Genomic DNA, 72,089 nt, shown 5'->3' with positions numbered 1-72,089 from the left:
TGGGGGTCTATAGTTGGCAAGGGCTTGCACCTTTGTCCAAGTAGGGACCATTCTTCCTAGTCAGAATAAGGGAGTTACACTCCTAAAATAACCCCTGCTCACCCCCTTGGTAGCTTGGCGCGAGCAGTCAGGCTTATCTTAGAGGCAGTGTGTATAGCATTTGCACATAACCGACAGTAATACAGTTTAAAAACTACAAAAGGACACCACACAAGTTTAGAAAAATAGTCAATATTTTTATATACAAGACCAAAAACAATAAGAACCCACAATACAGTACTTAAAAATCTACAGTTATCAAAATACACTTCAAAAACAGTTCCTTGATGTTATTAGCTCCGTCCGGGGCTATCACGGCGTCGTGAGGAAACAAATCCAAATAGTTCAGGCTGGTTGTGGCGTCGGGGACCAGCTACGGTGTTGGGAAGACCCACAAACACTACCTGTTAGAGATGCAGGGCGCTGAGGCACTTGAAGTCACTCCCGTTGCAGGTTGAGCTCCGTCGGGTGCTGCGATGCAAAGTGCAGCGGTGCGGCGTGCGGTGCCCTCAGGTCGCGGTGCGAGCACGGGCTTTGTGGCAGCGTCAGATGGCGTCGTCGTTGCAGGGTTGCAGTGCGAGGTGAAGGCGGTGCTCGTCATGGGACTGGCAGGTCATGGTTCAAGCAGCCGCGTCGTGGTTGCTGAAGCGCTGTAGTCTGCTGACAAACGGGAGTCGATATGGTGCCGGCATTGGTAGGCTAAGTCTGCGGTGCGGGATGAGGGCGGTGCGTCATGTAACTTTAAGAGCGGTGCCCTTGAAACACGGTGCAAGCAGCAGCGTTGATTTCAGCGCGGAGCGTCAGGGAGGCCAAGGAGTCGTCGTGAAGTGAGGAGGTGCGGAGTGCGGTGCCCACAGGTGGCGGTGCGAGCAACTTCTCGGTGGCGGCATCAGCAGGCATCGTCGGTGAGACCAGGGTGGCATTGCGGCAGTGCTCTCTGCAGTGCCCAGGCTTCGGCGTGAAGCAAGGCGGTGTGGAGTACGGTGCTCACAAGTCGCCGTGCGAGCAGCGGCTCGGTGGCGACGTCAGCAGGCGTCATCGGTGAGACCAGGGTCGCGTTGCGGCGGTGCCTTCTGCGGTGCCTTCAGGACACGTAGTCGGCAGCGGCATCATAGACGTCATTGAGTTGCTTTTCTTCTGTTGCAGCACAAAACACACAGTCCCCAGTGCTGAGAGCAAAAGAGCTTGAAGCCTTTGCTGTTCATGAGACTTCTTGAACAGGGGGCAAGCTCTACCTCAAGCCCTTGGAGAAACTCACAAAAGTAGATTGCAGAAAAGTTAGTCTAGTCCTTTCACGGTCCAAGACAGAAGCAGCCACTGTAGGCCAACACAGCAAAGCACACTGCAAAGTGGTAGTCCCTCCTTACAGCTTCTCCAGCTGTTCTTCTTGGCAGTCTTGTTAATCCAAAAGAATTCTAAAGTTCAGGGGTCTGGGCCCCAGTAGTTGTATCCAAAAATCCCTTGATCCTCTAGGCAGAGGGTGTCTGTGCCCAGCCAGAACCAGTTCTGCCTTCTCTGGTCTGATTTCCAGGCAGGGGGTGGAGACAATATTGTCAGAGGCAGACCAGGCCCTTTGAGGTCCAAGGGAATCTCCTCCCTCTTACCCCATCACAGTCCAGGTCTATGCAGCCCTTTCCTGACCTACCTAGACTATCTGGAGCCACCCTTGCGTCCTAGCCATCTGTCGTCCAAAACTCAGACAGGCCATCACCATTCCAGCAAAGGCACATGGGATGACTGAGCAAAAAAATACCTACATCCTAAAAGTGGTATTTCAAACACAGAATGTAAAAATCACCTTTACTAAAAGATGCTTTGTTAGATTGTGAATTCAGGCATACTAAATTGTATTTTCCCACCTAGTTCCCAGGGCCAGTTATGTTTATAAGATGTTATAAACAAACTTCCCATTCTGTCCTTTAGGGAACAGATAGCCTTGCTATAGTGAAAAACTAAATGGGCTGTAATTCACTATCAGGACATGCCACACACACCAGGGCAGGTGCTGCCTTTCACATACACTGCACCCTGCCCACAGGGGTAATTTGGGATTACCTTAGAGGTGTCTGACATGTAAGAAAAGGGAAGGTTAGGGACTGGCCAGTGTGTGTACGGGCCAAGTCGACATGACAGTTTCAAACTGCACGCAGACTCTGCAATGGCAGGTCTGCGGTACCTTTTCCGGGCTACTCACTGGGTTGCACAATCCGTGCTGAAGGCCCACGCATAGCATTTGATTCTCAGGCCCTGACACACTCAGTGCACTTTGCTAGGGGCTGACAAGAAAACCAAACAATCTTGCAATCAAAAAGAGAGAGAGGAACTAGAACAGCTAGTTTGTTTCCCCTGTGGTTAAATGAGTAAACAAGAGCTAGCTATTAGGGTAGTGTTTGCGTACTATGTGTTTAGTATGGGAACCCATTTGGTTTGTTAGGAAGGCCCTCACCCACCAGCCTAGTTGGTGGCATGCTTCATCATCGGGCCCCACCCGAGGCACCGAGTGCGCCTCAGGTGTGCTGCAACGCAAGGCTCCTGCGGAGTGGGTTTTTGGAACATGAGTGTGCTGTGCTGATGTGCTGCGTGAGGTTTAAAATGCTGTCCTTGGGGTCCCGAAGCAGTAAGTTTATTGGTGGGCCCCAGGCAGACAATAAAAACAAAGGCTAAGGACGTGTAGGGGTAGACTTATGGTCTCCCACGTCCAGTGTGGTTGACTAGTTTCAGCCAGGCCTACTATTTAAACTGGCTTTCATCAGGACCTTTTATGTGTGGGTGCATTTACATGGATATATATGATTCAGTACCCTGAATGTGTGGCACACGCTAAGGTGCTCTATGTGTGGAGGTGTTTCCTCTCAGTTCGTACTCCTATCTACAGGGGACAAACGCAAACGATCTCCTACCCGTTGGTCGGGACTCAATTCACTTTGCTATGGTCTCCTGACCCACTGAAACACCTGTCGTTCGGCTGAGGGATCCGTAGGACGACAGGTGCAGCACATCAGCACAGCACACTCACGTTCCAAAAACCCGCTCTGCAGGAGCCTGGCGTCGCAGCACACCTGAGGCGCACTCGATGCCTCGGGTGAGGCCCGATGATGAAGCATGCCACCAACTAGGCTGGTGGGTGAGGGCCTTATTAACAAACAAAATGGTTTCCCATACTAAACACATAGTACGGAAACACTACCCTAATAGTTAGTTCTTGTTGTTTACTCAAGAAAACCAAACAGCCAATCAGGGAAACACCAATCCATAACATACTTTATCACAGGAACACTTGCACTTTACAACTGATCAGCAGTGTGAAAAGTGCGCTGAAACACTACACCAGCAAAAACAGAGTCAAAACCGGGAGGGCAGAAAGCAAAAACTCAGGAGAAACACGCCAATAGATGCCAAGTCTACACAGCACAACTTTACCAGCCGGAAAAGTACAGGATTCAAGGATGCAGTTAGATATTGTTCAGTTCATTAAGCTCTATTTCACCCAGTATGGATGGAAAGGGGCATAGAAAAAAGACAAAAGGGATCCAAGGAATGTCTGACAGCATGCCAGGCTGGAAAGGAAAATGACAGCCAGCCCACTACTCCTCCTCCTCCGATGGGGCAAGTATACCCCAAATTGTTCCAGGTTTATTCCCTTTGACTTATCAGTTTCATCAGTCCATGGGATTCTCATTGGTCACTCTTAGTGGGCTGTTATGGATTGATCAGGGAACCACACATATCCGGAAAAAATAAGTAATCCTTTTTGTAAATCTATTAAGAGTCATTCAATTGTATACCCATTTTGTCACTTCCAAGGAAGTGGGTGAAACTTTACTTTGGTCACAGTCCGTCCGTTCCCAGGCACTTTTCCCCTGGGTTTGCAACAATACTGTTACAATTCTATTGAATATGCTTGTTAGCAAGCAGTGAGTCCACTGTTAGCTAATACAGAAATGAAACTTTACAGAAAGTTCTCACAGGGATTTGGTGACTGTCTCACATGGTTTTACATGAACGCAGGGAAAAGACAAGCATTTGAGACCTACATGAAAATGAGCTCATTGCTGTTTATTTTCAATATAAATCACACATTCATAAAGCATTTTGATTCTCTCCATTATGGCAGTTATAGTTTCTTTCAGGTTCTGCATATCAATATTAGACACTACTAAAAATTTATTCTTAAGCATTATTTGTACGTTATCATTTTCACAGCAAATTATTAACATGTCACTCTCAAATATGAGTTATTGTATAAACGTTGCAGAAGCTCAGAATTGCTCTATGTCAAATCTCTCTAATTTAAGCAATTCTGCATTTCATAACATCATTATGCATGTATATATTTCATGTACGATGCACATTTGAATGTTTTTATCTCAAAACTCTATAGGTTAACAGCGTTTTAATTTCTCACAACACTTAAATGCATTCATGTGTAGTTCTCAGGGTATCTCTTTTTGTTTACATTTTCGTATCATCATTTTAGGACACTATGCATGCTTTTACGATGCAGCATGTATTCTCACAATTTCAAGTATTCATCAAGAAATATATGTCGTAATGATGTTTACAGATGAGAATTGATAAAGGTAGACGTCAAATAATATCCACGCTTCATCAATATTACCCAGATAATTTCAATGCCATCTTTCAGCTAGATTCATGAAGCCAAATTGCGATCGCAATAGCTGCGAAAAAGCAATTGCGATCGCAATTTGATGAAAAGGAATTCAAGACAGTGGAAATCCAAAAATTGTGAATTCGCAAAAGAATTTTTGCGATATCGCAATTAAATTAGCAGAATCCTGGAAGAAGCCCATTAGCGAATCTGAAATTGCGAGAAACCATGGATTCTGCTAATAAAACTGCAAAATCGCAAATAAATCGCAATCGCAATTCATGAAAAATTGCAAATTGCGAAAAACCCAAAAATCTCATTTTGCGACGCGCAATTTAAGGAGAACCTAAACCAGGTGGTAACCAGTAAGGAGAAAAAAATAATTTTGAAAAAAACGTTTCCTAATTAGTAATAGGTGCAGGCCTGACCAAACACACTTAAGGAGATGCAGCTGCAGCATCAGGACTCTCACAATGCCAGGACTCTACATGGTGGTCAGGCGGCGAAGGCTACAGCGAGCAGCATGGAACAGACGTAGGATCCAGGAGCGGATATTCCGCCAGCGGGTCACCCTTCTGGGCCAAACCAGGGAGCAAATATACGCTAAGTACTGCCTGAATGGGCCAATGATCATCAAGGTAATCCAGGACCTAGACCCCCTGATGCAGCACCCAACAAGGAGGACCAATTCCGTGCCCACACATGTCCAGGTATTGTGCAGCCTGCACCTTCTGGCCTCCAGAAGCTTCCAGGGGATAGTTGCAGTTGCAAGGGAGATATCACAGCCCACCATGTCCCGCTGCCTAAGGAGTTTCCTGGATGCAATGCTGACCCGGCTACACCACCACATCTCATTCCCCACCAGCCAACAGGACTTGGATGAGACCAAGCATCAATTTTACAACGTTGCACAATTGCCATATGTGATAGGATGCATTGACTGTACCCACATCCACATCTGCCCACCAGCACAAACGGAATACATGTGCTGCAACCGCAAGTCCTACCACTCTCTCAACATCCAGATGGTGTGCAATGCTAAGACATACATCACGGACATAGTGGCACAGTACCCGGGGAGCAAACATGACTCCTTCATATTCCGGCACACCGGCCTCCACACACGACTGGCCAGGGGAGACTTTGGTGAAGGACATCCACTCGGTAAGTACACTTGCCCCACAATGTTACACTGTGATGATGTAGCTGCGCAGCACAGGCACTCACCCTCTGCTCCTCTCATTCAGGTGACAGTGGCTACGGTCTCCGTGAGTACCTCCTCACCCCATACCTCAACCCTGCAACACCACAGCAACGGCGTTACAATGCAGCACACATACGCACAAGAAATTGCATTGAGAGGACATTTGGCCTTCTGAAGAGCAGATTCCGCATACTTCACATGACTGGTGGGGCCATCAAATACGAGCCTGAGGTCTGCTGCCGCATTGTGGCCGTGTGTGCAATACTACACAACATTGCTACCAAGCGCCGGATACCTGTAGAAATATCTGGCAGTGAGTCGGAAGGGTCCACCGCCCACCTGCACATGCGCATCATGCACGCGGGGAAAATCCTGCTGAAGGACACAGACGGCACAACCAAATCACAATTAACTGTTTCTAGTGCACCCACTCCCCTCACCCAACACTTCACTCATGCATGACAATGGAAATAATGACATGAGTCTGATGTACTATTATTGAATAAATATTATTGTTGGTTGCACAATAATATGGAATTATTTCAAACAGTAACATTTGAGGAGCATTGCGTCATACTACTCAAGATTTTGTAGTGGGCATGCTTATGTCAGCCTCATGTCCCTGCCCTATGTACATTAATGTCATTTGCTTCTCCGGCGCGAAGGTCCCAGTCACCTCTCGACCTCTTCCTCCGGCTGAGCACGTGATGCCGCAATCGGCCTGCTGCTGCAGCGTGGAACACTAACCTGTGATGAAGACAGGCTGCTATGACTAGATGTCCCCTCACTTGTGTCATCCCCTCCTGCATGGCCATGGCCAGTTGGCTGCAGAGCCTGAACAGCAGTGGTTACCTGCTCGAGTGCCCGTGCCACGTCCTGATAGCATTGGACCATCTGGAGTTGCATGGCCAAAGACCTATGGGACAGCTGGGAAGTGGCGCTGCCAATTACATAATTGGAGCGCGTGTACGCCGAGAGGCGTGTGAAGAGCTGGTGGTGGTGGCGGCGGGTGAGGTCTCGCTGGCTAACCATGGCCGCAGTGTTTGCCTCCATAGCTGTGGTCATCCGGTCCATCTGTCGGACAGATGGGCAACATTCCTGCCTGTATTGTGCAGCTACAGGTGTATAGCTGCAAGGTGTCCTGCCTGTAAATGGTGAACGCGCAGCATGTGGCGCTCTATTGAGAGCCCTGGCACACGCACAGTCATCCCCCTCCTGCCGGTGCGTGGTGTACTTTGGCGCCGCTCCCTGACCTGCCTGCTGGCCTGGGTGGGCACAGTAGGTGTGCGTTGTGTCGCTGGTCTTGCAGCTGCTGGTGTTGACGATGCCACTGGCATGGGTCTCACAGCTGACGATGGTGGTGCGCCTGTTGTAGCTGGTGTTGCAGGTGGTGGTACGCCTGCTGGCACTGGTACTTGGCCAGATGAAGCTGGTTGTGTGGATGTATCTTCCTCACCCTCAGGATCCTCATGTGTTTCATCAATTTGCAGCCCCTCACTGTCGCTGCTTGTGTTATCAGTGCCACCTGTGATGGAAAGTGGACGTTGATTAATTACATGTATCTTTCACATGTAAGGTTGCTACATGCATGCTGGCTACCATTCCCTGACTGGCTGTTGCATTGACTACATTAGGACATGTCTGGCTTCATGGGACGATTTGTACATTGTGGTCAGACTACATGTTCCACAATGCTATAGGGATATTCTGGTGTGCATGGGCTGCATGACTGGGGTTTATTATGGGTAGCTATAGGGTCATGGCCATTGTTAGGGGACAGGGTCGCAGTCGCATGGCACTTACCTTGGCTGCCTTGGGTAGGTCGGGATGAGTCCAGCCGGGTTACCCCCATGCATGCCTCAGGTTGCAATGTGTCCTCAACACGATCCTCCAATGAGGTGTTGGGAGGGACTGTAGGCTCTCCCCCTCCTGTTGCAAGGCGCTCACCCAGCCTCTCAGCCACCCTCTCCTTGGCACGACCTCGGAGGTCGTACCACCTCTTTTTGAGATCATCAATTGATCTCTGTGTGACTCCAACAAAGTTCACTTTAGCGCGGATGCGCAACCACAGTCGCCGTTTCTCGGCCTCTGGCACCCTCCTGGAGTCCTTGCCAAAAAGTCTATCATGGTCTTTACAGACTCCATCAATGAGATGTTCCAGCTCCTGTTCGGAGAATTTTATTTTGCGCTTTTTCCCTGTGTCACTGGGCCCTGCTGCTTCCTGTGACATAACTGCAGTCTGCAGTATCCAAATGCAAAAACTGGAGGTGGTTGGAGTGGAGCTCTGAGCAGTGCTGCTTCCAATTCTGCCTCAGTATTCAGAATGAGGGAGGGAACTGCCTGCTTCCAGGTTGTGATGTCATCACAGTGCTCGAAATGCGACTTCCCGTTTCTGCGATCTCGCTATTAGTGCGATAGCAATTTGCGATCTCGTTAATAGCGAGATTGCAATTTCAACACAGGATTTGACCGATTTAGCGATTTTTCTGTGATTTCAGATTAATCGCTATCGGCTTTTGAGGCCGAATGCGAATCGCTAAATTTTATCGCAGATTTACATGAATCCCATTATGCGAATTCTAAATTGCGATTCGGTATTAATCGCAATTTAGAATTCGCAGAATATGGTTTTCATGAATCTGGCAGTTTATTTCCTAGTCCACACTATACAGGGGAAAAAACACATCATGCCTTAGATGTTAAAAAGACCAATGATATTATTTGATGAGACTTAAGATGTACGCAGTCAGAGATGGTATTTCAAACCTTTCGACATACCCATATCACTTTTCAAAGCTATTAAATGCTAAATAGAAGGGGCCTTATTTATGAAGGCCTTGCGTCAGTTTTGCGCCGCCGGTGCGTCACTTTTTGTGACGCACCAGCGGTGTAAAAAATGTGCCTCGTTGCGCCATATTTAAAAAGTGACGCATCTAGGTAGATGCGTCACTTTTTAAACCCCTGCGCCACATTATACCTGCGTCTGGTATAATGTATGCAGAGGGGGCGTTCCCCCGCAAAAAGCCTCGTAATAGTGATGCAGTGAAATCTATGAGATTTCACTGCGTCACTTTTAGGACGCTGTTGCCTCAAAATCTTGCGCCTCCCTCACAGCAGGCATAAGTCTGTCGCAAGCCCTTTCACATGGGGCTTTCCCCATGTGAAAGGACGCATTGCTGGAGTTGCGTCACTTTTGTGACACACTCCAGCAATGCGTCACTTTTGCGCTTCCAGATACGTCAGAAATACTGACATATCTGTAACTCCTTGCGACATGATGCGTCATACATTAAATATGACGCATCAGGAATGTCGTAAGGAGTGCACAGTGAAAAGTGACGCATCGCTGTTTTCACGCAGCGATGCGTCACTTTTCATAAATGAGGCCCCAGGTATTATGCATCACCAATTGCTATAAAGATGTTAATAACCAGTCACCTTTGACTTCAGCCTGTGGGCCTGCGGGTACATGCAAGGATTAAAGAAAGGAATCACGAAATGTCCAGAAGCCTGATATAAGAAAGTGTTTTGCAGACACAACTCTTCAAATTCACAAAATGAAATGCGTTTTGAACACAAAACACAGTCACAATGTGGAAAAGGTACTTAGTGACTTTGAAATGTTTTTGCAACTCGCAAAGTACACTCTGTGAGCCCTCGTGAATCGTAAAGTGGTGAAGGCATAAAATAAGTATTCCATACTGTTTCAGAGTGGCAATGAAATATATTAATGGTTTGTTACCACAGCTGAACTTACAAATCCTTGATTTAACTCTGATTTGTCAAAAAGGAAGCAGCCATTACCAAATGAAAGCAGACAATGATCCAGGCAAAAATGTCATGCTCTCCTCACTTACCCTTTGCAGAATGCCATTTCTTTTTTGTGAATACAACCCTTGTCCCTTTCAGGAACAGGAACTGCAATCAGAAAAATAAAAAAGGCTTTTTGTAATCGTGAATGCAGGAATGGGCGTCTACTGTCCCTTATAGGCCTCTGTCTCTGCATTCATAGGCATTTGCTAGGATACACAACAAGCATTTGCAATGCAGTAGGTCTCGCATTTGCGAGAGTTTGAGCTATTGGCATTGTAAATGAAAATGCCTTTTATCTATGTGCTTTGAAAACCTGCAAGAAGTGGATAAACACGCACCTTGCTTACGAGAAGTAGGGCTGTCAGTAAAGGAGGCACAGTTACAGCCAGCCTTGCTTCTCGTAAGCAGGGACCATAAGTACAAAGTGCGTTTTTTTTATGCACCGCTTGCAGGTTTTCAAAACATATAAATGAAAGGCATCATCATTTACAATGCCAATAGCAAAAACTCTGGCAAATGCGAGACCAAATATATTGCAAATGCTTGTTTGATTTATAGTTGCTCGTCTGCCCCCTTCCTTGGATTTCACAGCTGATGGGGGTGAGGGGTTTGGGTAGAGGTGTGTTTATATTGGCATCATCAGCAAAACAGTACTGTTTGTTGTGCAACAAAGAGGTGAACTTTCAAATGCACTGGCCCCATGCATGATTGGCAGAGGGCACATCTGCTGCCCCTGCTGCACAGCACCATTCTGTCAACCACAGCACTGCCTATGACGATCGTGTCATATCGTGGTGCTTGCTGGGCGGCACATCATAACACAGGACACAGGTTAGTCGGATATTCCTTTATTTCTTCATGTCGTACAGCTGCTCGTCAACACGTCCTTACTCGTCCCTGTCCTCGTCATAGTCTGTCCCCTTTCCTGTCTCGTCACCGGATCTGGTGTCCGGTGACCTGGTCACTCTGCCTGAGGACCCACAGGGTCCTAGCGCCCTACTGTCCGTCGCCCACACTGTCGGAACACTACATCTCCCCCTTTGTTGCAAACAAATGTTCGTGACACATTTATCATCGTCCTCATTCACAGTTATGTTGATGGAGGTGAACGAACGAGAGAGAGAGAGAGAGAGAGAGAGAGAGAGAGAGAGAGAGAGAGAGAGTACTTGTCATTCTACATTTCTTCAATCAGTCTCTGTTATTTGCTGCATGTCCTTCGTGAATCTAGTGTCTCCATCACTTCCTTGTCCTCTATCTTCTACCTTCCATGTGGCTGCAGTTGTCGCTGCCATTTCTTCTTTCTCCGCCTTCTTTGTCCTTGAAATGCTATCTGTCTCTTTTTTATTCGTCGTTGGTCGTAGGCAGCCGTTATCATCGACCCTTTCACTTTCGTCACCGCCAGTGATTCTTTTGAGAACTTGTTTTCTTATTATCCAGATTGTTTCTGTCTCAACCCCTTTGGGCCTGGCCATGCGGTGCCTCTTGCTTTTATTTCCTGGGTGGCGCCTGTTTGCTGCTGTTTCTCCTGCGCGAAAGTCCTCTCGTGTTATTCCTTTTTTTTTTTTTTTTTTATACACACCAACCACTGGACACAGGTTAGTTGTTATAATCTTCGCTTTATTAGTTACACAGGAGCGGTCTTCATCCCGTCTGTCCTCTAGTCGGTCCTGATTCTTTCTTCTTTTCTTCTTCTTTCTGCTTTCCCTTTTTTCCTTTCTCTTTATTCTCTTTTCGTCTTTATTTCCTCTTTTCTTTCTTCCTCTCTCTTTATCTTTTCTTTCCTCTTTATTTTCTTCTTATCTCTTTATCTTCTTTCTTCTTTTCTTCTTCTTTTCTCTTTATTTTCTTTTTATCTCTTTATCTTCTTTCTTCTTTTCTTCTTCTTTTCTCTTTATTTTCTTCTTATCTCTTTATCTTCTTTCTTCCTCTTTGTTTTCTTCTTTTCTCTTTATCTTCTTTCTTCTTTTCTACTTTTTCTTTTTATCTCTTTATCTTCTTTCTTCTCTTCTTCTTCTTGTCTCTTTATTTTCTTCTTGTCTCTTTATCTTCTTTCTTCCTCTTTATTTTCTTCTTTTCTCTTTATCCAGCTTTTTCTTGCCGTCTTTGTCTTTTCTTGTGTTGTTCTGCCCTTTTTCTGCAGTTTTTTTTTTTTGTTTTTTTTTTTGTTTCACGCTGTGCCTGGGCTTTCCTAGTCTTTTCGTCTTTATTTCCTTCTTTTCTCAGCTTTTCATCTTTCCTGCGACTTATTTCCTGTATTTATGTCTCTCCTTTTGTTTTCTTGTTGTTCTGCTTTGTTTCCTTTATTTGTCCTTTCTTTTCTTTGTTATTTCTCTTTTCTGTCTTTTATTTAGCCTTCTCTGGCTTCTTCCACTCTCTTCTGCTCCTTTCTTTTGTATTTCTTTTTTCTTCTTTCTCTTTGTCGATTTGTCTTTTTGTTTATGTCCTTTCTCTTTCTTTCACTTTTTGTAGTCTTTTCTTGCCTTGTGGTGCTCTTTCACACTCTTTATTTGTGATTATTTCTTGAAATTCTTCTTTTATTCCTTTATTTCTGCCTTTTCCGGTGCTTCTGTACCTCTTTTATCTTTATTTTCAATTCATAGCGCTTGTTTTCGTCCTTTTTGCTCTTTTCCACCTTTTTTTTTTTTTTGCTTGCCTTGTGGTGCTCTTTCACACTCTTTGTTTTAATTATTTCTTGTAATTATTCCTTTCTCCCTTTATTTTGGCCTTTTCCGGTGCTTCTGCACCTCTTTTAACTTTATTTTCGATTCTGTTCCTCTTTGCCTGTCCTCAAGATGGCCGCCCGCTTTTTCTCTTCTCCTATTGGCTCGTTTGCCTGATCCTGAAATGGCCGCTGATGCTCTCGCGATATTTCGGAGCCAATCCTCATTCGCCTGACCCTGCAATGGCCGCCCTTCTGTTCTGCTCGCTGATTGGCCCTATCCGCCTGGTTCAAACATGGCCGCCGCGGCTCTCGCGCTAATTTCTTCAATTTCACGAGCTTGGTGTTTGCGCTTACCGGGCTCAGTCGGACGTTTTCTTTCAGCGATCGCGGTGTTCTCTCGCGTCGCTGTACCTTACTCCTTCAATTTCTCTGTACTTTCCATGACGATGCACGTCCAAGGTGGGCTCTTGGCATTTCTTCTAGTATTCCTCGATGACCACGCGTCGATTCTTGATCCCACTCTCGTCGCCAGTTGTCATATCGTGGTGCTTGCTGGGCGGCACATCATAACACAGGACACAGGTTAGTCGGATATTCCTTTATTTCTTCATGTCGTACAGCTGCTCGTCAACACGTCCTTACTCGTCCCTGTCCTCGTCATAGTCTGTCCCCTTTCCTGTCTCGTCACCGGATCTGGTGTCCGGTGACCTGGTCACTCTGCCTGAGGACCCACAGGGTCCTAGCGCCCTACTGTCCGTCGCCCACACTGTCAGATCACTACAGATCGCAACCTTCTCAAGCACCTCACAAGCTTCAGGCTTTCACACCTTGTGGATCTCTAAAGTTTGTCTCGCCTACTGAAAACAACATCCTGAATTCAATTTATTTTCCACATTAAAAACAGATAAAGTGGTTTTCTTAGAAAATTGTTATTATTACATTGTCTTGTTTTCCTCTGTGTGGTGGTACTATTTTCTGCATGTCCCGTTTGAAATTAAGCATACGGGGCTGATGCTGGAGCAGGCCAAGCCTTCCTGGTTTTCACAAGCGTGGTGCACAGCTTTCACCAAATTGAATCACTTGTAAAAGGAGTGCACAGTTGATTGAACTGTGTGCTTATCATATTGCTATAAGGTGCTGTAAAGCGGTAGGATAGTACCCATATTTCACTACAGGAGGCCTAATGCCTCAGCTCTCCGAAGTCATGTTGGCAACTTCCAGGGTGAAGGTGGCATTGACTCTGTTTGGTTACACATCCAGACACGACTAGCTCGTAGGCAATGTATACACTTGATGCCATCTGGTATGAGAAATAAAGTATACGTGCACTGATTTGCACAAGTTGACACTGCTTATCTCCTGGGAAAGCGCATCCCAGAAACAGCAGATGATCTCTAGTCCCCTAATCGTACAGTAGATCCTTTTGGGCACCTATGAGACATGTACCAATGCAGGTCTTGGCCGTGCATGGCGAGGTTTGGTAAAGGATGCAAGATGAGTTTGCAGCTGTCGTTTGAAACAAGAAACGGTTGTTTGTGGTTGCATGTTAGTTGACCATAAGAGCTTCAGGAAGGATTGGGTAGGGCACATCTGTGTCTGTGCTGGCCTTGAAGGTGTCCTACAATGGCCTCCTTTACTCTGGATTAGGGGATGAGGCATCATCACATGATCTGCAGCACAAGGATGTTGGACATTGGCCATGGTACATCTAAAACTTCTCCCCCCCCTCCAACCACCACTAAAACACACATGCAAGCCATGTGACAGATTTGCCAACCGCCTTTATCTTTTGGAGGCATTGGCCTGATGCTTTGACTTTGCCCCACCTTTCACAGGTACCTGGGAGGTTTCTACATTTTCACTGTAGTCCTGGTCCATCCAGCTGCATCGAGCACTTCTTTTCTACGTATAACCTCTCACAAATTTCAGTCCGAAGCTCTGCAGTAAAATAAGTTTGTGATGTGAGGAAGGGTTGATAATGGTGGTAAATTTGACATGGGATACTAAATAGGTTTTATCTAACAGTAGAATTAAAAAATACTGTTTGTTCAGGAGGACAAGGAAAACTTGTTCAGGAGGTTAAGGAAAGTGAAGTTCTGTTTCGAAAGTGAGACCTCCGCTGTGTTTTTCAAACTAACAAGAGATACACATCCAGAATACTGTTAAAGAAGGCTGAGGGTGTGATCCTGTACTCTGTGTTACATGTAAGTGAAGCCGAGACTAGTTGCGCAGCTTGGCATGAACAGTCCTGGTTGGGTGTGAATGTGATCAAACTGTGCATCACTGCATTACGATGACCCTGATCCCTTCTACTTCTTTTGTAGTTAATACCTGCCAAAAGACTTAAACCAGATTCAAACTGATAAAGTTACTCTAAAGCCACAGGGTGTGCTGTGACTATTGAGGCTTCGATTTGTTGGTTAGACCTTAATTGAAGTAGAAAAACTAACAAGAGTAAGTGATAAAGTGTAAAGGATTTATTTTACAGAGGCTGGGAGAGTGATGAACCCAGGTAGGATTTCCACCTAACTCTCAACTTGGCTACAACAGGTAGCCCTTTATATGGTGGATTTTTGCTGATCATTTGACTGACAATGGCCATATTTTAGCAACATTACACATCTAAAGCCAAGTCTCCCACCCTCCTTATTCATTGGTACATTCATTCCCAGCCTCCTGACTACTTGTTCTTAGTGTTATTTGCCTACGTGTTATTTGGGTTGTGTAATCATTCAGTCAGTGAGTCAAAAACTCTTTATTCGGTTATTAAAACCATAAAAGTACACACCATACAACATATATCACAACAATAAGGTTGAAAAGGAATTCATAAATAATCTTGGGTGCCATAGAACAAATAGTCACCAGAATTCATAGAAAAGCAAATAAAACAAGCTACCGATAATTCATGTTTGAAAAGAAGAGTTTGTTAAACAATTACTCTGTAAATTCACTCTCCCAAAGATATTCAACGAGAGACCTGACCAGCGCCAACATGGTTATCTTACCTAAAATCACCTTTTTGTTTAATTCAATACCAGTAATGTTTAGTCCGAAAGATATAGCTAAAATACAGGGGAAAATTGGTTCTTTCATTTGGAATACGAAATCATCTAGAATCTCCTGGAAAAAATTGAGGAGAAATTTGAAATCAGGAGGGTTAGCTTTGCCAGATATACTTATTTATTGCCACTCTTTCCACTTTAAAAATTTTAGATCAATGGCAGATAAGGCCGACACATCATCCTTAGACCGATTATTTCAAGCATTACTACATGGCATTCCTCAAGGGCATGAATACTTTCTGTTTAAGTTTGGCGACCCCAGGTTCTACAAGAAAGTGAGGTTAAAGATTTTGGGTGCGGCTCTAAAAAATGGGATATTCCTTAGAAAAAAGTTGGGAATTCCCTATTATGCGCCCCAGGCCCCGATATGGGACTCCCCAGGGACACCTGAGTGCCTCAAGGATCAACTATCACGTCCCCTTAAAGTAGCAGGCATAACACAATGGCGGGATTTACAAAACAACTTACAGCTCATAGATTGGGAATCCCTTTTCAGGGGGAACCCTAAACAGGTTCAAGTACCATCAGCTGTCAGGTTGGTGGGCCACTATACCATGGGTTTTCAATACATTTACTCCAAAGTTTGACCTAGTAAATAGTAAGGGGGGATGGAAAAAAGAGGTATACTTCTGGTACGGGGCCATGATGGAGTCAGAGGGAGTGACAGAACCAGAACTCCAAAGGTTATGGTGTGGTGCTGCGGGTTTGGATTATAACAACTAAAGGACCTGTGGGTGGACTCCTTTGCTATGCTAAATGTAGTGGTTAAATCAGCCCCCCTCAAAAAGAATCACCTTTTCACCCTGTACAGAGCATATATATCACCTAAAAAACTAGTTAAAATTACGAGCCTAGAATACTGCTGTCCAAGGTGCAAATTTCCTGCTGCTGATGATCTTCACATGTTCTTAGAGTGCCCAAGGCTTGCAAATTATTGGTCTAAAATAGAAGAGTTTGTGGTTGAGGTACTGGGTATACAATTTGTGATCACTCCAAGGATAATTCTGTTTGGGTTAGCCTTAGAGTACCATCCCAATGACATGGCGACTACATTTATCTTCTATGTGATGATCTTAGCAGGGCGGGAAATATGCAGGGCCTGGAAGGACATGAATGCCTCTATCTTTCCAGATTGCCTAAAATATATCATATACACAAGTGAGTCTGACATGGCCTGTGATAGTACTAGCTATGATGAGATCTGGGCGGCCCTCGTGGCATGGCGGAACAGATGAGTGTATTCCAATAATTTCACCTGGGCACTGTTGGTTCTTTGTCTTCAATCCAACAAAGGGCTACCGAGTTAAAGAGGATTGGAGTGGATTAAGAAAACAGTAGAGGCTAGAGGGGTTTCCCCTTTCTCTCTCTCCTCAGGTCTCAAACATCGAAGCCGGAACATCTCAATGGAGGAGAGAGGGGGGATTCCCTATCTAAAATGCCCATTATTGGTATATGAGGAATACAAAAAAAAAATTACTCTGCAGAATCTCAAGGAAAGACAAACGATCCAGAATATCAAGTGGAAGGGCAAACGTTAAAACAAACTTAATTTAATCATACAAAAAAAACGGGGTACATAACATAAAATGCAGCTTTTTCCTATGCCTCACAGGAGCCACTAAAAAAGTTGCAATTTCAAAAGTCTCCCAGGGGTCATTCAGCATCTGCAAATATAATAGTGTAGGTCTGACCTGCAGAAAACCTTTTCCCTCTAAATAGGAATTCAAAACTATCTACGCATATCCGCAAATGTTCACAAAACATTGTTAAGTGCATAGTGTCCTTGGTAGAGAAATTATCACATGTACATGGTCCTAAGTAATTGTGCTTACTCCAACCTAGCAAATCTGCTAGTAGGCAATGAATGAGGTTAAACGAAATCTGATTTAAAGAAACCAATGGTAAGGCTTGGTGACAATTGTCAGATAGGGTTCTGTCTGTGTGGAAGTTTTTAGCAGGAGGTATGCCTTCACCGTAGGTTTCATGATGTCACTCGCCTCTCTCTCTAAAAGCAACAGGTTTAAAATGTGTTTTTTAACTCATGCCAGGTCTTCTTTCCTTGTATTTCTGGAGAATCAAGTAGTTCGGGGCTCCCTAGTTTCCTTAAAATGAATTTGACATATTGTAGGCACGGAATACAGCTTGCTCTCTCCATGGAAACACAATCGCTGGCAATCTCTTGGTTCAACACCAGATCTGCATTAGTCCAGATCGTTAATCGGCATACAACTGAGGCCAGTTCTATCAGGTCAGAAACATAGCCAATACCTAATGCTTGATGTATGATATAAGTGGGGGTGGATTTAGGGACTGACAGCAGGTTCCTTAAAAACGTATGTTGAACTATTTTTTTTTTTTTTTTTTTTAACATTTCTTAAGCGCGAACATATGCCCGCAGGCGTCTCGGCGCTATACTGTTAACAACTCTCCTAGGCTTGGCGTCAGGTTCTTAAAGGTTAAACAGCCATGTTTTCAAATTCTTCCTGAAAGACAGGAGGTTTGGACTGGATCTTATGGATTGTGGAAGTGTATTCCTTAGTTTTGAAGCGGCAACCGGGAAACGTCTGTCTCCCCAGTTGACTAACCTAGTCCGCGGGACAATCAGATCATTCTGTTTAGCTGAACGGAGTGGTCGAGAAGGGATGTATGGAACCAAGTGGTCTCTCAGAAATTGTGGTGCTTGGTGGTGTAGTGATTTGTAGACAATGCACAACGTTTTGAATTTAATTCTGTTCCTAATGGGAAGCCAATGATAGCTTCTCAAGACTTCAGTTATTGGTTTGAATTTTGCCGTGTTTGAGAGAAGTCTCGCTGCAGCATTCTGAACTGTCTGCATTTTCTTGATGACTCTAATTTGGGCATTGGCAAACAGGCCATTGCAGTAATCTAATGCTGACAGGACAAGAGTGCTAACTAATGTCTTGCCTACATTTTTGGGAAGGAAAGGAAGAACCTTCTTTACCAAGCGTAATTTGTAGAATGCTGTGGCGGCCGTTTGGTTGGCATGAGCCATGAAGTTCAGGTTGTTGTCAAACATGACGCCCAAATTTCTCACCTTTGTGGCAGGTTTCGGTAAGGTTCCAAATGATGACGGCCACCATGCCAGAGACCAGGTGGGGCTGAGGTGGCCAAAGATTACCACCTCGGTTTTATCGGAGTTCAATTTTAAGCAGTTTGCTGACATCCATTGTCCGATAGCCAACATACCTGCTTTAAAATTCTCCGCCACTGTTTCCCCATCATCTCTGACGGCCAGGATCAACTGGGTGTCATCCGCATATAAGGTAAGGTTCATCCCGTGTGCTTTGATGGTTTTAGCAAGGTCCGACACATAGACGTTAAATAGGGTCGGACTCAGGGATGAACCTTGAGGTACCCCACATGGCAAGGACAACTCGGCTGATTCGAATTGTCCTAAGATAACTGCCTGGGATCTGTCCCCCAGAAAGGATGCAGATTTGTAAACCCTCCACTAATTTATATCCCCTTATTGCAGACCCATACATTTGAATCTGTAGATATTAAGCATAGCTTTGATTGGCCTGGCCCCAAGTTGCTGTGCGAAACCATGGATGGCTGCTGTAGATCTTGCCATGGCATGTGTTTTAGCTTTCTGTTGAGGGACCCACGAACCCCTCTCATCAAACAATACCCCCAGATAGGTAAAAGAGGTCACCCTAGACAGGTCTGTACCTACACAATAAAAAGTTCTAAACTGTTTCGTTCTCTGGCCCATAATCATTGTATGCGATTTAGCTATATTAACAATTAAATCCAGAGATCGCATAAAGGCCCCAAATAATCCAAAAGTCTCTGGAGCCCTACTGCTATGCAAGCCAACAATACTGCGTCATCTGCGTTTAGGAGGGCAGGGATAGCCCTCTCCCCTGAGCGGGGAATATCCTGCCTGGCAGAACACAGGGAGGTTCTCAGATGGTTTATATGTAAGGTAAAGAGAAGGGGAGCTACAATGCAGCCCTGTCTGACACCTCTACCAATGCTAAAGTGCTTGGTGCATTTGTCATGCTTTGCTTTGATCTTTTAACTAGATAGAACGACGAGGATAGGTCCATAAAGGCTAACTGTAAAGTCCCAGAATTGGCCACTATGTATTTCCTATCTAATAAGTGCAAATTTAGAGACTGGTCTAGTTTGCTCCTTCCTTTTCAAAGTCCATATTGGAGATTTGTCAATACACCACTATCATCCAACCAGTCTGAACGTTTGCTGAGAATCACTCTCCCTAGCACTTTTACAGCAGAGTCAATCAGGGATATAGGCCTATCGCAGCATGGGTCACCTTTCTGACCTTTTTTGAAATCCGGAATAATGGTGGAGTTGGAACAGGACCTCGGAAATCCCTGCTGACTAGCCAGATTAAAAACTTTAGTTAGAATTTTTGACCAGAAAGTTGGATTCTGTTTGTCCAAATCAGCCGGGACACCATCTGGGCCAGGGGCCTTATTGCTAGTCATTAGCTTAATTGCTAGCTCTACTTAACCTTCATTAAAAACATAACAGAGGGGCTCATTTCTTGATCTAGGGGAGCGGGGATCACAGCTTAGCCGGGACCTCATATCGGAGTTTAAAATGAGAGTACCAGTGATCCTCCATGATATTGCATTCTGAACCAGAATTTTCAGTTTCTGAAAAAAAGGGTTTATTCACTATTGCCCAAAATCTGACACTATCCTTAAGGACCTCCACTGCTAGTAGGTCATTCCATGCTTCTCCTTTCATTTTATTTTTTAGGGTTTTCACAGCACGCTTATATGACTTTCTTAGCATGACGATGGAAGTTTTACCTTGTGGAACTTGGGCAGTAAAAAGATGTTGATGTGCTTCAGAACAATTGCTATCAAACTATCTCTCAACTGTTTCTCTACGACTTCTGCTGGGTAGGGTAAGGCCTATCGCTACCTGGACACATATTCCTTCAAACACAGGGAGTACCTCTGCCCCCAGTTTTGTTTGATCAAAACAGATGCCGAAGTTCTCCTCGGCCCTCTCTCATAGATCCGGGAGGTAAAGGTCCGGAATTACCTTGGTCCATTTCAACCTACGTCCCGATCAGATGGTTTTAAGCAGGTGTCAATAGATGGTTCTCCTTGTTTACCCTTTAAACCAGTTACCTGGCCTAGCCCAAGGTGGATGGGGTTATGGTCACTAAAATGAGACCACTGCACATTATAAGAGACCAAGACATGGTTTGTGTAATCTATGTGTTCTAAAACTCAACTCAAGCAGACCGCGTGATCTGACTGTGTGTTGTTTGATTTGTGCAATCTGACTGTATCAGCCTACGTGTCTATTTCTGCAACCTCAGCATAAGGAGAATGTGTAATCTTGCTCTTGTTGAAATTTATTTTTATCATCCCTGTGTATTATCTTTCCCTACTGAATTGACCTTAAAGCTGATTGGTTTACTTGCCTCCTTGCACGATCATTCTATGGAGGAACTGTCAATACTGGTTTGTTTGATGTACCAGGGATTTCTTGATTTGTTTGTTATATTGATTTCTTTCTACCATCAGTATGTATCAACATTTGCATCTGTTTTCTCTCTGAGCTCCTCCACTGTAATTTATTAACTTGAAGCGTCGGGCACATACAGCTGTCTAAGCACATATAAACCTGAATTGCTAAGGGAGAGGTTTTTTAGTGACATTTTACGTGGGTCCTCAATGTCTGTACTAAAACTTTCTATACTAGCATTCCCCCCTTTAGCTGATTCTTCAACTATCTCAGAGTTTGTCCTGTCTTCGTTAATCTTGAATGTAAGGCTTGCAAATTGTTTATTAACATACATGGCCTTCCCCAATTTTGTAACTGCATTTTAACAGCAATGTAATATTAATTAGAGGATCGAACACATAACAAGCAGCACCACTATTATTGGAAGTAAAGATTTAAAAAGTCCAGATACCCAATTTGGAAGCCGACTAAACCAGTTTGAGAACCATTCAACTAGGGCACACCTTCTTCATGCATAGTCTCTTGATAGGTATGTGAAGTCGGTATTACTTTGGTTAGAGAATCATTTTATACATCATTTCCTGTTATAAATGTACAGCAGGCAGCTCCTATTTTGGTAAAAACTCCACCATCAATAGCTGTGAGGAAATGCAACACATATCTGTTTTGTGTTACCATTATTTTCATGGCTCTCAGTTCTTTTTGATTGCATTAAAGCTGTCTTCAGTATCATTCATCATTTTGTAGTGCTAGAGGCACTCCTATGGTTTGGAACCATGCCATGACCTTTAACTACCATGATTTTAATTGACTTTTGTTGTTTTACATAATTTGTTCCTGCATGTGCCTTTCTTGCCTTGAAGATTTCTTTCGTACCTCTTGTAGTTTTAAAGTGGGAACTGTCACAGCATAGAACAGCGTTGCTAGGAGCAGAACATGTGAGATGTGCATTTGAAAGCATGAGATAGAGAAATATGTGGAATGTACTTCTTGGTCAGTGCAGTGGAGTGCAGTGTTATGAGCAGTGGTGCTCCAATGTGCATTATGTTGTACATTGGGAGATGAAGTGTTTGATGTTATAAGCAGTGGTACTAAAATGTGCATTGTGTTGTACATTGGGAAGTATTATGAATGTCTTGTTATTGGCTTTGACATACCCGCAAGTCATCTTGAATTCTGACTTTGTCTTGCTTGAGCTTTTTGTGCACACAGGCAGGCCCCCAGATTACTCAAGTTGTTTAGGTTATTCATGTTCAAGTTTGTTTTGTTTTCTGTGCTTTTGGAGATTGTTGAATGTACTGCCTGAGAGTTTCGTAAGCTTCGTTAAGATAAAGGCTGGAACACATGAGAATACAGAAGGAACGTGAGAACTCCTTTGCCTTTACAATGCTTCCATGGAAAGTGGAACGCCTCTCTGAACCTTCTAGTGTGTTTTGAGATTATAAAGCTGTGGCTTGTTGACTTAGAAACTGGGATTGGAATCCGAATGGCTACGGACGTGTCTACTTCGGCAGAACCCGAGTTTGTTCAGACTCTTAACCCTGGCTGTGGTTCCCTCAGTCTGGAGTAGGCTAAGATGCAGTGTTTGCAGCGGGTGAGGTGATTTGTTTTTGAGTATTGACTTTGTGATGTTTGAGTGACTTTGAGTGCTTATCCATGTAATCATCTGATGTATTTAGTGTATATATCTTTCAGATTTTTTGCAGGTTGTGCAGCGTAATCTGCTTGTGTTTCATTCCAGCATTATTTGCTTATTTTTCATTTTAATATTATTATCTGATTGTGTTTAATTTCATATTATTATCCATGCATTTGCCAAATGTGTTATTATTGCATATTATATATATATATATATATATATATATATATATATATATATATATATATATATATATATATATATATATATATATATATATTCACTGAAAAAACCATAGGTTATAGACCATATATAGTTAGGGATTCGCATTTACAAAACCTTCATTTACTCGCACAAAACCATAGAAATTCGCATATATAGTTAGATGCAATAACTATATATCGCGCACCCGCAATCCACTGCTGATAATGTCACATATTACATCATTCATGACATGGTCAGTGACATCACTGATGACATCACTGATGACATCTCAAATGACATCACTGATGACATCACTGATGACATCTCATTTGACATTACTGATCACATCACTGATGATATCATTTATGTGATATTACAATGAACCTCTTCAGACTCTAATAGAACCTTAGATACAATCAGTGTAAAGAGACACTCACAGACTGTCACTTATCCATGGAGTTACTCACACACCTAGTCAGTCATGCAAAGAATCAATCACACCTCCATTTTCTCAACTATACAGTTATACACACCTTACTTATTCAAACATACACTAACACATATTTACTCTCTTATACAATCCCTGATACAAGTTCACAATGATCCATACAGCCACTCACACATTCACTGGCTCTTATGCACAGTTATTTATATATGTCAACTCTCACATGTACTGTGTTTTACATATGTACTTACTTTGACATGTAGCACTGAGATATCCATTCACTCACCAATACACACATGCACACAGTCAACCGCCCATACAGCTGTTTCCACATGCACTTTTGAACCCATACATCTAGTGAATCAACTGCTCACACATCTATGCACAGAGTCATATACCTCCCAGCCACCCACACACACACTCAGTCTCCCATACAAATACTTGGGCAACCAATCAATAACCCATATAGTTACTCATATAGCTACTGATCAACACATGCAGCAGTTTACAGAACAACAGACATAATGATGCACAAATTAAGACAGTTTAGTCACTAACCCATGCACTCAGTGAGACACATTTAATCACTCACTCATACAGTCAGTCATGCACCTACTAAATCCTTCATCCAGACACTTATACATCCACTCATTCTTCAATATGTAAGACATATTTTCACTTTACAGAAACATACAGTCACTGGATGATGTCATCAGTGATGTCATCAGTGATGTCACTGACCATGTCATGAATGATGTAATATGTGACATCATCAGCAGTGGATTGCGGGTGCGCGATATATAGTTATTGCAACTAACTATATATGCGAATTTCTATGGTTTTGTGCGAGTAAATTAAGGTTTTGTAAATGCGAATCCCTAACTATATATGGTCTATAACCTATGGTTTTTTCAGTGAATTTCAATGGTTTTTTAATAGCAAATATCAAAAGCTGTAAAATGTCAAGTACGTGGTAGGTAAAAACATTTTCGCATTTATGCACGCTGATGTGCTTTGAACGCTGCCCCCCCCTCCTCTTTTCTTTTAGGAGTATTCTCTCTTTGCAGATAGTGAAGGGTTGGTAACGTAAGCCTTTGCCCCCGTTGTAACCCGTCGTGCCTCCTTCCCTCTACATTTGATTCATTGTTATCCAAGCATTTACTGTTTTAGAATTGGGTGCTCTCATGCTGACGCCAGCTTCAATCTGAAACATCCAGAAACACTGTAGACTACCAATTCGATCAGTTCCAGTGGAGCCCCAACGTGACCCGGTAGAGAAGAACTTGCCCTCACCTCTTTGACTGATTGTTCTGTTTGCCTGTCCCTTCTCTTGTCATTTAACAGAACTTTTTGGACTGCTGAAAGGGGTTGTATTCCGACCGCTGGTTGGTGGAGACATTTTGACTATATTCTGGACCTGCGTTGTCGCGTAATGCGTCATATGACGTGCCGCGTTAGCGCACCCGGAAGTGCTCCGGTGCGCAAGGCGCAGCTTCCCGGAAACGATCCAGAGCGTGGCCGCGCAGCGCGTAACGTAAGCATAACAGGTCATGTGACTTGTTAATAAAACTTTTCATTGGTTCATTTTACTTTTGTTATTCTAATGATGAAAGGCTTGGTTATATGACCTAAAAATAACGCTTTTCATTGCTTTCGAACATTTTTTTTTTCCCAAATGATGAAAGCCCCACCTTTTTTTTATCACTCTGACTTGTAAAGCAAAGGACCCAGATGCATTTACAGTTTATCACTAACAATGTTCCAGGCTAATGTATTTTCCCTGGAAATTTACAACTGTCCTGCAAGTAAAATATTCCTTTTTCGAGAAAAAGGGCGTTTCTTCGTCCCATGAGGGAGCCGTTGAGCAAAAGAGGCTCGGCCTGCTGTCTTAGTCGCTGATAGGCATGAATATCAGATTCTTATCGATCACTTTATGTTGCAGGAGTAGAAAAAAAAACAGCCCTTGACCATTTTTCTTTACTGCGTTCCTGCTTATTATACCTTTTAACAGTCATGTAATTGGACTGCTTTATTTCACTTGCCTTTTACTGATTCGAAAACAGTGGCTATTATTCAAAACTTTACCAATGTAGGTACTACTACCATGTTTTTTTTAAAAAACCTTTATTGTGAAAATGTCAGTATACAAATACGGGCCTATAAACACGTGGGCCGGCCACGGAGCAAACTGGAATCGTATATGATGAGGGCACATTTACACCGTAGAAGAACGTAACGGGCGACCCATTAGATTGCAAGAACTAAGGTGTCTAACATTTACGGAATTGGTGGACGTACATTTTATAATTAAAGTACGACAGGGCCAGATACAATAAAATTATCTAGATATACATTTGCGGGCAAGTACCATGAGTGACGTTAATTCGAACTTTAAATAGTACAGTAATCAATAACACATCAGAACTTAATATCAATAGGGATGTCAAAATGTTCAATCAATTCTCGTCCCTGCTCGCCATGTGCTTCAAAACTGCATACGTATCTCGTGATATCAAGGTTGGGCAACCAGTACACAACAAGGAGTTACGAGTCCCATTTATACCGGCGCCATTTTGGGCGCGGCCGGGCAGGTCCAGGATATAGTCAAAATGTCTCCACCAACCAGCGATCAGACCGGAACCATTTTCGGCAGTCCAAAAATGTTCCGTTAAATGACAACAGAAGAAATAGGCAACAAGAACAATCAGTCAAAAGAGGGGACGCTTTCGTGAATGGGGCCCATGCCCTAGCAGGCAAGCGTTCGAGTTCCAAGGTGTCCCAGGGCCATTTTAGTGGACCAGGCCCAAATCCAAAGAGCTGGCCACCATTTTGAGAGTCCTGTTGCAGCCGGCTATCGCTGCACCACAAGAGTAACCGCAATTCAGCTAGATGGCAAGTGAGTCACTGTACCGCAAGAGCGGGCGGAACTCAGCTGGAAGGCGAGTCAAACGCTAAGAGCCACCCCACTGCAGATGAGGTGCCTCCACCTGGGGAAGAGGGAGAGGCCCGTTTGCGCTGCCTCCCCCCCCCCGGGCACCCCACGCCGTCTTTCGGCGCAGCATTGTAGGATGGCCACACCAGTGAAACTTGCTGGACACCACCTCGGTGCCATCCGGATCTCAGCGCGTTTGAGTCACTGTACCGCAAGAGTGGGAGAAACTCAGCTGGACACGCCGTCTTTCGGCGCAGCATTGTAGGATGGCCACACCAGTGCGGCAACTTGCTGGACACCACCTCGGTGCCATCCGGATCTCGTCGCGTTGTGCTGCCTTCGGCGTACTGTAGCAGCAAGAGTGACCGCAACTCAGCTGGACACGCCGTCTTTCGGCGCAGCATTGTAGGATGGCCACACCAGTGCGGCAACTTGCTGGACACCACCTCGGTGCCATCCGGATCTCGTCTCGTTGTGCTGCCTTCGGCGTACTGTAGCAGCAAGAGTGACCGCAACTCAGCTGGACACGCCGTCTTTCGGCGCAGCATTGTAGGATGGCCACACCAGTGCGGCAACTTGCTGGACACCACCTCGGTGCCATCCGGATCTCGTCGCGTTGTGCTGCCTTCGGCGTACTGTAGCAGCAAGAGTGACCGCAACTCAGCTGGACACGCCGTCTTTCGGCGCAGCATTGTAGGATGGCCATACCAGTGCGGCAACTTGCTGGACACCACCTCGGTGCCATCCGGATCTCGGCGCGTTGTGCTGCCTTCGGCCTACTGTAGCAGCAAGTGCGGGCGCAACTCGGCTGGACGGCGAGTGAAAAGATAAGGGGCGCCGCACTGCACATGAGGTGCCTCCACCTGGGGAGGCGGAAGAAGGCCATTGGCGCCGCATCCCCCCGGGCACCCCACGCCGTCTTTCGGCGCACCATTGTAGGATGGCCACACCAGTGCAACTTGCTGGACACCACCTCGGTGCCATCCGGATCTTGGCGCGTTGTGCTGCCTTCGGCCTATTCGCACATCGGTCCGCTACTGACGCCGCCTCATGGGCCAATGGGTTTTGTATGCTTTTTATAACCCAAAGCCGCATAACAGGTCAGGTGACTTGTTTATAAAACTTTTCATTGGTTCATTTTACTTTTGGTTTCCTAATGATGGAAGGCTTGATCATATGACCTAAAAATAACACTTTTCATTGGATTAAAACATTTTTTTTTCCCAAACGATGAAAAACCCACCTTTTTTTTTCTCACTCGGCAATCAAAAAAGGTTCCGTTAGATGACAACAGAGGGGACAGGCAACAAGAACCATCACTCAACAAAGGGGAGGGCAAGTTCTTCCCTACCGGGTCACGTTGGGGCTCCACCGGAACTCATCGAATTGATAGTCTACAGTGTTTCTGGATGTTTCAGACTGAAGCTGGCGTCAGCATGAGAGCACCACCATCTCGTAGCTCCGTCGTGGCGATTCCGCAAGCAATCATGGCAGCTGCTCCCCACCGGAAGCCTGCGGGAGTCAGGGGCCCCCAAGACTTTTGTAGAATCTTCAAGGCTGAGGGGACGCTTTCGAGAATGGAGCCCAAGCCCTAGCAGACAAGCGTCCGAGTTCCAAGGTGTCCCAGGGCCATATTAGTGGACCAGGCCCAAATCCGAAGAGCCGGCCGCCATTTTAAGAGTCCTGTGGCAGCCGCCTATCGCTGCACCGCAAGAGTGGGCACAACTCAACTACATGGTGAGCGAGACGCTGTAGCCGCAAGAGCGGGCGGTAAACAGCTGAATGGCGGATGAGGCACAGTGTAGCAAAAGCGGGCGGAATGGCAACTGAAATGGTAAAGGGGCACCCCACTACAGCAGACGAGCCTCCACCTGGGGAGGCCCGTTCACGCCGCCTCCCATCCCCCCTAGGGGCACCCCCTGCCGTTTTTCGGAGCAGCATTGTAGGATACCAAAACCAGTGCGGCAACTTACTGGACATCACCTGGGTGCCGTCCAGATCTCAGCGCGTTCTGCTGCCTTGGGACTATTCGCACAACAGACCGCTACTGACGAGGCACAGTGCAGCAAAAGCGGGCGGAAAACCGCTGAATGGCAAGTGAAACGCTAAAGGGGTGCCCCACTACAACAGACGAGCCTCCACCTGGGGAGGCCTGTTCACGCCGCCTCCCCCCCCCCCCCCCCCCCCCCCCTCCGGGGCGCCCCACGCCGTTTTTCGGAGCAGCATTGTAGGATACCAAAACCAGTGCGGCACCCAGGTGACATCACCTGGGTGCCGTCCAGAACTCAGCACGTTGTGCTGCCTTGGGACTATTCGCACAACAGACCGCTACTGACCATTGTTGCTTCTGTTTTAATAAAAAAAAAATTAGGGTGTTTACTGTTTTTGTTGCGATGTATATATTTATAAGTTATTAAAGTGTTATAATCCTACTACTTTGTTGGAGTGCTATATATTTTTAATGTGACACATAATTGTGAAGACTTTGATGTACAAAAAGGCATCCCTGGAATCTTCCGCTTCAGGCTCGGTCCCACACACCCTCACAGTGAGAATCCCCTCCCCAATCACAATACAGGATGGTTATCAGATAGTAGGAACGCGTGTGGTGTGACGGATCTCATCGGGTGGGGGCCTTGATCTACTGTAACTCCTTTGAAGAGGGGTGATTCTTTATAGTTGAGACCATAAACTACATCCGCAGGGCTACGTGTTAGCCTTGGACCAGCCTGGACAATCAGACACAAAGAAAGAGGAATGTCAGAGGGTGCGGTAGTGAATAGGGTGAAAGGGTGGTGTCGGGCGGGCACAGGATGTGATTCTCAGGGAAGAGCAGCGCAGATGGGGGGAGGTTTATGGCCCATGCATAAGACAGAGAGCGGGGGTGACCAGTGCGTGGGGGAGATGCTTGCGAGGGTGGGGAGCCATGCTGAGGATCGGCGGTGTGCAGAGAGTTGGTCTGGTCAAGGCATCTAAAATGGCTGCCGTGCACGACAAAAGTGTGGCATTAGAAAAAAAGCAGACAATGTTTATCAATACGAATTAATTTATAACAATTATTTTTAACAATATATTTACTCGCAGTGACAAAATGGCGGTCAACACTTCCTGATTTCCTTCGAATCGAACGTTAACAGACGTCACGATCGGCGGCGTGCAGAGAGTGGGTCTGGTCAAGGCATCTAAAATGGCTGCCGTGCACGACAAAAGTGTGGCATTGGAAAAACAGCAAGATGGCGCAGACAATGTTTATCAATACGGATTAATTTATAACAACTATTTTTAACAATATATTTACTCGCAGTGTCAAAATGGCGGTCAACACTTCCTGATTTCCTTCGAATCGAACGTTAACAGACGTCACGCAGCAAAAAAAAAAAAAAGTGCTCACGCGCAGCCGCTGGAAGACAAGTATCAACATATATGAGCCTCCTCAGCCACCCTCAGAAAACATAGGGGGTCAGGATACGTCTCCCGTACCCCCTTATACCCAGTTCTCACATTGTTTTTCCTCCATCTTGTAATTTAATTAAAACGAAACACAAAATGGCGAATTCCCGCTTCGCTACCGGTTCACTACCCGGTTCGCGAACCGGAAAGCGCTTCTACCGCAAAAAAACAATATTTTTTTATTTGCCCCACGGGACCCTTTAATAACCCCAACATCATTGCTAGGGGGTCAAGAAGGGTCTACCTTGCCCCCTTTCATTAAATTCCCCCTTCGTTTTTCTCCTCCTCTTGTCTCTCGATCCTACCGAGAGACAAGATGGCGGCCGCTCCGGACTGTTTAGAATGTTGACAGACACCGGAGAGCCAATCAGCTTTGCTTCGCAAAGCTCCGTTACGCGAAAAGTACGCGAACTGGTGCGCTATCCGGGACGCTGTCACAGATATATCTGTTTTTCTAAACGTTAATTTCTCAAAATCCACTGGAGCACATATATTGAGACCCAGCAAAGGCACATCGGGCTAACAGTCCCTACAATTTTGCCAAGTTTCGTGCAAATCCATTCCGCCGTTCGAGCTAAAAGTGAGGCCAAACGCCCTATGGAAAACTGAATGTTAAAAACGCGTTTTGGGACCCCCTTTTTTCTCGGCCCCCCTTGACGAAACCCCCCCCAAATTTTCAGGAGCTGCTCAGAAACAAAATGTGCCATTTTCCTGAAAATTTCAGCCGATTCCGTCCCCAAACGCCAAAGTTATTAGACATAGAATTTTCAAAAGTTCCATAGAGAAAAAATCCTAACTATATATACCTACTGGCGACCGCCAGTAGGTAATATATATATATATATATATATATATATATATATATATATATATATATATATATATATATATATATATATATATATATATATATATATATATATATATATATATATACACAGCGTGAAGCCCCCCTGTCATGCTGATTGAAAGCATGCCAGAGGCTGCTGTCTACAGAACCCGTAACTGGAGAGCCAGAGGGGACCCAGAGTACAGGTAAGCGGGTTTGGCATTCCGCGTGCAGTATTAGGCTGTGTAAAGGGAGAGGCAGATGTGTTAGTATCACTGCATTGGAATCTGGGAGGAAATTCCTGTGACTGGGCAGGCATGTTGTTGAACTGGCTGAGGGAGCAGGAGATAGCCACTGATAAAATGTTTGGTGAAGCAGTGAAGAAAGTGGGGGACAGTCTGGGCATTGCAAGCGCAAGGTCCGAGACACCCGAAGTGAGTATTTGCAATAAATTGAAGGAACTTGGGAAATTATGTCACAATGAAATCACTAAGTGGTGGAAGCACAAAATCGCTCTCCAAGTACCTCAAGGTTGGTAGAATCCCATAAGGACTGCGCATATTAATTGCGCCAATATACGAGAGTACTGATAAGGACATGGTCAGGGAATGGGCAGAAAATAACTCGGAATTGTCATGAAGAATGCTACAGATTACAATAAAATATGCTCAGAGTGACAGAGAGAAAATTCTGGCCGCAGTTGAGGTATTGCAAAGTGACATCAATCAGCACCCTGACAAAGAGGAAATAGCCAGATTCAAAAAGGACATGATAATTTGACCACAAAAACATGAGCAAGTCATAAAGACACGTAAAGCCACTAAGTTCATCAGAAACACAGTTGATTATCAAATGGGACAGATCTACTCCTTTGCACGCAGGTTCGACAACATAAGACGCCAACAGCTGTCTGACAATTCAGTTTCAGCAACACAGAAACAGATTTCTGCAAGTAACTCGGACCTGAACTCCGAGGTAGAAACAGACCCTGAGGAGGGTTCCAGTGAGGAACCGACGTCTATCACAGATGAGTTGTGGTTTTTATGGCTGGATCGGACATTAAATCTAAGACCCCGGCCTCCAAAAAAAGACAAAACAGAAGGAGGAAGCACCGAGCAGCAGCCCGCACAAAGACAGACCCGCCCCAAGAAATGATCATGGTGGATGCCAAAACCGTGATTAATCTCTCTGACATGGAACTAAACAGCAAAGAAAAGGACATTCTTTCTTTGGGCCTTTCATTTTGCAAACCAACTAATTTAAATTTTGTGCAAACAGAAATTGACTTGTTCAAGTGCGTAAGAAAATCAAATTACAGAAACATTTCAATTCTCACACCCCAGGAACTCGGGTCCGGAATGAGGTCACAAATCTGTCTGCCAATCTGCAAGTGGTAGATTTGGAACTCCTCCAAGAGTTGGACCAACTAGAAAGAGAGAGCCGCGTTGACAGCAGATCTCTTGATGTGAACCTGGGGGTAGATCTTGGGTGCAGGGTGCACTCACCTTTCAGGCCTAATTTGGTGTTCACACCAACTATGTCTAGAGATGGCTTGGAGGTCATTTCTGAACTAGTCACCATGGACCTAAGGAGATTAGAAATCGAGCTCAGCAAACGATTTTGAATAGACAATGCAGGCCGGTTGCTTGAGTATAATGCTGTCATGCTGAAGATCACTGTCAGAAACGATATCAAGGTCCAGCACTCGGATAAGGGGGGCAATATTGTATTGTTGTCCTTGTCTATGTACAAGGCTGAAGCGTATCTTCAGCTCAATGGTACACAATGCTACAGCAGAATGTCCCCCAATAGCTACAATGTGATCAAGGAGGTTTTTAACAATCAATTGTCTAGGTGGCGTGGCAAGTGGTTACTTAATGATGACAAATTCAGTTACCTTAAAATTGCTATATTTAATCCCCCAAATCCACAAATATGCTACCAACCCCCCTGGGAGACCCATAATATCACCTATAGGGGGTTGTTTGAAACAACCTCTACGTATATTGACCATTTCCTTCAGGACCATGTCAGGAACCTACCATCTTTCATATTTGACACAGGTGATTTCCTAAAAAAGATCTATGACGTTGTTTGGGATGAATCTTATGTCTTCATGACCTTAGATGTTTCATCCCTGAACATCAGCGTAAAATAGAAACAAGGACTAAGGGCTACCAAACACTTTTTAGGTGCCAGACCCATCAGTGTGTAGCAACACACCATCATGATGCTGCAAATGATGGAGTGGTGTTTAGACAACAATTTCATTCTGTACAAACAGATACAGAGAACTGTGATGGGCACCTGCTTCACCCCCAGCTATGCAAACTTGCATATGGGCTTGTGGAGGAGCAGGTGCTCACCTCTGAATTTTCTGAAGAATGGACTGAGAATGTTGTCCTGTGGTCAAGTTATATTGATGACCTCTTTGTGATTTGGAGAGGGTCCATTGAATCAGCTAGGGTCTTCGCGGATCGGCTTAATGTTTATAACCTGAATTTTGCATCTACTAGTAACATTAGTAAAAATGAGGTTGAGTTTCTAGCCTTGAAGGTCATTGTACATAACAACTGAATTCACTAGGACCTTCAGCAAGGAAAATGTGGGCAATTCCATACTCCATGTGGAAAGTTTTCACCCGCAAAAATTGAGGCAGAGTATTCCTTATGCCAAAAACCTGAGCATGAAAAAAAAATTGCAGCGAAATCCATTCATTGAGGGAAGTTCAGGCTGAGCTAAACCTCGGATTCTGGGCGAGGGGTTACAGCCCTGATTTGTTGAAAAACACACAGACCAAAGTTGAGTCTATTTCCAGAGAGGTATTGTTCTTTTTTTTTATAAAGCTTTATTCAATTGTTACAAATTTACAATCATAAAAGCACAAATGTAAAAATCATTATTATATTACATTCAATTAGATAACAATTACAGAGTTACAGAGTAGCAGCTATCATATTGTGCAAAAACTCTAAAATAAAAATGTTATTTCATGAAGAATTAAAAATCATTCAAATAAAGATTTATGTTTCAACAGTATTAATTGATATTTTCCTTAAATAAATTACTCTCTTTAAGACCATGACAAGTCTCCAAACTGCATGATCATTTTCTAATTGCTGGCGTTTTAAGAAAGCGGGACGACACGGTCTTAGTCCATAAGCTTTTACGAGCGGGACCAGCCACACTTTTCTTAATTCAGAATAACTTTTACAGAAAATAATGGTACGGATTGTAGACTGCCATGAGTGGTTCTCGCATGGACACAATGCAAGATGTCTTGACCAGTCATTCAATTTGGGCCACGAGACCTTTCTATGGAATATATTTAACCTACATCTAGTCAATAACATTCTATCAAATGTAGCAGTAACATATGAGAAATATTGCTCCATTCAAAAGGAAATTACAATAGTTTGATTCTGGTTAACAATAGGTTTAGTGAGTTCACTAGACAATCAGGCCTCTTCAAGCATGCCAAGCCCCTCTTTTTTTCAATGTTTCCCGCGGGATTTTCTGCATGGAGCTTGGGTTTGTAAAATACTCTATGTGGCCCAAATCAGTCATAAATTCCCGAACATATCTGATCCATGGTATTTTTAGCGCTCCATCGATTTTAAGGCAATCAGCAAGAATATCCCGATTTAACTGTGTTTGTTCCTTAATCCAGACGCTATGCCACATTAGTATCGGTTCGAATTTAAGTAAATCGGATATAAAAGGGAGACCCAACTCTTCACGGCAAACAAAAGCTGATGTACTTGGTGGGTCGGACAGTATAAATCTTAAAAAGGAATTCTTCACTTGCTACAGCTGCATTGTGTTTGTTAGACCCCAAACCCCTGCTCCATACATTGTGGACCTCGCATTGTAAATTTGGATCAGCTCTGAAGGTGATTTCTGGCCCAATTTCTTGGAGAACCCCATCAAGACATTTGATATCCGGATAAGCATCAGTTTTTTGACAGTTATGGTTTGGGCCCACAATTCATTTTGATTAAACAAAACGCCCAAATATGAAAAACTCTTAGTTGAATTTAATTTCTGCCCCTCTACAAAAATATCTTTCACTTGCATGGGTCCATGACCATATCTTATTACATATGTCTTAGAGATATTAATACTAAGACCTAGATCCTTCATAGAAACGAAGAATCCGTTAAGGACCCTTTGGAGGGCAACTTGGGTTCTAGCCAACATAGCTGCGTCATCTGCATAAAGAAGTACCGGGATCGGTCGACCGGCAACATAGGGAAAATCATGTGTTGTTTTTACTAGTGCTTCTCATAACCCGTTCGTATACAAGTTAAACAGAAAGGCGGAGAGCACGCAGCCCTGCCTCACCCCCCTTCTAACAGGAAAGTTAGCTGTATGTTCCCCGTACACTGGCTTTTGCACTGCTCTAAAGATTCCTTAGGAAGAGAATAATTTGGGGGTCTACGTTCAAGTCCTCAAGAACATCCCACAATCTTACATGTTTTACTGAATCGGAGGCAGTGTTTAGTTCTACAAAGACCATGTACGATCTACTATTTTTAGCCTTTGTATATTTTCCTATGAGTAGGGATAAATTTAAACACTGCTCGGTTGTTCCAAGCCCCTTTTGAAAGCCATATTGTCAGTCAGTTAAAATTTTGTTTTCTTCTGACCATTCCTGCAAGCGTTCTAAAATCACTCGCCCCACCACTTTCACCGTTGAATCTAATAGGGAGATCAGTCTATAGCAGCCCGGATTCTGGTGATCCCCTTTTTAAAAAATCGGTACTATTAATGACCCACCCCAAGTTTCTGGCAGTTTTGTTTCACAACTTGCGTTAATAACCTGTGTTATAATAGGTCCCCATAGGACAACATTGAATTTAAACAAATCTATAGGAAAGCCATCCGGGCCGGTTGCTTTACCGGACTTACTCCCATGTAACGCTCTAATCACTTCATCCAGGGTGAAATTTAAATAAATTTTTGGGTGGTCATACACTAATTCTTCGACAGGTGTAATATGGGAAGCATCAGTACTGTTATATACCTGAGCTAAATGGGTTATCCACTCCTCCTCTGAAATAGCAATAGCTATTGATGGACCTTCATGTGTGGTTAGGAACGGTGTCTTCACCACCCTCCAAAAAGCTGCACTATCCTTCAGAACTGCCGCTGTGTGTAGGACTTCCCATGCTTTGTTTCTCAAGGTATTCTTCCTTTCCCTTAATGCCTGTCGGTATTCCATCCTTGCTAGTCCAATGTTCTCCACTATTCTAGGATGCCTGTGTAATTCTAATTTTAGTTTACAATAGGCTTTGGTACATCTTGAGTTAAACCAGCCTGAATCCTTATTTTTCTTGCGGTGTTGCACTAATAGTAATTTCTTAAGGGCATGTGATACTTCAGAATAAGATGTAACTATACTTTCTGCAGGTGCTGTCTCAGACAGGCAAGTTTCAATTGCTGTCTTACAGTTAACCACCAGAGACCTAGTTATTTCTGAGGGATCCACCTTTGACTATTTAAGTGTGTACCCATTATGTTTATCTGATGTCAATTCACCCGCTTCCTCTTTGTCCTTGTTTATATTGGATACCTTCTTTACTGGTAAAGCAACAACCAAGTTGTAAAGATATCTCCAACAACAGAAGTACGTTGATAGTTTATTTTATTGGTAGTACACAGGTAACACAACCTTCAGCTCTCTTCCAGCTCTCAATGTCTCATCTGCCCACTTCAAAGAACAACATTCCATTAACCTGGCAACAAGCTTAACATTCTACCATGAGTAAATCCCCACATATTTCCCCCCTTACATGGAACAATAATGAAAACATAATAATCCTGAGAGGGCTTAAGGACCATGGCATTAAGAAACATTACCACAACTCCAAGCAGAACCATCTGCTAAAATAAGAACATTTTTCTTTACAGTTTTTACTTATATCGGTTGGGAAAATGTACTCTCTCCCTTGGTAACAATTCCTCCTCTCCTTACCACAACCCAGTCACCATTTTTATGTCTGTATCTTTTACTCTTTTTCTTATGTTGTAGTGACTCATAGCCACTTTTTGTTGTTTCTCCACACTATCTTCCACTGCAGCACGATCCACCCACACACATTCTTTGTTTTTGAGCCTCCCTGGAACTTCTTTCACACCAGGCTCATGCCCCTTAAGAGAAACAAACGGGGAAATCCCAGTTACTGAATGTGGTGTAACTCTATATGACCACACTAATTTCTTAAGTTCCTCAGACCATGCTAATCCATTTGCTATTGAAAGTTGAATATTGTCCATCAATAATCTGTTAATTCTTTCAACCAAACCATTTGCCTGAGTCCTGAACAAAGCAACCTTTTTGTGATTAATTCCCATTTTATATAAAAATTCTTTCATTCTTCTAGAGACCAACTGAACTCCATTATCTGACAATAATGTTTTTGGTATCCCTTCATTCATGAATACTCTTTCCATGAAACCAATAACTTTTTCCGTCTCAATGCAGTCAGTAGATTCACCAACAAACCATTTAGAATGGTAATCAACAAGAATGATCAGAAATTTGCTGCGAGAACCCAACTTGGAAATGGGACCAAAAAAATCAATTGCTAGCTTCTCCCATGGACGTTTGGGAAATTCCATGCAAGCAAGAGGAGGTTGTCTAACAACTTTCGTTTTGTCACTCCTAGCACAAGCGTAACACTCCTTAACAACCCCTTCAATATCATTGTCCATCCCTGGCCACCAGAATGATTGCCGGATTCGCCTCTTAGTCCTATTCCTGCCTAAGTGTTTTTCATATGCTATGTTCATTATCTTACTCCTTAAAACAGCTGGTGGTACCAATTTGTTCCTTCTCCATAGCTTTCCTTCACTCATACTCAAGTCAGCTTCAACGTGATAACTCCTGAATCGAACATCTTCGCAATAATTTTTACTCCACCCTCCTGATACACAACTCATGACTTTTAGCAATAACTCATCATTAGACATACCCTTATACCATTCTTCCTTGTCAAAAGCTTGTTCCTCATTACATTCGATCATATCTACTACTTCATCCAGGTCCTCCTTAACCACATCCACTGGCATTCTAGATAAATAATCCGCCACTATATTCTTCAAACCCTTCATATATTCCATTTCAAAATTGTATTCAAGCACAGATAATATCCATCTAGAAATTCTGGTAGTCACATTGCCTTCCAATACCCTATCTCCTTTGAACAGATGTACAAGACGTTTGTGATCAGTGCGAACTCTAAAAGGCAAACCCCAAATGAAATATCGGAAATGTTTAATGTCCCAACAACATGCTAGAGCTTCCCTCTCAATCACAGAGTACAAGACTTCTGCTCCCTGAAGTCTTCTTGAAGCGAATCCAATAATCCGTTCAACTCCATCATGTACTTGAGATAGAACTGCCCCAATTCGTACAGCACTGACATCGGTAGTGATGAAAGTCCTAGCATTGACATTGAAATGCCCAAGGGTAGGTACACCGTCTCTCTTATAGATGCCTTGCATGTTGCAACGCAATTTGTTGTGGTATATACTACCCATTCCATAGTCTCTCATGTAAGCAGAAACAGATTTATTTATATCTTTCCTTGTTTTCTCAATCTGTGGACAAAATTGGTTGGACCAATTCCATTTTTGTCTTTGGCATATATTGGAATAGACAAAGGCAGTTTGAGGAAAAAGTGACATCAATTGTCCAAAGATGTCCTTTAAAAGCCTTTCCAGACCTATCCCAGTCAATGTGCCTAAATCATTTCCACCACAGTACACAATTATGAGGTCAGGGTGTGGGAGATGCATAAAGGATTTCACCAATGGTATCAATTGGTGACATCTCAATCCTCTCTGGCCAATCCACAAAATATCCACATTTGGTAAATCAAGGTTGTGAATTCCTCTGTTTGCTGCGTACCTCTTGGACCAGAAAATAAAGCTGTGTCTAATAATCCATACTGAAGGCATCTTCAAGGCATGTCTGGTTGTACTCAGATGAGGGCTGTAAATGAAATGGCAGTTGGAAAGCTTGCAGTTTAAAAAAAAATGAGGATGAAATTCAGTGCACTTGAAGCTTAAGAAATGATTGGTGCTTTCTGAAAATGCAACACAGCATATTAGGGTGCATAGTTTTGATTTTTGAAAGAAGCCATTCAAATGGTTGAAAAAAAGGTCTTTGAAAGGAACAATGCACATGATTAGCTGGTATATTGAGAGCTCAAACACCCTTGCTGGGTTCATTTGCAACATTATATGATGAACATTTTACCTGTGTCCTTAGTTAGGTGGGAGTTACCATGGTAACAGGCTGAATGAGCACTAGGGGGATGGGTGAATATTCTGTGAGTTTGAAAGTGTGCAAATGTAGAACCAATTAAAATGTTAGTTTAGTTTTGAAATAGTGTGAGAAAGTATTTGATTGGTTATGACCACAGATATGTGTGAAGAATTAATAGGAAACTGTGCCATTTCTGGTTCCAGTGTCTGAGCTGCATTTCATAGATGCTTAAGAAAATCTGCTGTGTGTTTGACACTGTTCTAAATTTTCAAAAACGATTTTCAAAGGTGAGTAATGGTTCATTTAATATAGAGAGAGTGCTGTTTGCAGTATTGGGAAGCATAACACGCATATTGGGCTTCATTATTGTTGTATTTTGAAAATGAGTCAGGTTTCTGCATTGTAATGTAGTGTACATTTAAATGGGTCTAAAACAATTTAACATGCTAAATGCTAAATGGTTTTTTTGGGCAATATGTCTGGCTTAAAGATTTTTGACAAGGATCACACTGAGTGTTTGTGTGAATTAAGGAATTATACTTTCACCTTTTTCGATAATGTTACCTGTGTTTTCTCACAGTTTGCATCTCTTAGCTTATAGGGTAGTCTTCTTTTTAAAGTGTTTCTCATGCTTGCATTGAATGCTGGTATAGAGATAGTGATAATGGTTTCATTGGGCTAGTAAATATGTCTCTCTTTTTCTAGATTGTTTCTTACGCTTTTGTCAAATGCTGGTATATCGTCTTTTTGTTAAATGTGACATAAGGGGCTTGTAAATATGCTCCTTTTTTTGTTAAAGGTGACGCAAGGGACTTGTAAGTATATCCTCCTTTTGTTAAAGGTGACGTAAGGGGCTTGTAAATATGCTCCTCATTTAGTTAAAGGTGACGTAAGGGGCTTGTAAATATGCTCCTCTTTTTGTTAACAGTGACGCAAGGGGCTTGTAAATATGCTCCTATTTTGGTTGAAGGTGGCGCATGGGTCTTGTAAATATGCTCTTATTTTTCTTAAAGGTGACACAAGGGGCTTGTAAATATGCTCCTGTTTTTGTTAAAAGTGGCGCAAGGGGTTTGTAAATATGCTCCTCTTTTTGTTAAAGGTAATGCAAGGGGCTTATAAATATGCTCCTCTTTTTGTTAAAGGTGGCGCAAGGGGCATGTAAATATGCTCCTCTTTTTGGTAAAGGTGACGCAAGGGGCTTGCAAATATACTCCTCTTTTTGTCTAAGGTGACGAATGGGGCTTGTAAATATGCTCCTGTTTTTGTTAAAGGTGATGCAAGGGGCTTGTAAATATGCTCCTGTTTTTGTTAAAGGTGGCGTAAGGGGATTGTAAATATCCTCCTCTTTTTGTTAAAGGTGACCAAGGGGCTTGTAAATATGCTCCTCTTTTTGTTTAAGGTGACGCATGGGGCTTGTAAATATGCTCCTATTTTTGTTAAAGGTGACGCAAGGGGTTTGTAAATATGCTCCTCTTTTTGATAAAGGTGACGCAAGGGGCTCGTTAATATGCTCCTCTTTTTGATAAAGGTGGCGCAAGGGGTTTGTAAATATGCTCCTCTTTTTGTTAAAGGTGACGCAATGGGCTTGTAAATATGCTCCTCTTTTTCTTAAAGGTATCGCAAGGGGCTTGTAAATATGCTCCTATTTTTGTTTAAGGTGGCGCAAGGAGTTTGTAAATATACTCCTGTTTTTGTTAAAAGTGGCGTAAGGGGCTTGTAAATATGTTCCTGTTTTTGTTAAAGGTGGCACAAGGGACTTGTAAGTATGCTCCTCTTTTTTTAAAGGTGATGCAAGGGGCTTGCAAATATGCTACTCTTTTTGTTAACGGTGACGCAAGGGGCTTGTAAATATGCTCCTGTTTTTGTTAAAGGTGATGCAAGGGGCTTGTAAATATGCTCCTGTTTTTGGTAAAGGTGGTGCAAGGGGCTTGTAAATATGCTCCTCTTTTTGTTAAAGGTGACGTAAGGGGCTTGTAAATATGCTCCTGTTTTTGTTAAAGGTGGCACATGGGTTCTTGTAAATATGCTCCTATTTTTGTTGAAGGTGGTGCATGGGGCTTGTAAATATGCTCCTCTTCCTGTTAAAGGTGGCGCATGGGTTCTTGTAAATATGCTCCTATTTTTGTAAAAGGTGATGCAAGGGGCTTGTAAATATGCTCCTCTTTTTGTTAACGGTGACGCAAGGGGTTTTGTAAATATGTTCCTATTTTTGTTAAAGGTGACGCAAGGGGCTTGTAAATATGCTCCTATTTTTGTTACAGGTGACGCAAGGGGCTTGTAAATATGCTCCTATTTTTGTTAAAGGTGACATAAGGGGCTTGTAAATATGCTCCTATTTTTGTTAAAGGTGACGCAAGGGTATTGTAAATATGCTACTCTTTTTGTTAAAAGTGACGCAAGGGGATTGTAAATAAGAAGAGGATTTCACTAATGACATCAATTGAGAAACAATATAAAAAATTGACATATTTACAAGCCCCTTGTGCAACCTTTAACATGGGTAGAGACAGTGAATGCATGCACAGAGACACAAATGGGACACAGAAAACAATTAGAAATGGTGTTGGAGATGCATAAATTATTTCACTAATGGCATCAATTGAGAAACCATATAAAAAAAGAGGGACATATTTACAAGCCCTTTGCACAACCTTTAACATGGGTGCAGGCAGTGAATGCATGCAGAAGGATAGGAAAAGCAGACAGAAAACAATATGAAATGGTGTGGGAAATGCATAAAGAAATTTAACTAATGGCATCAATTGAGAAACAATATAAAAAAATAGAGGCATATTTATAAGCTCCTTACGCAATCTTTAACATCGGTGCAAGCAGTAAATGCATGCAGAGGGATAGGAATAGCACATAGAAATGAATATGAAATGGTGTGAGAGATGCATAAAGATTTTCACTACTGGCATCAATTGAGATAGAATATAAGAAAAAGAGGGGCATATTTACAAGCCCCTTGGGCAACCATTAACATGGGTACTGGCAGTCAATGCATGGAGAGTGAAAGGAATAGCACACAGAAAAGAATTTGAAATGGATTTCAGTTTCAGTTTCATTTTGTCTTTATTTCGAATAAAATTCATAAAAGACGACATACATTACATAATATTTTTTAATAAACTACTCAAACATGCCCACAAGGTATATAAAAAAAAAGAAAGTGTAGCAACAATCAACATACAATCATTTCATGACAATTAATTTAAAAGGGTTTTCAATTTCATTAAACGGATCAGCCACGCCCACCCCAGAAATTTAGCTACGCAAATCACAGACATTTCAGTACGTATATCACGTAATTTCAACAGGGCTTCACGATGTCCCCCACAGTTCAAGGTTATACATATAGGTTTCAGCCATTTCAATCAAGGGGATCGATATGCTGGGCATGCAAAAAACAGATGGCCAATGCTTTCTACCTGGTCGGGACAAAAAAAAACATTTATTGCTTGCATTCCTCGCCCACTTCGTAGTAAAGGAGTTGATGGGCAATGTACCTACCCGAAACTGATGATACAGTTTACGGTCTAGGGTTTTGCAAATCAAATCCCAATAGGGCTCAAGGGACGGTGTTACCTTATGTGTTAAAAAGAGTCCCGTTAGACTATTGTCCGAAGAATGAGTGACCAGCGTAGATTTTTTTGTAGCCCAGAAAAGATCCTTAAACTCTTGTTTCGATGGAAACCTGGAACATTCGGGATATGACCACAGCTCAGAGAGGCCCATTGAATACAATATTTGTTTCACTTCCCGGAGCCATGGAATTCTATGAGCACCCTACAATAATTTGACCTCATCCAATTCTTGGGCGAAGAGGCTAAGCTCAGGAGTCGTCCAGAGGTGACGCCAGAGTGCCACGAGATGAAACTGCGCCATCTCGTCCAGAGGTCTACAACCTAAATCTAAGAGCAGGGGTTTTATTGGTGAGGATTGTGGAAGCCCAACCAGGTTCCGTAGAAACCTAATCTGTGCTGTGGTCAATGCTGACAAGTCCTTATAACCCCATATGTCAGCTCCATACAGGGTAGCAGCATTAGCCTTGGCCTCATACATTTTTAACGCTGGTATAATGCGTTTGGTCAGGGATTTTTTTTGTTCCTGCAGTAAGCACCCAGTAAGACGAACAAATTTAAGTTTTAGAGCCTCCAACTGGGGGTTCCAACTAAGTTGATGATCAAGAGTCACGCCCAAATATGTCATGACCTTGACCTGTTCATTTGGGGCGTCGTTCAGAGTAACCGAACTTTTGATAGGTTTATTTTTGTTGAAAACCATAAATTTGGTTTTGTCAACGTTGATCTGCAGATCATTGTTCTTACAAAACTCAGCGAACCTATTCAGGGCTGCCTGTAACCCGCTCCGGGTTTTAGAAAGGAGCAGGGTGTCGTCGGCGAATATTAACATAGGATATTTTGATCCGCCCAGGGTAGGTGCATCTGTTTGCGTGTTAGTAAAAAATGCAACTACCTGGTTGATGAAAAGGAGAAACAGGGTGGGGGCCAACACGCAGCCCTGGCGCACCCCTCGTTGGACAGGAAAGCCGTTGGTCACCTGACCCTGTCTCCCCCACCTTACCTGGGCGAAATTATCCTCGTGTAGGCGCCTGACTAGTTCCAGGAGTTCTAGGCGGAGACCCATGAGTTTGAGGGCTTCCCATAGTTTTGCCCTAGGAACTAAGTCGAAAGCCGACCTAAGATCAACGAATGCGGCATAGATAACCCCACCGCCCAAGAAAACCACCTTCCAATAGAGCATGGTAAGTCGGAACACCTGATCTAAGGTGCTGGTGCCTGATCTAAACCCTGCCTGCATAGGGGAGAGTATGTCGTTCTGCTCAATCCACCCCTGAATTCTTGCTAAGGCCATTCTTGATACAATTTTTTGAATAGAGTCGATCAGGCTTATGGGGCGATAGTTATTAGGTAATGATCGATCCCCTTTCTTATATACTGGAAGTATCTCAGCACCTTTCTAGGATTGGGGTATCCTAGCCCCTGCTGCGATAGAGTTTGCTAGTGTTGTAATGTATGGGACCCATAAATCAAGGTTCAATTTAAAAAGGTCCGCTGGTATCGCATCTAAACCTGGGGCTTTGCCAGACTGGACAGAACCTAGGGCATGTACCGTGTCTGAGGCGGAAAATGTGAGCCTGTCCCCATGAAATATTGGTATTATCCCCACTACAGGCTTGATTGCCAGTTCCTGTATGGCGTTTATATCTTTAAATTGGGCAGAGAAAAATTCCACCCAATCCAGAGCGGAAACATGACTTACTGGTGTTTGGGAGTCCGAGTCCCTGCCCCATCTAACTATCTCCCAAAATTTTACTTGGTTAGATGACTCACAAGCTTTAAGGAGATCTAACCAGTAAGAATCGTCCCAGTCCCTCTTAGCTGCCCAAAGGGTGTGTTTATAAAACTGTCTAGCTTTCCTGATGTCAGGAGTTATCCTGGTTTTAACAGCTGCTATTAATTTGCTGTGGGCTTCTCTGCAGTTCTTATTGTACCATCTTTTATGTGGTTTATCTTTCTTATTTTTAGATGGCCTAGTAAGAAGATTTTTAAGCGCCGCAAAGCACTTCTCATGAAGATCGATGGTAAGGGAATCGGCTCCGCTAAGGGGGGATAATGCAGTCATCCTGCTCCTTGTATCTAGGACCAACTCCTATATTTTACAAATAAGCTCTGGGTCAGCTATGACCCTAGTCCATTTGACCCATCTTCTATTATCACACAGGACTAAATCAGGCGTTATGCAGGCTGTTTCTATTTGGAGACCACCCAGTCCTGGAACCCTGAGCCCCAAAGAGAGGGGGTTATGATCACTCTCTGGCCTGGTCTCTACTATCATATCCATCACATGTGACCAGGATTCTATATTGACCAATATATAGTCAATGCGACTTGCACTTATCCCATTATCAAAGGTTGATTTCCCTAACTTGTCCGACGGGGTGCGGCCATTCACTGCCCGAAGCCCCCACTCCAGGCAGAGACCCAGCCAGTGGAGGGCAGCCTCCGTGCCCCTGACACCCTTACTTATAGCTAGCGGGGGGATATTCCAGGCAGTATCTTCATCAGTCCCCACATCTTCAGCCAAACTAAGGATGGGTTCGAATGAGCCCATTCAGTAATGGCATCAATTGAGATACAATATAAAAAAGGGGCATATTTACAAGCCCCTTGTGCAACCTTTAACACGGGTACAAGCAATCAATGCCCATAGTAAAAGTTGTGCAAAGGGCTTGCAAATAGGTGTCTCTTTTTTATATTGTTGCTCAATTGATGCCATTAGTGAAATCCATTTTATATTGTTTTCTGTGTGCCATTCCTAATTCCTCTACATGCAATCACTGCCTGCATCTATGTTAAAGTTTTCTCTTCCTGTAAAGAACTCAGCAAGAGGGTTTGACTTCTCTGTATACCAGCTTGTCCTGTGAAATGTTCCATTTAATGAACTTTTCTCAACCATTAGAATTACTTGAAAAAAATGAAAAGCATGCATTCTAATATGCTGTGTTGTATTTCAGAGCTTCTGCTGAAGAAAATCTGGTGTGTGTCACTGAGACTGTTCTAACTCTTCCAAAGCTTTTTTCAGGTGAGTAATGATTTATGTAATATAGATAGAGTGTAGTATACACTCTTGGGGCCATTAAGAAGTATATAGAGGGCGTGGCCAAGATGGCGACGGAGTAAGATGTGCCTGCGAGCTCCTCCGGCACCCCGAGCCCTTCATAGCTTTGGTTAGCGACATTGGGGCGATTTCAGCCTCGGCTTTTGACTCTCTTGGGTTCGCTGAGGTGTCCTGCATTGGTTTGTTCCTTCTCCCGTTGAGCTACGACACGGGACGCGGACTTAGCCGAGGTGTTACTTTGGTGACGCACAAGCACCAGAGCGGCCTACGGAGCTTTGTCTGGGGGACACCAAATCTTCACACGAGGGGACTCGGGACTCTAGCAAGTTATCAAGTGGAACGTTTGTTTTGCGAGTCCCCCCCACTGGGATTGTGGCGAGCCTGCCTGTGATCCCGGCGTCCTAGCTGGCTGTTGTCGCCGAGCAGAGGTGACGAGGAGGCGCCGGCCTGTCTGGAGCTTTGCTGGACAGTGCAGAAGACGAACGGGCGGAGAGGTGGTGCCATCTTGCCTCTCATCATCTGAGCTGAGGTGTCGCATCATGTTGACGAGGAATCGCCGGTCCCGGTAAGGGGGCTTCTGGATCGCCCCCCGGCCCTAGCAAGTCGCCGACCAAAGACGACGCTGATGGCCCGGTCACGAAGGCCTTCCTGATTGAGCTTTTTTCCTCCATCAAGGAGGATATCACGGAGCTGAAAGCACAACTAGCCTCCGACCTCCGGGAGGTCCGCCGTGATGTAGACGGTATCGGCGAGCGTGTAGCGACCTTGGAGGACCACGACTTGGGCCTCAGTGGGGATGTCCATCAGCTACAGCAAGATTTGCTCCAGCTTCGTGAGCAGAATCTGGACCTCCAGACCCACTGCGAGGATTTGGAAAACCGGTCCCGTCGCAATAATATCCGAATACGAGCGGTGCCGTGGGATGGAGACGGTGGAAATCTGCGGGAATATATGGAAGCTCTCTTTTTGCACATTTTGGCGGAGGACGATCGCCATGAAGTCAAGATGGACAGAGTACATCGGGTGGGCCTGCCACGTGGCGCGCGCTCGCCGCCTCCCGACATCTTGGTTTGTGTCCACGACTTTCAGCTGAAGGAGACGATCTTGCGGAAGGCGAGAGACACTAACAACTTGCTTTTTCGTGGGCACAGCCCTCAACTTTTTCAAGACCTGGCGGCTTCCACCCTGCAAAAGCGACGGGACATTCGCCCAATCACGGCTTTCCTGAGGGAGCACGGGGTGTCCTACTCCTGGGGTCACCCCTTTCGGCTTATCTTCCAGTGGCGAAATAGGCTGGTGCAAGTGCGAACAGTAGCAGTCGCCAGGGAGCTGCTCGGAATGGAGGAAACATTGGCGTTGGCGGACGCCAGCGCCTCTCCAAGAAGAAGTCGCCGTTCCCGATCCCCAGCATGGCAAAGAGTGGGCTGACATGGCGTAGCAGAGGGGCCATCGCCATCGGCGAGCCAGAGTGAAAGGGGAGAGGCTTTGGCCTCGGTGGCCCAGGTGACTGAGTCGAGCAGAGTGGACAGCTCCTCGGCGGCCTAGGCCCCCTCATCAGCGGCCCGTGGGAGCCGGGGGGCTCTACCACCTCAGGTACTCTGTGGGACAGTTCTCCGCTGGAAGGTTACCCCGACCCTGGATTCGGGGGGGGCATTACCAGGGTCTTCTACCCCCGACCCTTACGGTCATGTCCGACTTTCATTGTTCTCTTTCTATTTTCTGCTTTCCCTTTTTTATGGTTTGTTTTTGAGGCTCCTGTGGATTTAGATGGGCTTGTTGGGGGATGGATCCCGGTGGTGGTGGCTGGGGACCTGGTATGGCTGTGGTGTGTCTGGTTTGTGTCTGGCGGTGGGCTGCATTGATTGGAGCGATGGGGGGGGGATATTGGTCTCGATGTCACCTGTTACGATAGACTCCTGGAACGTTAAAGGCCTCAATTCTCCTCAAAAGCGCCAGAAAGTATGGAAGTATATTCTTGATCATCAGCTAGATGTGGTGGGCCTGCAGGAGACTCATTTGGCCCGTAAAGATGAGTCCAGACTTAAGCATAGGCAGTATCCCCTGATTTATAAATCCTGAGCCACTACTAAGCACCGAGGGGTTGCGCTTTTGTTCCTCTCTGCCCTTCAATTTCAGCCTGTGGGGGTGCGGGGGACAAAGAGGGGCGGTGGTTGATGGTGAAGGGAATGCTCATGGGTAAGCTTTGCACGTGGGTGGTGGTTTACGCTCCAAATACAGGGCAACATGGGTTCCTTGAGACTCTTCTGAGTGTGATTGGGGATTTCGGGGAGGGAGCGTTGATTGTGATGGGGGATTTCAATTTGATTTGGGATAAATGTCTTGACTGTTCCCATCAGCAGAGGACGGAGACGGGTCTCTTTTCCCCGGAGCTGCGCGATACCTTGCTGAGCCTGGGCCTTATTGATAGCTGGCGCTCCCTCCACCCCCGCACTAGGGATTACACGTTCTATTCCCATGTTCACCACACATATTCTCGTCTTGACCATATTTTTGTGCACCAATCTCTACAGGGCGACCTGCGCGATAGCAACATTTTTCCACTTTCGGTTTCTGATCATAGCCTTTTGGCAACGTGCTTGATCTGGGCCCCAGAGTCGTCCCCTCATCGCAAATGGTATTTCCCGGCATCCCTTACGCGGGATGAGGAATCCTGCAAGAAGCTTAGGGCGGCCATTGGTGAGTTCTTTGAGCTAAATAAGGTTGGTGACACCTCGGTCTTTACCCAATGGGACGCCTTCAAGGCGACGACACGGGGCACGTGCATTGCATTGAACTCCGCCCTGAACAGGCTTTGTCGTGAGGAGAGGGAGGCGCTGGAGGTGGAACTGGCGACGTTGGAAACTACGCATAAGCAGAATCCTTCTAGAAAGACCCTTCGCCCTCTTGCCGCGGTGCGAGGGAAGCTTAGGGCGCACTATAATAATCGAGCTGAATATACCCTCCTGCGCCTGCGGCGCCTCTCCTATGCTCAGGGCAACAAAGTGGGGAAGCACCTAGCACGGCAGCTCCGTGATAAACGCGAGAGGGAATATGTGGGTGGCATTCGGGCCCCCTCCGGGGTAGTGGAACACAGGGATGCGGTTAAGGCAGAGCTCTTCGGCGACTTCTATGCCGCACTATACTCGGCGGACCGCCTGGTGCCGGCCGCTCAACGAGCATACTTGGAGGCCTTGTCGCTTCCACAGGTCTCCAAGGAATGGAACGAGCTCTTGGAGGCCCCCTTTACTAGGGAGGAGGTGCTGTCTGCCATTCGGTCCCTCAAACCGCAAAAGGCCCCGGACGGCTATACGGCCTCCTTCTATCAGACATTCGCATCCGAGTTGGGAGACCACTTGGTGCTTCTTTTCAACAACATGAGGGAGGTGGGCCATACTTCGGGCACTATGGCGGAGGCTATGATTTCGATCATTCCCAAGGCGGGGAAAGACCCCTCTAAGTGTGAATCGTACCGGCCCATAGCCCTATTGAATGTTGATGCCAAACTGTATTCTTCTATCTTAGCCACCCGGCTCAAGGACCTTATTTATGCCTGCCCTCATCCATCCGGATCAATCGGGCTTTATAAAGGGTCGCCAGACCCATGATAACACCAGACGGCTGATCCATCTGATCGAGAAAGCTGAGCGCTTTAAGATCCCAGCTGTTCTGCTGGGCCTTGACGCTGAAAAGGCGTTTGATCGGGTGGACTGGGACTTTCTCTTTGGTACTCTTCATGCTTTTGGTTTTTCTCCCAAATTTATAGACATGCTTCGGGCCAACTATCAAGGCCGGCGCTCGAGAGTTATGGTGAATGGTCATGTCTCACTGTTTTTTGCTCATTCCCGAGGCACAAGGCAGGGCTGCCCCTTATCTCCCTTACTTTTTGCGCTCAGCATTGAGCCTCTTGCCATTAGGGTACGAGAGGACCCAGATATTGTGGGCCTCCCCTTTTCGGGGGAACAGCACAAAATATCTTTATTCGCTGATGATGTCCTTTAGTCGCTGGCCGACCCCGGGACTTCCCTCCCGCGGGTGCAGGACGTGCTATCCCAATTCGAAGCGGTGGCGGGATTTCGGGAGAATCCCGGCAAATCATACATACTTAATCTCACGCTTCCACCCTCTGAGGTAGAGCGCATTCGACCGCTTACGCCCCTGTCCTGGTCTAGCTCCTCCATACAATATCTTGGGGTCCGGCTGACCTCCTCCATTGCCACCTTGTTTGCAGCTAACTTCCCTCCTTTGCTGACTCAGATACAGGCTGAGCTGAATCGCTGGAAGCCTATGTTTATCTCTTGGCTGGGACGCGTGCATGCTGTCAAGATGACGCTGCTCCCCAAACTTCTTTATCTGTTCCAAGCCCTCCCCATTACCTTGGACGGGGGGGGTTTTCGACGTCTGAAGACAATGATTCTGCGTTACATCTGGCAAGGGGGCCGTGCTAGACTCTCTTTTCTTACGCTTCGCCGGCCATTGAGGAAGGGCGGGGCTGGCCTTCCAGACATGCTTCTTTACTACAAGGCGGCACAACTCCGGGTGCTGGCTGAATGGACCCAAATGGAGTCCGAGAAGCACTGGCTGCACATGGACAGGAGTGTGGCCGGGCGCTCTATATGGGACCTGGTTTGGAAGGCGAAGGGGGATCGGCCTCGCAACGCATACATTAGCACCCCTACGAGCACTACTCTGAAGGTCTGGGATTCGGTCTCTAATGATGAAAGATGGACCTCCTTTCCTTCCCCCTTCACACCTATTCACTTTAATCCAGCGTTTCCGCTGGCTCTTGTTGAGGGGCCCTTTGATGGGTGGAAGGCGGGGGCTGCCACGCTCTTACACATCTATTCCATGGCTATGAGCCGCTCACCTTCCAAAATTGCATGCGTGACTATGGTGTGCCACCTACTGAGCGCTACCGGCACGCCCAGCTGCTGCATTGGGCATTATCTCCTGAGGTACGGGACGCCGCGACGAGGCCTCCCACGGATTTCGAATCTTACATTACACGCACATCATCCATGAAGGGGGTGATTTCCTTCCTTTATGATTTACTGTTAACTACGGCTATTTCACCTCGCCCTAGATACATGGGTCTGTGGGAGGAGCACCTGGGGCGGGACATCTCCGACGTAGAGTGGTCCCACCTTTGGCGAGATTTGCACACCTTTAATCATTCGGTCGATCTGCGAGAAGCACATATGAAGACCATGCTAGATTGGTATCTGTACCCGACCCGGTTGAAAAAGATTTTTCCTTCCGCTTCTGACAGATGTTGGCGGGGCTGTGGTCTCCTGGGGGACTTTCGCCATATCTGGTGGGATTGCCCCATCATACGCCCTTATTGGGAGGAGATTCTGTCTCATATTAGGGAGATCCTGGGCTACTCGATTCCAGATTCCATTGGCTTTGTGCTCCTGGGCCTTTGGGACCCGCTTCTGGAACACCAAACCAGGGCAGACAAGCACATCCTTTGGCTCTGTTTGGGAGCAGCCAAACTGACTCTGGCTGCTGCATGGAAAAAGAGGGAGGCCCCAGCTCTTTCCCTTTGGTTTGCTAGGTTGTGGAGGTTGCTGAGTGTTGAGCGTATGGCGGACATTTTCAGAAATAACTTTAAGAACTTTACTTTCAGGTGGGGCCCACTGGTCCGCTTACTCTCTCGAGGGTTGCCGTCAGCGGTTTGCCCGCCCACCATACGCACCCTCCATCTGTTTCAGGTGTGAAATGTGTTTGTGTGAATGGTTGTTGTGAGGCTGCCACCATCGGGGGGGACGGATGCACCGGAGAGGTTGGAGCCTCTGGGATGGGGGTTTTGGTTTATTTTTCCTTTCTGGAAGGGGGATGTGGACGTTTTGATTTTTATGATCTTCCTTGCCACGTTGTTTTTCTTATGGCCGAACTGCTTGGAGGCGTATATGGACTTGATCGACTAAGCCTCTGACTTGGATAGCCTTGCCCGATACCACTGCGGGCTTTCCCCTCTGGGTTTTCTCGGGGGGCTTGACATTGTCCCTGGCAGTTTTTTTTTTAACTCTTTGTCCTGCCCTGAGTGATGACGCTGTTCGGCCATTCATTACTGTTACTGCTGCCTGGCCTTTGGCATTGGCCCCTGCGTGGGCACTTCTTTGATTTGCATTACATGTGCTTTCATCCCTTCTCTCTTCTGTTGTTTCTATCTCTCTATTCTCTCAATAAAAATATCTTTCACAAAAAAAGAAGTATATAGAGCTTCATTATTGTTTCATTGTGAATCACTTGAATCATGTTTTTTGTAATGCTGGTAAAAAAAATGATGCATTATAGAAATCGATTTTTATATGACTCACAAAAACACACAAACAGGGAGATGGTGCAGGTACAGAGTGAGATGACACACACTCACACAAACAGAAAGATGGTGCAGGCAGAGAGTGAGATAACACATGTACACAAATAGAGAGATGGTGCAGGCAGAGAGTGAGATGACACACACCACAAACTGAGAGATGGTGTGGGCAGAGAGTGAGATGACACACACATGCAAAGAGAGAGATGGTGGAAGGAGAGAGTGAGATGAGGCATGCATAGAGGAAGATGGTGTAGGCAGAGAGTGATATGAGACACACAAAGAGAGAGATGGCGTAGGTAGAAAGTGAGAATAATGTTGAAACTGTACTGCACTGACATAAACTGAGAAACAGCAGTCAGAGCATGATTTCCTACTCTGGTGAGAGACACTTGCCGCGCTATATACTTACTTAAGTAGTGAACTAGTGTTTACATCGTTTAGTTAATGTAATTGCTATGTGCTATTTTAGTAGTGGTCTATAATATGTCACATTTTTCTTTTCTCAAAAAACTGTACTTAACTATTTCTTTTCTGACGACACTCTACTGTTGTTTGGCATAATTATTCGGGGGATTGAGAGTGTCCTGTCTCTTCCCTCCCTCTCTAGTTGTTCTATTGTGTAAATTTTTCTTTTCAACAGATTGTAAATATCTACAGAGCCATAATAGAATATGCCTTCCAAGGACCGGAAAAGAAAACTTTATAAGCAAGCTTTATTGACCAAGAGGACTGAATTAGAAGATTCATCCAATAGACAATCTTCAGAGAAAAAAAAATGCTCCTGGTAAGCAAAGAAAAAATTTCTTTAGGAAATTGACAAAATGCACAAAATGGCAAGAAAGTTTTCCTAGGAAAAAAAAACAAATGCAAAAAAATGAAAAAGCAGAGCTCCCCAAAAAATGGTATAATGGTACGAGGAGATGATAGTGTGTATGGTAGTCGTAGGGGAAATCATTTTTTTGACATTCGTAGACAAATGTTTCGTACAGAGTAGTTTTGAATTTATTAAAAAAATCTTAAGCACTATAAAAGGAAAACAGTTTTTTACAAGAAAAAGAAAAGAACAGAAAAGTTTGTTGATCAGGCTTTTGAAGTGAAGAGAAAGCTGTATATTTTACTAATCAAAAGAATTTGTACACTAGACAAGGCAATCAATGATTTGAAATTGAAATGTAAGTGGGAAAGAGTAATTAAATCGGACTAATTTTTATGATTTTTTTGGGGAGATGGAAGCATAGTTCAAGTTGTGAGCCATTTTTTAATGAAGAGAGTTACTTTCAAGATAATGTTTTGATGCATGCAGTGGACACCAGTGGTCGAGCATATGAGGTGTCCGGTTGAAAAAGAAAAAATTGTGCCTAGAAATGCAGATGAGGTGTTAGCTGATGAAGTTTTAGGGAGACGTCCTAAGGCTCCGGTGTATACTTGGAATTGTAGTAGTATTTGTAGTGTGCGACAGGATTCTATTATTTTTTTGCAATTTCTTACGTACATATAGTAGGAAAACTCTAAAACAAAAGATGAAGATGTTGCAAGACTTAGATCCTTGCAGAGTGAGGGGAAAAACAGGTTTGCATTGTCATTCACTGGCTTGTCTTTCTAGAAAAGTATGTCAGAGTACTTTTCACCATTTTAGGATGTTAGCAGTGCATCAAACTAAAGTGAGGAAAATAGTGAGAAGGTTGTATTATGCAAAAAGTCCAGCACTTAAGCTAAAACAGTTAAACAGTTCTCTTTTGCATGGATCTGAATTAGATGTGAAGAAGATTTGTGAAGAAATAGAGTTTTGTTACTTTGGTGAAAAAGAGGACACTGCTGAAACTGATACAGTAATAGAAAGTAATTTGCAAGAGAATGTACAGATTGTAAGTATTGAAAATTTTAATCCTGAAATTACAAAGTTTAAGATCATTTCAAGTGAAAGGCCAAATTTTCCTTGTGTGTGTTGTCGACGAACTCATTACAAGAATCAGACTTGGTTAGTTGATTTATATGTAAAAAGTGAAAAGGAAAATAATAAGGAGTGGAAGGATTTTGCAGCTTATTTGTTGGTTGAGAATTGTTTTGATTTGGGTTCTGATCTACGTATTTGCAAATATTGTTATAATAAATTAAATGAAAACATAATGCCTGCTAGAGCTGTACATAATGATCTTGAGTTAGTAAGCATTCCGTCTGAATTGATGGATTTAAATACGTATGAGTCTATTCTGATTCAAATTGTGCATCCTTTTCAGGCTATTGTTTGCATGGAGCCTAAGACAGGGAAATTGCCTCCTTCAGATTTACAGAGAGGATTAAAGGGAAGAGTTGTTTATTTGTCTTTAGATTTAAAGAAAAATATTGACACCATTGATGTAGAAAAAGTGGAAGAGGAACCTCTGGTTATTCTAGTTAATGGCGTTCCTACAAAGAGTAAGAAAATCTGGCAAGAATTAGTGGATGTTAGGAAAGTCAAAAAGGCAACATTGTATTTAGTAAAAAACAATCAGTACTACAAAAGTGTATATGTAGGAGAAGAGGAAACTGTAGAAGAGGACAGTGATTCCTCAGCTGGACAGATTGAAAAAGTAGATGTGTCTCAAAGTGAACCGATTTATGAGCATTATAGTGTTCATCCTCTGCATTCCAAAGAAGTAATGGGGAATGCTATTGAGTTGTTCCAAATGAAAGAAGCCAAAGGAAGTCACATAAGTGCATGGGAAGAAAGCTTGGAAGATCGTTGTTTTCCTCAATTGTTTCCTACAGGTCAAGGTGGAAGATATGATGAGCGACCTGTTCAAATTCCTGCGTCAGAATACCGGACTTTAAGATTATATGCAGAAGATCCAAGATTTCGCCAATGCATTCCATATTTGTTTCATCTTCTGTTTGAGAGTGACTTGTCTGGATTATCTTCTGCTGTGAACCATATACTGAAATCTGGAGTACATCTTCAAAATGTTCGGCAAGGGACTTTATGGTTAAAGTCCAAGAGCAAGACAATATGTTGGAATCTCATCTAATCAATCTCATGGCATGTCAGCGTGGTACTAATGAGTATTGGTACTGTCGTCATGGGGAATTGAAATGTATGATAAAAAACTTAGGAACTCCTACATGGTTCCTCACTCTTAGCTGTGCTGAGTATGCCTGGGAAGACTTACTTGAATTTCTTCGAGAGGCAAATGCAAACATAGAGAATATACAATTGAAGACACCAGGAGAACCGTGCTCTTTGGATCCAGTTAATGTTTGTAGGTATTTTAATCATAGATTTGAAGCTATGATGTCTTTCATCACAAGCAAAAAAAATCCTCCACTTGGAGAGGTCTTGGATTTCTTTTGGAGAAAGGAGTATCAAGCAAGAGGTACTCCTCACATACATATGCTGCTATGGATCAAAGATGCTCCCAAATTTGGAACAGATTCGGATGACACAGTGATGAGTTTCATTGAACAGTATTCCACATGTGTTGTTCCGAAAAGTACAGAAGAAGACAATTTACGACATCAAGTATTACGCTTTCAAACCCATCGCTGTGGAAAATACTGTCGTCGAAAGTACAAATCCAAGAAGAAGTTCTACACAATATGTCGTTTTGGAATTCCATGACCAGTAATATCAAAAGGAAGAGTGAACAATTTTATGTCTTCACTGTGACATACTGTGACAAGAAAATCACCGAAAAATATGTACAACTTGAAAAGAAATGAAGAGTCCAAATACATAAATGACTACAATCCAGTCATTTTGTCCATGTGGAATGCTAACATGGATATTCAATATGTTGCTGACAACTATTGCTGTGGCTCGATATGTAACATCTTACATAACAAAATCAGAGAAGACAGAACTAAAGGAAATGTGGGAGGAAATTTCTCACGAAAAGAGCCCAAGTAAAAAATTATACAGTTACAGCCTGAAGATGTTGTCGCATTGAGAAATTGGAGCATATGAATGTTCAGATCGGTTATCATCAGCAAGTCAGTATGCCAAATCTAGATCTATCATTTGGGTGAGTCTAGGTCTTGCTGCAACACGAAACTGAGTTTTGAAGTCTGTATAAGAATTTGAGTATTTGGCGGAGTTTGAACCAATTAGTACAAATATTTTGAAAACAAACATGTTGGATACATATTTTCCAAATAGAAGTAGTCATCTTGAGAACGTTTGTCTCTATGAAGTACTGCAAAGCTATACTTTTAAGAGGAATATGACAGAAGATATCAATAAAGGAGTATATGCTGGAATTGGATGCGAAGGATGTGTGGTGAAACAAAGAAAAGGACATTTGATTAATCATCGAAAATTGAGTTGTGAATCTCCAGATAAAAGGGAATTTTACTATTTAGCTCTTTTGCAACTCTTTAAGCCATGGCGTACAGAAGAGGAACTTCTTGGAGATTTTCTCAGTTATGAAGATTCTTTCAATGCAACCAAGGATACCATAGAATGTCCTGTTTTTTCAAATTATCTGCAAATGTTGTTCGATGAAATAAAGCAAGAAGCTACCATTGCAGCAGAGATTGCTAGAGACAGTTCTCAAGACAGTCAGAGTTCTGCTTCGTTGAGTCGGGATCCACTAGGAGGACCAATTATCCAAAATGAAGCTACCACTGCCATGGATGAGGTGGAAAGAGCAATGGAACAAGATCAGGAGGATGTAGTTAACTTAGAAGATTTGGAAAAACAACTAAACGTGGAGCAGAAAGAAATATATGATGAAGTTACAGAACAGTAAGTAAGTATTATTTTATTGCATATGGTTAGTTAAAACCTTTACAAAATTGAGTACAAAACAGTATACGAACTAGCCTTGGTTAAAATGCATTTAAACTCTTTAAAAAACAAGTTCTTTTTTAAAAACAGTGTTATATCGTCTGTGGCCTGAGCCTCTCCTAACATATCGGTCCTTCGGACTAGGTCCGCAGTTACAGAACAGATTGAGCATGGTTTACGTCATGATAAAAATGAGTGCTCATGTACGTCATTTGAACCTGTCCGACTGTACGTGAGTGGAGAAGGAACTGGGAAAAGTTTTCTGATTAAAGCAATTGCAACTTATCTGCAGAAAAGAACAGACTCATCACTGTCTTGTGTTGTTACTGCTCCAACTGGCTTGGCAGCACATAACATTAAAGAAATTACTTTACATCATTTATTGATGCTGCCAGTAGAGCATGATAATAAATTACAATAACACAAGCTATCTGGTGAAGCTTGTGAAGTTTCCAGAGTCCTGAAGAAAATGAAACTTCTTATCATTGATGAGGTAAGCATGGTATAAAATGTCATGCTTGCTTTTGTGCATTTAAGAACGCAACAAATTCTTAAAACAGAGTATGATGTGTTATTTGGAGGCAAACATCATTGTTTTTGGAGATCTACTGCAGCTAACTCCAGTGAAAGGACAACTAGTCTTTCAAATGCTTACGCATGAAGATACCAGAAAGTGCCTAGGAAGCATTGGAAATGTCAATATCTGGTTATATTTCAAATATGCAGAAGTGCATCAAAATATGCGACAGGCAAAGGATGAAGATTACAAAAACATTTTACAAGATGTAAGAATTGGAAAAGTAACTGAACATGGCAAGGAAGCTTTACAGGCATGATTAATTTCAAATGTGTTTCCAAATGAACATATTCTCCCAGAGAATATCTATAAGAATATTGCTGAAAACAAAACTATAATATGCTTGATGCCAACTCTTCGAGAATGTTCAGTCTTCAACAACAAAATGTTAGAGTTAGAAAATCAAGAGATTGTGAAACTGGGAGCTATTGATAAAATAGAGCACAGAGGAGTTACTATTGTTTTGTCAGAAAGTTGAAATCAAAGTTGGATTCTTTAGAGAAGACAATATCTAAAACTGCTGGTTTTGAAAAGACTCTATATGCATGTTTAAATTGTCGTATAATTTTACGACGGAATTTACATGTGGAAAGAGGTTTAGTAAATGGAGCAATGGGTCATGTTGTTGATTTTGTGAATTACCGAAATAGAGATGGAATTGAATTTTTGAAAATTGAATTTGATGGAATTGAAGAAGTACAACAGTTTAGCCGTTGTTCTGCTCGATTTTTGCTCCTGTCAAACTGGACACTGCCGTGAGGGGAACAGCTTTTGAAATACCTTTCCTCCTGCAACATGCCGTGAGGGGAATGGCTAGCATCTTCCTCACCATCCACCCGGTGCTGCAGCAGCTGGGGAACTACACCACCCAGCTGCCCCGGGAGTGGACACGGCGGGACTGACGCTGCATACGCGACGGGAGGCACCTTATCAGAAGGAAGCGCCGAAGCACTCAGGGGGCTCCTGTCAAACTGGACATTGCCGTGAGGGGAATAGCTTTTGAAATACCTCTCTTCCTGCAACACGCCGTGAGGGGAACGGCTATCACCGTCCTCGCCGTCCACCCAGTGCTGCAGCAGCTGGGGAACTACACCACCCAGCTGCCCGGGGAGTGGACGAGGTGGGACTGACCCTGCACATGCGAAGGGAGGCGCCTTATCAGAAGGAAAAACCTCTCGCCCCGCGAGTCACGCGCGGGAGAAGCCCAGGACAAGGGCGGGGCCATCCGGCATCAGAGGAGACCGGGCTGGGCCGCCCCCTTGGCTTTGGAAATGGGGAAACGAAAACTAAATACTGTGGAAGGTGAAGGTAAGAAAGCTAAAGTCCCCCGGAAATCCGAGTCCATAATATCCTATCTCACATCGGCAGTCGGGGCACTCAGTGCAGACATTGCAAATGCTGGAAAAGTACTGGGCCTGGATGCTGTTACTATTACTCAGGTTGTTTCTGATGCCGCATTACATCTGGAGCCTGTTCCCCCGACCCCACTTGAACCTACTGTAGTGATTATGAAACCACCTCAGATCCCTCAGGACAGTCTAGATGGAACTGGGACCCCTGAGTTGGTTAGTGAGGTGCACACACAAGGTCAAGACTGTATTGGACATAAAGGAACAAGGGGGAAACGAAGGCAATCAAAAAAAACCAGAAAGCATAATAATGTTAGCTTGCCTATAGATAATGCACCTCCTGAAGTACGACTCCCGGATCACTTGACAGACTTGGTGGAACATTTATTAGAGTCTCGACTTGAGCCGGCACTTGTGAACATTGGCAAAGTTATAGTGAATACCTTAAACTCCTGTGTAGCTAGCCTTTTAAATAAATGTAACCACATTGATCGCTTCATAAAGGAATATTGGGCACAACATCCTAGGTTAGCAGAGTCGCGGGAGGCACGGGAGAGCCCCAATTCACAGATTGACCAAGATGTAATTGCAGATACTCCAAACTGTGTAACTACTAACAGCACAATCCTAAGCATAGAGAAGTTGGGGATTAGGGAGGAGATTAATCATAGTGGGCGGCTGGCCTGCTCTGTAGATTTTTCCAAAAAGCAAGGAGTTGATCCAGCACATTCCAAATCTGTTGTGGGACACACAAAGTCTAACTCTAATCGGGGTTTTACCTTAAATCTCCCACCTGATGCGGCACCCCTAGTAGCATTTCTAACGGGGGTGCCACAACTAAATTCAGGGTCAGTGGAAACCGATTTTGATTTATTAAGGAAAGCTAAAATTTGGTGTTCCCAACTCAGCAGCGGAGGAGCTGATATTACCTTGCATGTTATTTTTGCTAGACGGGTCGCATGGGTAGGGAGGAGAACCAAATGTATACCCGGGGATTGTGTGGTAATAAATTTTAATTGTCCTAATGTGGCTCACAAACTGTTTTGGGATGGATCAGAAATAGTGGGTCCTGGTATTAGACCTTTCCCCCTGGGTTATTTTGAACCCCCGGTATCCCACCTATATAGAGGTCCTCCTAGGCCAGATGCCCAAACAATCAGACGCCCCCATTCTAAATTGGATGTTACCAATATGAACGCACCCCTACATTCTAGGTTAGTTGCTCCTAAATCTAGATGTCCCCATCCTGAAATGGCCCCTATTAATATTAATTCCTACCAAGCTCTGCAGGCTTCATTGAGGAAGGAGGGAGGGAGTCATCTTTTCCCAAAACATGATGGGGACTCCCTCCAATCAAAGGTCCATAGATTTAATTTTAACATTTAGGTTTGCACCTCTTTCTCACAGGGATGTTAACGATTGACTAAATAAAACTAACCAAGTAGATCTAGGTAATAGTAAGGTGATAGCCCATCCTTCTACTGGCAAATTGCTCAGTTGGAATATAGCAGGATTAAATAATAAACGTGCTGATGAGAGATGGAAAAACTTTGTCATAAAGCATGACATCATTGCTCTACAGGAGACCTGGGACACAGAAAACAGCTTTTGTCTTGATGGGTGCACTAGATTTGCTGCTAAGGCAGTCCCGGGTCTGGGGGGTAGACCCAAAGGAGGACTGCTTATGCTTATCTTACTTGAACTATGTGGCTCTTTTAAACAACTTGCGATGCATTCAGACAATATATTAATCCTGGAATGGATAGGCCCAAATCACCCAACTACCCTTTTGATTAACTTTTACAATGCTATGGGGAAGGACCACTATAACCTACATCTTAACTTTTTGGAAGGTTTTTTAGAGGAATATAAATCCTCACATAACACTGTATTCGATACCATTTTGATGGGAGATTTTAATATTCATCCGTGCAATTGGAATTGCCTGGCAGAACAGGTAATGGGACCTGTTGGATCTATTTCCACATACTTTGAACATAGTCCACAGGGGGAAGCTCTCGAGGGACTATTAGCCAGTATGAATTTGTTTGAGGTAGATGGTTTTAAGGGGAGGATAGGACCCCGACTTTCAAAGGAAGAGACTCAGACACTGTAATAGAAATCATCTTCGTATCTGTGGGATTGATAACAAAGGCCATTTCATACGAAGTAGTAGTTTCTATTTTCAGTGATCACAATCCCCTTGTCCTTGCTTTGAATCTTGGAGATGTAATAATTAGATGGGATTTAAATACTGTAAAAACCAATACTTGGACCCCAAAGACCCAGGCTAGGAGACTAAATTGGACCAAGGTTGTCCCAGATACCTTTATGACTGATCTCCTTTTTAAAGCAGAGCCAGATTCTGCAGTCTGCCTAGATAGTACAGCCATCAGTACCGATATCATTAGTGCCTATGTTGCTATTTGTAACAGAATTAATCAGCATTTAAAAACTAATATTAGGCAGAAAGACCTCAACCACCCTAGGTGGTTTGATGCCAAATGCTCTAAGGCACATAAAGAACTTTTACAAGCCTTAAAAATAAAACCTCTGAATACTGAGCTCATTGCTGCCAAGAAAAAAGCATATAAGCTGGCTATGTCTGGTAGGAAAAAGGCGATTAAAATCGAGGCTTGGAACAATCTTATCTCCGTAGATACCCGGAAGGATATTAGCAAATTTTGGGCCACAATAAACCACCCATGTTTCTCTGGAATTGATAACACGGTCCTGGATTGTGTGATCCCTGATGAACAATGGGTTTTACACTTCAGTAAGATCTCTGACACTGAGGAGTGTCTACTCGTAGTAGTTACGGATCATAATTCTTTGAAATCAGCCTATCCGCTACACTTTGAGATGGCTGAGGTCCAGAGGGCGATAGAAGAGACATCAAAAAATAACGCCCCTGGGCCAGACGGTGTCCCAGCAGATCTCTATAGGACCCTCCCAAAACTCTGGGCAAAGATTCTTGTAAAAGTTTTTAATTCCTTAAGTAGTAGTGGATTTCCATCGTCCTGAGCAACATCGATTATAATTACTGTATTTAAAAAAGGTTTGCGGAGTGACCACTCCTGTTATAGGCCCATCTCCCTGATTGACTCTGCCATTAAAATCTTGGGCAGAGTCATCTTGCATAAGATGGAAGAATACCTAGAGGATAGGGGGGTCCTCTCCAACCTACAGTACGGGTTTAGGGCTTAAAGAGGAACTTTAGACCAGTGCCTAAACCTCCAGATGCTCATAAGTAAATACACCGAGGCTAAAGACGGTATGCTTTACATGGGATTTATGGACCTTTCATCGGCCTTCGACTTGGTAAACCGGGCAAAATTATGGTTGATTTTGTCCAACTTAGGCTACAATCCCTCCCTGGTTAACTTTCTAGTGACCCTGCACCAAGGTCTCTAAGCAACAATTAGAGGTAACAAAGAGGGGGGTTGTACCAGCTATTTTAACTCCAAGCGTGGTGTTAGGCAGGGGTGCATTTTGGCACCCCTCTTTTTTACCTTATATATTAATTCTTTGAACAAACATCTAGAGGGGGCTAGCTTGGATGTCCCGCGTGTGGGAGACTCTGCAGTCCCGGTCCTTCTTTATGCGGATGACGCTGTCCTGTTAGCCCGCACGGGACTGGGGCTGCAGAGACTCTTGGACGCCTTTGGCCGTTTTATGGGGTCCTTAGACCTACAGGTAAACAGCAAAAAATCCCACGTTATGGTAGCTGGCAAACACACGAAGGCCCACAAAATAAAAAGCTTCACTTGCAATGGGTCGGTGATATCTAGGGTTCCGGTTTTTCCCTACTTAGGTGTCATTTTTGATGAAAAGGGTACCTGGGCCCCAACTAAATGCTAAAAGCTTAGCTGTCGCAAGAGCATCTTCTGCCCTTCTGGGTTTTGTGAAACGTCTGGGCTCGAGGCCTATAGAAGCCCTTTTAACAGTATATAAATCTAAATGTCTGTCCATTGCACTGTATGGTGCCTCACTTTGGAGCTGTGTTCCGTCAGGCAAAATACAGATTACGGAAAACAAGTTTTTAAGATCACTAGTAGCAGTTCCCCAATCCTTTCCTATATTTTCCCTGCACTCAGAGTTGGGACTAAGGTATATTACGGACCTTATACAGCTGGCCCCTTTGACCTGTTGGATTAAAATCTGGCTCAATAGTGAGATCACACTCCATCATTCCATCCTAAAAGATTGTATGGTGCTAAATAAGTCCAATAAAATACCTTGGCTAGTTTATGTCAGAAACACATTCTGCAAACTGGGTCGACCGGAACTGTACTTGTCGCCCAATTTGTTACAAAAGAATGACTTAGAGTGGACCAAGACTAATTTTTTGAGTCAGGCGGAGCAAGAACGGGAGAAGATGGAATTGCTAAAACCTATTGTTAGAGCTAATTTTGTTCTGAAGACATCACCGCTTCTTGAACCTTACCTTAGGATTTTGTCAATTCCTTTCCACCGCCACCTGTTAATTCGATTTAGGCTTAATATTGTCAAATTTTCCCTGGGTCATTTCCCAGTCTGGGGTAGACCTGAGTCATCAATACCATGCAGTTGTGATAACTCTTCTAGCCAAACTTTGATGCATTTTATTATTTTTTGTGACCACTATGCCGAAATTAGGAAACAGTTTTTGTTACCTCTTCTTAGAGAAGCAGGGTTCATGCAAGTAAGACCCGCACTAATGTACCTACAACTCCTACCTAGTTCACAGGTAATTTATGGGGTTGCATGTTTCCTGGTGGCTGCTGTCCGGAAAAAAGCCAATAGACTAGCGGCACTAGAGACAGTGGGATGATTGTAGCTTCGCTGCTACTGAATATTTTTATCTCTGGTATTTTAACTTTTATGAATTTTATACATATTGATGATGAAATTGATTTTATTGTACTGTTTTTATTCATAATTGTATTATTGTCATTACTTTTATGATTTTAATTAATCGAATAAAGTGTTATTTGACTTGATTTATATGTGCGCCGAAAACAGATTCCTGTTTCTTTGGCATATGCAGTAACTATTCATAAATCTCAAGGTTTAAGTGTAGATAGTGCTTTGGTGAATATTGGAAGTTCTGTCTTCAAGGAGGGTATGGCATATGTTGCTTTATCTCGAGTCAGAACTTTATCTGGATTGTACTTGATTGATTTTGATGAGACAAAGATTGGTGCAGATCTAAATTGTGTAAAGGAATACAATAGGTTCAGAAGAGAGTATGCTCCAAATTTACCTCAATATCCACTATTTGAAAAGCGTGTGGTAGGCCAAAAAAGAAAAAATGAGAAAAATTGTAGCGAGGCTGTAGCAAAAAGAAGAAAATTAGATGAACCAGTAATTGTAAGCGGAAACAAAGAGGATTCTGTTGAAGATATTGTTGGATTTCAATTTGAGAACAGTTCTGGTGTCAACTGCTATGCAAATGTAGTGGTTAATGTTTTTTTTTTCTCCAAATTTTGCAAAAACAGATTGTTGAAAATCAGGATCAAAGATTTTGTTGTTTGTTGAATACTGTGTTTGAGAAATGTAGCAGTGATAGAACAAAAATAGAAAGTGTTTCTGTTATTCGAAATGATTTAGATATATGTTCTGGTATAAATCAATTTTCTCAGGATATTCAGCAAGATTGTCAGGAATTTTTAATGTAAATGCTTGTTGTATTGCAAGAGGAAGGTATAGATGTTGATAATCTTTTTGGCCTTTCTTATAAATGGCAACATGACTGCAATAATTGTTCCTTTTTTTATAAGTAGTACTACAGTAGACAATGAAAGATTTATATATTTGACTTTACCAGACTGCAAATCAGTGTCTTTTAAAAATCTAGTTACAGCAGCAGATCAAAACATGGTTTGTGCCCAATGTAACTCTGCAATGCTATCAACATTATTTATACAAAGTTATGGACAGTATGTAATTTTAATGTTCCAACGATGTAGATCTGATGACAACTTTAATTAAAAATGTTGTGGCTTCTCAATTATCACTTTCAGGAAGAACCTTTGTAACTGTAGCAATTATTTTCCATGATGGTCCTTCAACAACTTCTGGACATTATACAGCTTATTTAAAATGTCAAAAAGGCTGGACTTATTGTAATGATACTCTTTTGACTTTCAAAAAACCTTTGCCTTTTGACTTAAAAAAATCTTACCTAGTGTTTTTACAACCTAAATTTTAAGAAAAGTAATTGGCCTAGAAAGATTGGAGCAGTTAATAAAAGTTAGTCATCAGGATTGTATATAATATAGAGATTGTGATAGTTTTCTGGTAGTTTAATGTTTTATGGACATGATACACTTCAACGGGTGGAGTTGTAAATATTGTTAGGTGTTACAAAAGACGTTGGAGCTTTTCATGCAGAAGGTCGGGAAATGGAAGGTCAAGAATAGTATTAAGTATTTTCAAAACCAAGGAATTTTTTACATACTATTTGGCCATGTGGGAAAGCACGTCAATGAAAAATGAGTTTCTCGGGTAAATATTGATAATATATGTTTTTACATAAGTTTGTAATGATAGTCAATTCATTTCAAAACAATGTTTGCCTTTTGACTTAAGAAATTCTTACCTAGTGTTTTTAGAACCAAAATTTTAGAGAAAGTAATTGGACAATGAAGATTGGAGCAGTTAATAAAAGTAAGTATGTTGTTCAAAATTAGTTTGTGAGTGAAAGTGATCAAGATAATTAGTAAACCTGGAGTTGTCATAGAGGTAGAGTAAGTGTATCACATAGTGAGTGATATCAGTATTATATGAAATGTTAATCAAGAGTGAGTCAGAGGTGCAAATATAACTAGTGTTAGATGATGAAATAGATGTTGGAGCTTTTCATTCAGAAAGTCGGGTAAATGGAAGTTTAAAACTACTATTAAGTAATTTCCAAAAAGAGGACTTTCTGTATACCATTTGGCCATGTGGAAAGGTATGTAAATGAAGAATACATATTTCGGGTAAATGTGGTTAATATATTTTTCTATATCACTTTAGTTTGAGAGATTAATAATGAGATACTGTATGTTAGAAATTTCTATTTGGAAAAAAACATTTAAAATATGTTTTTTCTAAGTTCTATGGGTTTTTTAAACACAATCATTTTGATTGTGTTTTTTTTTGCCATCACTCCCTCTCTCTTAGCCTCACTCCTTTCATCACCTCACTCTGTTACTCCTCTTCCCTCACACTTACTCTCTTTAACTCACCCACACTGCCTCATTTACCTTTCTTTGATCCCTTACTCAGCCCCCTTCTTTCACTCCTTCCTTCACTCCCTGTGTCTTCTCAATCACTTACTCCTATTGTGTCAGGCTCACTCGACATTATCCACCCTCTATCACTTTTCTTTCTTCAACCTCACTGTCCTTCTCTCACACACCGCAACACAATTTCCTTAGTACGCTTCCCTTAGTACCCCTTATTCCCCATCCTTCACTCCCATTTTCCTTTCTTCTCTCCCCCACTTACCTTCTCTCAGTCCATCTGCTTCACTCCCCTTCACACCTCTCTTTCCTTCCTTTACTCCCTCACTAATTTCCCTTTTGTCACTCACCTTACTCTACTTTAAACACGTGTTCTCAAAAATCCCTCTGTCGTCTTACTTACTCTCTCCTCTTCCATCACTTCCTCTCTCTTACCCTGACTTCCTCTGTCCCCTCACTCTGTCATTTCCGTTCAGTCACCCTCAGTCACCTTCTATCCTTCACTGTCGTTAACGCAAACCACTCACTCCCCCTTGCCTCTCCCTCATTTCCCTTCTCCTACTCCTCTTTCCTCATTTCGTTTTGCTAACTCCCATTCCTTTAGTCCCTTACACACTTTCAGTTCATTTGTCTTTCGTTCTGTGTCTCTGAATCTATCTGCCTCATTCCTGTTAGTTATTTGCTCTCTCTTTATTTATTTTTCCCTCTTTTTGTCCTTCACTGTTCCTTTGATTCCCTTTTTGTTTTTTCATCTTTTACTTTATTTGAAAGTACCCTTTTGTGACTTTTAATCTCCTGCCTTGTCTCTTGTATTGTGAATAATATATTATAACTGATTTGTTTTTTCGTTTCCACAGATATTTCATTTATAAGGTAAGTACAACTGACAAAAAAAACGTTTTTATTTCTCTTTCTGTCTATCCTTCCATCACTCCCTCTCTCTTGGACTTACTCCCTCCATCACCTCACTCTGTCACTCCTCTTCCCTCACCCACACTGCCTCATTTACCTTTCTTTGATCCCTCACTGAGCCCCCTTCTCTCACTCCTTCCTTCACTCCCTGTGTGTTCTCAATCACTCACTCCCGTTGTCTCACGCTCACTTGACTTTTTCCACCCTCTATCACTTGTCTTTCTTCAACCTCACTTTCCTTCTCTAACCCACCTCACCCTCGTTTCATTAGTCTGCTTCCCTCAGGACACCTTATTCCACATCTTTCAGTCCCCTTCCCCTTTCTTCTCTCCCCCACTTACCTTTTCTCAGTCCATCTGATTCACTTCCCTTCACCTCTTTCCTTCCTTTGCTCCCTTACTCATTAACTATCCCTCACTCACGTTACTCCACTTCACTTACTCCTTCTGTCACTCCCTCTGAACTCTGACATCCTCACTTCTCTTCCTTCACTGTGTCTGTTAGCCTTACTCCCTCTATCCCTTCACTGTCTCACTGCCCTTCACTCACACTCACTCTCTTTAACTCACCCACACTCCATCACTTATCTGTCTTTGCTCCCTCACTCAGTCCCCTTCTCTCGCTCTTTCTTCACTTCCTCTTTGTCGTCACTCCCCTTGTGTCACGCTCATTTCCAACTCTCTTTTGACTGTGCTATGTCTTCCTTTGGCTGTTCCATGTTTTTCTCAGTGTGTGCAAACTTACCCTCTGCCTGCACAATATATGCATGTGCCTGTGTCATCTTACCTTCTGCTTGTACCATCCCACCCTCTACTTGTTCTATCCCACTCTCTGCCTGCACCATCTTACCCTCTACCTGTGGCATCTGTCCCTCTGCGTGTGCCATCTAACTTTCCCATCTCTTAATCTACTTCCTTCTTTCTTTTATTGTGAAATATACATTGTATGCATTGCAATTTATTTTTTTCTTGTGTTTTACAGATGTTATATTTTTTAAAAATAATTTCTTTAACTTTTTTATACCTTAGAAGGTAATTATAACAAATAAAAAACTTTTTTTGCAACAGTCTCTAAGTTTTTATTATTTATAAGGTAAGTATGAGAAACAAAAATAAGATTGCTATCACTCTGTTATTGTGACAGAATAACTGCCTCACTCTTTCTCAGTCCCTTGCTCTCTCTCTCTCTACATCTCTTATTTTCCTTCCTTCACTCTGTTATCCATTTCTTACCTGTTAGTAAGCCTTCATTTATTGGCACTCCACTTCCCCCAGTGCACTTCCTTCTGTCTGTTTCTCACACCTCTTCCCTTTTGTGTTCACTTTACACCTCTTTGTTTTGTTTTGCAAACAAGTGCAGGTTTTTTACGAAGTCTAAATCCAAGAGTGACTGAATGAAACATTATAACTTTTACTTATTCATTTTTAGGTGGTATTCCTGCATTTGTACATTCCCTAGGTATGCAGGAAAGCCTTGTTTTGGTGTATTGTTTTACAATATGATGCACTTTCCAAGCACATCAAATTGTAAAAAGCATACTTTATGGTACATCTTTTGTACCACTGTTGCATCACGCATGTGAAGCAATAGTTGTGAAAAAGACACACAAGGCTATTATAAATTACCCATAATACATATGAATTAATTCATGCAGTTTTACTAATAGTGCCAATTGAAACATAGAGGTAGATGTAGGACATCAAGTACCAGTTGGTAACAGCTGTTTTCGGCCGTTACCGACCGGTATTTGGTGTTTGATATGTTGGGGCCCTAAATTTTACAAAATCAGTAAATTTACCAATTCAGTAAATTTGCCGATTTGGTAAAATACCGAATCCGTAAATTTACCGAATCGGTAAATCTAGATGTAGGTGGCACTGAAAACAGTGCCACAGCCCTTAAGAATTTGTTATTTACCACCAAATACTATTTGGCGGTAAATAACGAATTCCTCTGTACATGCACATCTGTGCCATGTGGCACAAATACATGCCCTAGGGGCATGTATATGTGTCCCATGGCACACAAGCCAGAATCAGGGGTGCAACAGGGTGTCAAAGTGACACCCTGTCCCCCTTGACAATTCGGTAATTTTACCGAATCGGTATTTACTAATTCGGTAATTGACATTGAGGAATCAATGGCAATTACCGAATCGGTAAATACCGATTCGGTAAAATTACTGAATCATACCGCTTCGGTAATTTCAATAGAGAAATGACCTACATCCCATTTGCCTACTCTTAAATATTGAATTGGTATGATTCGGTATTTAAGAGTAGGTAACATAGAGTTGTAACATATTTATATAGATATGTTACATTTCAGTGCTTTGGAAGTAATACAGTATACTATAGGTAAACACCTTATAGATTTATGCTGTACCACATCCTTATAGTTTTGCACTTTGACATTCACTATGACAAGCTTTTACATACAAACATAGAAATGTAGGGGCATATTATCAAGGGGGTTTATCTCCGCTTTTTTGGCTTTAAAAGCCAAGAAAGCGGAGATAAAATTATCTCCCTATTACCTAGCTGTCGCTAACACCAGTTAGCAACAGCTAGTAGGAGATAGCGACCATCTTGGGCCCCACTTTGCATGTCAGTGATATTTATCACTAATGACATGCAAAGTGGGCGTGCCAAGATGTTAGCGACTGAAAACAGTCGCTAACATCGCTATCTCCTATTACCAACTTTTGGAGATATTCGCGCTAAGCGCAAATATCTCCAAAAGCTAACACCTGCCCTGAGCAGTTCTTAACCATGTTATCCAATGGGAGGTGGATAACATGGCTAAGAGCATTAGCTCGGTAATGCATGAATATCGCAGACTTTTCAGCGATATTGATGCATTGTAGCGATTTCTATCGCATTTGCGATAAACCTTGGTAATACCAAGGTTTATTTGCGGTAAAAATCGCTGCAGCTCAGCGGTAAATTTTTGTCTCTAACCAAGCAATAGCGATAATTATCGCTATTGCTTGGTAATATGCCCCGTAGTTCTTTTTTTAACCTGTAGAGGTAGCTCTTAAATGAACTATTTTTTTTAAAAAATTTTGTTGCGGGAAAAACGTTAAAAAAAAAGGACCTTTTTACACAAAACAATTGTTCAACAGGAACAAACTATGAAATTGAAAGAAAACAATTATTTGCTGCATCTGTGGTTCCTGTTCTTCTGCAAAATTACTTCAATGGACTGTTGTCCGAAGGCTACAAATTTATTGCAATGTATGCATTGCATCATTACATTTTTCAGTTCTGGCTGAATATTTGCCACTATTGAAGATGGCATTGGTGGTACTCCGGTTCTTGTTGTAGGTGTACTAGGAGAAGAGTCCTGCTCCTGAGATCTATGCATCACAGCTCTACTCCAATTGTTGGGGTGTATAGTTTTTACATGGCGTTCCATGCTGTGGGTTCCGAATGAATATTTTTATTAGGATCTCCTCTAGATAACACTGTGTCACAGATCTTGCAGGTGACCAGTGGTGCATTTACTTTTTTCTGATGTTCTGGAAAGCTGAAAAACTTTCAGACTTACTTGGGCAAGGGTCCTCTTCAACAAAGTCTTCATTAGAAGAATGGTCAGACTCTGGATGTTCAGCCATTTTGAAGTATTTTTCTGTAGCTAGGAGCTGTAAAAAAAAGGTGTTGCTTCTCTGAAAGCCAAAGAGGAATGATGAACATGGGAGGGGTCTTTCAACAATTGGAGTAGAAAGTATTATAAACCAATAAAATCTTTTGTTTTAAGGTCACATGGTTGGACATAATCTTACGTAAGCTTACGTTGCGTTTACGTTCTATTTACGGAGCACTTACGTCATCTTAAGATGCGCTTACGTGTTATTTATGCTGCGCTCACGTAGGACACACCCTCGCGAGATTCGTTATTGCTTTAATAAAGTAATATACGGTCTCTAAAACTTTAAAATAAACATGTTTTTGATTATCCCAGATAATGTGTACTTTTACATTGTACAATAAATACGTAGATATAACGTTTTTAAGTTTATAAAACATTCGGGGGTAAATGCTCGAAGAGTTTACGGTGCGCGGACGGAGCTCTCACGTTGCATGCACGTGCGACGTACCCTCGCGATATTTGTAATTACTTCAAAAAGTAATTACAAATATCGCGATATTTGTAAAAACTTTTCTTTAATTACAGATATTGTCTACCTTTAAAATCTACATTAAATACGTAGATATTATGTTTTTGAAATTTAAAAAATGTACCGGGGTAAGTGCACAGAAAGTTAACGGTGTGCTTACGGAGCTCTCACAGTGCGCGGACCTTGTAATCATATAAAAAAAGAATATTTTTGTACTTAGTTTTAAAATTATTGTACTATAATATGTGAAATATAAAGGGAAAAATAATTTATAAATAAGATGTATTATAAAAACAAAAATTAGTATAAAAAGAAAGAAATTTAATAATTAGTATATTTAAAAATTATCTTTAAGAAAACCTCTGAAATTCACTGAAACAAAATAGGTTTCAGGCCTTATTTAGTTAGGGATTAGCATTTAAAAAAAGCCTTGCAACTTCACTGAAAAAAACATAGGTTTCAGGCCTTATATAGTTAGGAATTAGCATTTTAAAAACCTTGCAAATTCACTGAAAAAAACATAGGTTTCAGGTCATATATAGGTAGGAATTAGCATTTAAAAAACCTCGCAAATTCATAGAAAAAACCATAGGTTTCAGGTCGTATATAGTTCAGAATTAGCATTTAAAAAACCTTTGTCCCAATGTCTCACTAAATATAGTGGATAGGGACTAAACTGTGTGAATATCTGTATCACTTTATCATTTGTTGTATAAACTGGTTCTACAGTTGGTTACTAGCTATGTGAAAGTCTATATTAGTTATTGATTAGATAACTGAGTATTTGTATGGGAGAGTGAAAGTGTGTGTGGTTCGGTGGGTGGTGTGTGACTGTCCAAAGATGTGTGAATAGTTGATTCAGTAGATATATGAAGTTAAAATTACATGTTCTAACAGTTTGGGTGAGTGAATCTCTTTATGGGTGTGGTGATGAGCAAATATATTTCTCAATGGTACATGTCCAACAAACTAGAAAAATAAAATGCAGTGTATGTGTCAGTTGTTGTGTATAAATAAGTATACATAAGACTCAATGATTGTGTGAGTGACTGTATGGATAACTATATACTTGTAATAATGATTTTATAATTCACTAAGTATGACTTACTATCTAAATGAATAGATGAAGTGGTGTTTGTATAAGTGGGTAGTTAAGTAAATATGTAAGTATGATCCATTGTTTGCATAAGTGAGTAGGATGACTTCATATGTAAATAGGATGTGTGCTGATGTTTAATGTCGATATAGGTGTATAAGTATTTTTTTTTTTTTAATCCTCATATTGCGATTTTATGTATTCTGGAAATGTCAAGGTTCAGCCTCTGCATTAACTGTACCAGCACTGCCCTTAAATACGAGTTTGTATGGGGAGTTTCCCAAATGAAGGATTTTGCAGAGGAGTCCCTTTTGGAACCATCACATAAATAACTTTTCTGTTTTTTCGTTTGTGGGTGAGAGATAGCCCCCTTGACTACTCGATGAGTATTATACCCATCAACAGAAGTTACCATCGCTTAATCATAGGATCATCTTTCCGTCTGGGCCACTGA

The sequence above is a fragment of the Lissotriton vulgaris genome, chromosome 2_1 (genome assembly GCF_964263255.1).
Source record: "Lissotriton vulgaris chromosome 2_1, aLisVul1.2, whole genome shotgun sequence".
In the NCBI taxonomy this organism is placed as follows: Eukaryota; Metazoa; Chordata; class Amphibia; order Caudata; family Salamandridae; genus Lissotriton; species Lissotriton vulgaris.
Note: the sequence above shows the minus strand (reverse complement) of the source record.